At 44.0% G+C, this 72,089-nt stretch overlaps 1 protein-coding gene and 1 long non-coding RNA gene across 6 annotated transcripts in view; one reads left to right on the forward strand and one right to left on the reverse strand.

Annotated features, from left to right (window-relative positions):
- The window catches only part of LOC106573774 (uncharacterized), a 5,768-nt gene extending 5,739 nt beyond the window's left edge, over positions 1–29 (forward strand). For both annotated transcript variants that reach the window (XR_006759726.1, XR_006759727.1), the window contains exon 3: positions 1–29. This exon is cut by the window's left edge and continues 687 nt beyond it. This is a non-coding gene — a long non-coding RNA (uncharacterized lncRNA).
- A 28,111-nt stretch (positions 30–28,140) lies between these two features.
- On the reverse strand, positions 28,141–42,502 carry lysmd4 (LysM, putative peptidoglycan-binding, domain containing 4). 4 transcript variants are annotated; one of them, XM_014149123.2, is made up of 4 exons: positions 42,366–42,502; positions 35,475–35,556; positions 34,796–35,071; positions 28,141–30,250 (listed from the first exon to the last, which is right to left on the reverse strand). In XM_014149123.2, the coding sequence occupies exons 3-4, from the start codon at positions 35,060–35,062 to the stop codon at positions 29,651–29,653; spliced, it is 867 nt and encodes a 288-aa protein (XP_014004598.1). In that variant the 5' UTR covers positions 35,063–35,071; positions 35,475–35,556; positions 42,366–42,502; the 3' UTR covers positions 28,141–29,650. The 4 variants fall into 4 exon arrangements, with proteins under 4 accessions (XP_014004598.1, XP_014004597.1, XP_014004599.1 ...); XM_014149122.2 differs by having other exon boundaries at positions 34,796–35,074; XM_014149124.2 differs by lacking the exon at positions 35,475–35,556 and having other exon boundaries at positions 34,796–35,074.
- Between the last annotated feature and the right edge of the window lie 29,587 nt (positions 42,503–72,089).

Consider the following 72,089-nt stretch of genomic DNA (forward strand, 5'->3'; position numbering starts at 1 on the left):
AAATCTAAAATACAGGGAAGTATACATTATTTAATGCTAACTCAAAGACTACTGGTTATTCAACAAGAATGTTATGGTAAAAGTAACATACACAAAATGTGCAGAGAATTGTAGCTACAGATTGTTACACCAGACATCTTGTCTATTTCAAGTCTTCTCTCATTGATCGAGACAGGTGGGTGTCCACCCCAAAGTGCTGCATGTCATAATGACAGAGACCTGTCTCCATCAAGGAGAGAGGACTTAAAATAGACAAGATGGCAGCGCACACATTGTTGGGTTACTTCATGGAGCAAAACAATTATTTATTTTAATAATGGAGCATTTTCTAAATTCAAACTGACTCCCTGCAACTGGACACAGACATTTTATGAGACTACTGTTTCCTCCAATCGAGGACGAAGACAGCATCACTAAGGTTGATCGAACATTCTCTGTGCCGCACCAAACAGTACCTATATCCTGTAACTCCCAAATCTTTTGTTAAACCACATTAGCTGTAGCTAAGAGAACTGGTGATCAACTACGCCAAACATAATCTGTTGCTAAGAGAACTGCTGGTCATGATGAAATTCCCATTCACAAAGAAACATACAGTAAAAAAATACAGTATGATCTGTGTAGTAATGTTCAGGGAATACTTGCAAAGCTGTGGGAGGAGTTGTCATGATCAAACTGCCATTCAGCACCTCAATAATCATCTGCTTGAAACCCAGCATAATTTCTAATCCCTCGAGAAGGATAAAGTTCACAGAATACAGTTCTGCTACAATGACACACGCAGGCAAATTAATTATGTTTCTGTATGTATAATCCACTCCAGGAAGGCAACACACAGTATTGTCTGTAACACAAAATATATAATAAATTATACTCTATTTTGTAGTTTGAATGACAGTTGAACTATGCCAGCATAACATCAACATTAGGGTAGACTAGTTGAACATGCATACATGTGCAAATGCAAAGATATTACATTTAGAACAATATCTACCCTAATAATGGAAAGAAATATGGCATAACCCTCAACCTTTGCACAGTGACCAAACTGTACAAATATACCTAAGTAGCTAGGTAGGTAGGCAGACAGTATCTACCTATAGCCATGTCTATCAGGCATGATTAGGGAAATATTTTGTATAGTAAAACCAGTTTCAGTTATATATATATATATATATATATACACTGCTCAAAAAAATAAAGGGAACACTTAAACAACACAATGTAACTCCAAGTCAATCACACTTCTGTGAAATCAAACTGTCCACTTAGGAAGCAACACTGATTGACAATAAATTTCACATGCTGTTGTGCAAATGGAATAGACAACAGGTGGAAATTATAGGCAATTAGCAAGACACCCCCAATAAAGGAGTGGTTCTGCAGGCAGGGACCACAGACCACTTCTCAGTTCCTATGCTTCCTGGCTGATGTTTTGGTCACTTTTGAATGCTGGCGGTGCTTTCACTCTAGTGGTAGCATGAGACAGAGTCTACAACCCACACAAGTGGCTCAGGTAGTGCAGCTCATCCAGGATGGCACATCAATGCGAGCTATGGCAAGAAGCTTTGCTGTGTCTGTCAGCGTAGTGTCCAGAGCATGGAGGCGCTACCAGGAGACAGGCCAGTACATCAGGAGACGTGGAGGAGGCCGTAGGAGGGCAACAACCCAGCAGCAGGACCGCTACCTCCGCCTTTGTGCAAGGAAGAGCAGGAGAAGCACTGCCAGAGCCCTGCAAAATGACCTCCAGCAGGCCACAAATGTGCATGTGTCTGCTCAAACGGTCAGAAACAGACTCCATGAGGGTGGTATGAGGGCCCGACGTCCACAGGTGGGGGTTGTGCTTACAGCCCAACACCGTGCAGGACGTTTGGCATTTGCCAGAGAACACCAAGATTGGCAAATTCGCCACTGGCGCCCTGTGCTCTTCACAGATGAAAGCAGGTTCACACTGAGCATGTGACAGACGTGACAGAGTCTGGAGACGCTGTGGAGAACGTTCTGCTGCCTGCAACATCCTCCAGCATGACCGGTTTGGCGGTGGGTCAGTCATGGTGTGGGGTGGCATTTCTTTGGGGGCCCGCACAGCCCTCCATGTGCTCGCCAGAGGTAGCCTGACTGCCATTAGGTACCGAGATGAGATCCTCAGACCCCTTGTGAGACCATATGCTGGTGCGGTTGGCCCTGGGTTCCTCCTAATGCAAGACAATGCTAGACCTCATGTGGCTGGAGTGTGTCAGCAGTTCCTGCAAGAGCAAGGCATTGATGCTATGGACTGGCCTGCCCGTTCCCCAGACCTGAATCCAATTGAGCACATCTGGGACATCATGTCTCGCTCCATCCACCAACGTCACGTTGCACCACAGACTGTCCAGGAGTTGGCGGATGCTTTAGTCCAGGTCTGGGAGGAGATCCCTCAGGAGACCATCCGCCACCTCATCAGGAGCATGCCCAGGCGTTGTAGGGAGGTCATACAGGCACGTGGAGGCCACACACACTACTGAGCCTCATTTTGACTTGTTTTAAGGACATTACATCAAAGTTGGATCAGCCTGTAGTGTGGTTTTCCACTTTAATTTTGAGTGTGACTCCAAATCCAGACCTCCATGGGTTGATAAATTGGATTTCCATTGATTATTTTTGTGTGATTTTGTTGTCAGCACATTCAACTATGTAAAGAAAAAAGTATTTAATAAGATTATTTCTTTCATTCAGATCTAGGATGTGTTGTTTAAGTGTTCCCTTTATTTTTTTTAGCAGTATATATATAAAATCAAAATGTATTTGTCACATGCGCGTAGACCTTACCGTGAAATGTACAAGCCCTTAACCAACAGTGCAGTTCAAGAAAGAGTTAAGAAAATATTTAAGTGACTATGCCTACATAATAAACAGCGAGTAGCTGCAGTGTACTAAACAAATGGAGGGGGGGGGTCAATGTAATAGTCCAGTGGCCATTTGATTAAATGTTCAGCAGTGTGATGGATTGGGGTAGAAGCTGTTAAGGAGCCTTTTGGTCCTAGACTTGGCACTCCGGTACCGCTTGCCGGTAGCAGAGAAAACAGTCTATGACTTGGGTGACTGGAGTCTCTGACAATTTTATGGGCTTTCCTCTGACACCACCAATTATATAGGTACTGAATTGCAGGAAGCTTGGCCCCAGTGATGTACTGGGCCGTACGCACTACCCTCTGTAGCGCCTTACGGACAGATGCCGAGCAGTTGCCTTACAGGGCGTTGATGTAACCGGTCAGGATGCCCTCGATGGTGCAGCTGTAGGACTTCTTGTGGATCTGGGGACCCATACCAAATCTTTTGAGTCTCCTGAGGGGGAAAGGTTTTGCCGTGCCCTCTTCAGGACTGTCTTGGTGTGTTTGGACCATGATAGCTTGTTGAGGATGTGGACACCAAGGAACTTGAAACTCTCGACCCGCTCCACTACAGCCCCGCTGATATTAATGGGGGCCTGTTCGGCCCACCTTTTCCTGTAGTCAACGATCAACTCCTTTGTCTTGCTCACATTGAGAGAGAGGTTGTTGTCCTGGCACCACACTGCCAGTTCTCTGACCTCCTCCCTATAGGCTGTCTCATCGGTGTCGTGATCAGGCCTACCACTGTTGTGTCGTCTGCAAACTTAATGATGGTGTTTGAGTCATGTGTGACCATGCAGTCGTGGGTGAACAGGGAGTACAGGAGGTGACTAAGTACACACCCCTGAGGGGCCCCAGTGTTGAGGATCAGCGTGGCAGAAGTGTTGTTGCCCACCCTAACCACCTGGCAGCGACCCGTCAGGAAGTCTAGGATCCAGTTGCAGAGGGAGGTGTTTAGTCCAAGGGTCCTTAGCTTAGTGATGAGCTTCGTGGGCACTATAGTGTTGAACGCTGAGCTGTAGTCAATGAACAGCATTCTCACCTAAGTGTTCCTTTTGTCCAGGTGGGAAAGGGCATTGTGGAGTGTGATTGAGATTGCGTCATCTGTGGATCTGTTGGGGCGGTATGCGAATTGGAGTGGGTCTAGGTCTAGGGTATCCGGGAGGATGCTGTTGATGTGAGCCATGACCAGCGTTTCAAAGCACTTCATGGCTACCGACGTGAGTGCTACGGGGCGGTAATCATTTAGGCAGGTTACCTTCGCTTTCTTGGGCACAGGGACTATGGTGGTCTGCTTGAAACATGTAGGTATTACAGACTCGGTCAGGGAGATGTCAGTGAAGACACTTGCCAGTTGGTCCGCGCATGCTTTGAGTACACGTCCTGGTAATCCATCTGACCCGGCAACGTTGTGAATGTTGACCTGTATAAAGGTCTTGCTCACATCGGCTACCGAGAGCGTTATCACACAGTCATCCAGAACAGCTGGTGCTCTCATGCATGCTTCAGTATTGCTTGCCTCGAAGTGAGCATAAAATACATTTAGCTGGTCTTGTAGGCTCGCGTCACTGGGCAGCTTGCGTCTGGGTTTCCCTTTGTAGTCCGTAAAAGTTTTCAAGCCCTTCCACATCCGACGAGTGTCAGAGCCATTGTAGTAGGATTCATTATTAATCCTGTATTGACGCTTTGCTTGTTTGATGGATCGTCTGAGGGCATAGTGGGATTTCTTATAGTTGTCTGGATAAGTGTCCCGCTCCTTGAAAGTGGCAGCTCTAGCCTTTAGCTTGATGTGGATGTTGCCTATAATCCATGGCTTCTGGTTGGGATATGTACGTACAGTCACTGTGGGGACGACGTCGTTGATGCGCTTATTGATGAAGCCGATGACTGAGGTGGTATACTCCTCAATGCCATTGGATGAATCTCGGAACATATTCCAGTCTGTGCTAGCAAAACAGTCCTGTAGCATAGCATCTGCGTCATCTGATGTCAAGGCTGTGGGTAACTGGTGAAAGGAGTCAGGCGCAGGAGAACTGAGATGCGTGGACAAGGTATTTAACACAATACTATGGTGCTGGAAAAATACCGGTACCACGAAATAAAAGAGCGTAATAACAAAACCCGGTAAACAATATACCAGCCGTCAGATACAGCCTTACAATAAAACAAACATGCACACAAACATGGGGGAAACCAGAGGGTTAAATAATGAACATGTAATGGGGGAATTGAAACCAGGTGTGTAAAAAACAAAGACAAAACAAATGGAAAATGAAAAGTGGATCGGTGATGGCTAGAAGGCCGGTGACGTCGACCGCCGAACGCCACTCGAACAAGGAGAGGGACCGACTCCGGCGGAAGTCGTGACAGTACCACCCCCTTGACGCGCAGCTCCAGCAGTGCACCGACACCGGCCTCGGGGACCACCCGGAGGGCGAAGTGCTGGGCGATCCGGATGGAGATGGTGGAAATCCCATCGCATCGAAGGGTCCAATATGTCCTCCACCAGCACCCAGCATCTCTCCTCTGGACCATACCCCTCCCTCTCCACGAGGTACTGAAGGCCCCTCGCCCGACGCCTCGAGTCCATTATGGATCAGACTGCATACGCCGGGGCCCCCTCGATGTCCAGAGGGAGCGGAGGAACCTCCTGCACCTCAGATTCCTGGAGTGGACCAGCAACCACCGACCTGAGGAGAGACACATGGAACGAGGGGTTAATACGGTATTCTAGGGGAAGCTGTAAACTGTAACAAACCTCATTCACTCTCCTCAGGACTTTGAATGGCTCCACAAACCGCAGACCCAGCTTCCGGTAGGGTAGGTGGAGGGGCAGGTTTCGAGTCGAGAGCCAGACCCGGTCCCCCGGTGCGAACACCGGGGCCTCACTGCGGTGGTGGTCTGTGCTGGCTTTCTGACGCCTCACGGCCCGCTGAAGGTGCACATGAGCGGCGTCCCAGGTCTCCTCCGAGCGCCTAAACCAGTCGTCCACCGCAGGAGCCTCGATCTGGCTCTGATGCCACGGTGCCAGAACCGCCTGATATCCCAGTACGCACTGGAAAGGGGAGAGGTTGGTAGAGGAGTGGCGGATCGAGTTCTGGGCCATCTCTGCCGAAGGTATGAACGCCGCCCACTCCCCCGGCCGGTCCTAGCAATAAGACCGCAGAAACCTACCACATCCTAGTTTACTCTCCCCACCTGCCCGTTACTCTCGGGGTGAAAACCTGAGGTAAGGCTGACCGAGACCCCCAGACCGTCCATGAACGCCCTCCAGACCCTTGACGTGAACTGGGGACCTTGATCAGATACTATGTCCTCCGGCACCCCATAGTGCCGGAATACGTGTGTGAACAGGGCCTCCACAGTCTATAGGGCCGTAGGGAGACCGGGCAAAGGGAGGAGACGGCAGGACTTAGAAAACTGATCCACAATGACCAGGATCGTGGTGTTACACTGTGAGGGAGGCAGATCCGTCAGGAAGTCCACCGACAGGTGCGACCACGGCCGTTGTGGAACGGGTAAGGGTTGTAACTTCCCTCTGGGCAGGTGCTTAGGGGCCTTGTACTGGGTGCACACCGAGCAGGAGGAAACATAAACTCTCACGTCCTTAGCCTAGGTGGACCACAAGTACTTCCCACTAAGACAGCGCACTGTCCGACCGATGCCCGGATGACCAGAGGAGGGTGACGTGTGGGCCCAATAGATCAAACGGTCGCGGACAGCAAACGGAACATACAGATGCCCAGCAGGACACTGGGAGGGAGTGGACTCTGTACGTAACGCCCGCTCTAGCCCCCTCAAGCCAATGTCTCCACGCTTTCAAAGCCTTGATGACAGCCAACAACTCCCGGTCCCCCACGTCATAGTTTCGCTCTGTCGGGCTGAGCTTCTTCGAAAAGAAGGCACAGGGGCGGAGCTTTGGTGCACGAGCGCTGAGAGAGCACGGCTCCTATCCCAGCCTCGGAAGCGTCCACCTCCACTAGGAACGCCAAAGAGGGGTCCGGATGAGCCAGCACGGGAGCCGAGGTAAACAGAGCCCTCAGCTGACCAAAAGCCCTGTCCGCCTCAGCTGACCACCGCAAACACACCGGTCCCCCACTCAGCAGTGAGGTCATGGGTGCCGCTACCTGACCAAAGCCCCGGATAAACCTCCGGTAGTAGTTTGCAAACCCTAGAAACCGCTGCACTTCCTTTACCGTGGTGTGAGTCGGCCAATTACGCACGGCTGTAATGCGGTCAATTTCCATCTCCACCCCTGAAGTGGAAATGCGGTACCCTAGGAAGGAGACGAATTGTTGGAAAAACAGGCATTTCTCAGCCTTGACGTACAGGTCATGCTCCAACAGTCGACCAAGCACCCTGCGCACCAGGGACACATGCTCGGCGCGTGTAGCGGAGTATATCAGAATGTCGTCGATATACACCACTACACCCTGCCCGTGCAGGTCCCGGAAAATCTTGTCTACAAAGGACTGGAAGACTGATGGAGCACTCATCAACCTGTACGGCATGGCGAGGTACTCATAGTGCCCTGAGGTGGTACTAAATGCCGTCTTCCACTCGTCCCCCTCCCGGATACGCACCAGATTGTAAGCGCTCCTGAGATCCAATTTTGTGAAGAAGCGCGCCCCGTGCATTGACTCGATCGCACTGGCTATGAGAGGCAGCGGGTAACTGTACCTCACAGTGATTTGGTTGATGCCCCAATAGTCAATACACATGCGCAGACCTCCATCCTTCTTCTTCACAAAAAATAAACTCGAGGAGGCAGGTGAAGTGGAGGGCCGAATGTACCCCTGCCCCAGAGATTCCGAGACATGTGTTTCCATAGCCGCCATCTCCTCTTGCGACAGGGGATACACGTGACTCCTGGGAAGTGCTGCGTCTACCAGGAGATTTATCGCACAATCCCCCCGTCGATGGGGTGGTAATTGAGTCCCCTTCTTTTTACAGAAGGCGAGAGCCAAATCGGCATATTCAGAGGGGATTCGCACGGTGGAGACTTGGTCTGGACTTTCCACCGTAGTAGCACCAACGGAAACCCCTAAACACCTCCCCGAGTACTTTCGTGACCACCCCGTGAGAACCCTCTGTTGCCAAGAAATAGTGGGGTCATGACAGGCCAACCAGGCTAGGCCCAGCACCACGGGAAACGCAGGAGAATCAGTAAGGAATAGACTGATTCTCTCCTTGTGACCCTCCTGCGTAACCATGCCCAGTGGAGCGGTGGCCTCCCTAATTAGCCCTGACCCTAATGGTCGACTATCTAGGGCGTGCACAGGGAAGGGCATATCCACAGGAACAATGGGGATCCCTATACTATTGGCAAATGATCTGTCAATAAAATTCCCAGCTGCGCCTGAATCTACGAGTGCGGTCTCAGTGCCATCATCAGTCTGTGGTGGTAAATAGACGGCTATGAATAATATAGATGAGAACTCTCTATCACTAAACACTCTGAAGTTTCTAAAACTGTTTGAATGGTGTCTGTGAGTATAACAGAACTCATATGGCAGGCAAAAACCTGAGAAAAAGTCAACCAGGAAGTGGAGGATCTGAGAATTGTAGTTCTTCTTTCTTGTCCCTTTCGAAACTACAGTATCTGTGGGGTTACGTTGCACTTCCTAAGGCTTCCATTGCCTGACAAAAGCCTTCAGAAAGTGGTTTGAGCATTCTCCTGTCACTGGGCAGAGTATAGGAGCTCAGTTACTGAGTGGTCTGCCTGGCAACAAAGGGATTGGATATGCGCGGTCACACGAGCGCACCGTTCTTTCTTTTTCTTCTTGAATGAATATGCTATTGTCCGGTTGGAATATTATCACAATTTTACGTAAAAAATACCATAAAGATTGATTTTAACCTCTCTGGGCTAGGCGGGACGAATTCGTCCCACCTACGCAACAGCCAGTGTAATCCAGTGGCGCGATTTTCAAATACCTTAACCTCTTACATCTAGACGTTCCGCTAGTGGAACACCTGCTCCAATATCCAATGATAGGCGTGGCGCGAATTACAAATTCCTCAAAAATACAAAAACTTCAATTTTTCAAACATATGACTATTTCACAGCATTTTAAAGACAAGACTCTCCTTTATCTAACCACACTCTCCGATTTCAAAAAGGCTTTACAGCGAAAGCAAAACATTAGATTATGTCAGCAGAGTACCAAGCCAGAAATAATCAGACACCCATTTTTCAAGCTAGCATATAATGTCACAAAAACCCAGAAGACAGCTAAATGCAGCACTAACCTTTGATGATCTTCATCAGATGACACACCTAGGACATTATGTTATACAATACATGCATGTTTTGTTCAATCAAGTTCATATTTATATCAAAAAACAGCTTTTTACATTAGCATGTGACGTTCAGAACTAGCATACCCCCCGCAAACTTCCGGGGAATTTGCTAACAATTTACTAAATTACTCACGATAAACGTTCACAAAAAGCATAACAATTATTTTAAGAATTATAGATACAGAACTCCTCTATGCACTCGATATGTCCAATTTTAAAATAGCTTTTTGGTGAAAGCACATTCTGCAATATTCTAAGTACATAGCCCAGCCATCATGGGCTAGCTATTTAGACACCCGGCAAGTTTAGCACTCACCAATATCAGATTTACTATTATAAAAGTTTGATTACCTTTTGTTGTCTTTGTCAGAATGCACTCCCAGGACTGCTACTTCAATAACAAATGTTGGTTTAGTCCAAAATAATCCATCGTTATATCCGAATAGCGGCGTTTTGTTCGTGCGTCCCAGACACTATCCGAAATGGTAAATCAGGGTCGTGCGCATGGCGCAATTCGTGACAAAAAAAATCTAAATATTCCATTACCGTAGTTCGAAGCATGTCAACCGCTGTTTAAAATCCATTTTTATGCCATTTTTCTCGTAAAAAAGCGATAATATTCCAACCGGGAATGTCCATTTAACTAAACAGAGGAAAGAAAACAAAGCTTTCGGTCGACGCGGGCACGAGCCTGAGTCTCACAGTACTGTAACCAGCCACTACCCAAACGCACTACTTTGTTTCAGCCAGAGCCTGCAAAGCCACGATTCAGCGTTTTGCCGCCTTCTGAGAGCCTATGGCAGCCGTAGGAAGTGTCACGGGACAGCTAAGATCCTCACTCTTCAATAAACAGAGACAAGAAGAACGACACCTTGTCAGACAGGCCACTTCCTGCATGAAATCTTCTCAGGTTTTTGCCTGCCATATGAGTTCTGTTATACTCACAGACACCATTCAAACAGTTTTAGAAACTTTAGAGTGTTTTCTATCCAAAGCCAATAATTATATGCATATTCTAGTTACTGGGCAGGAGTAGTAACCAGATTAAATCAGGTACGTTTTTTATCCAGCCGTGAAAATACTGCCCGCTAGCCATAACAGGTTAAAAATCCTATTACTACAATTTCTCAAACATATGACTATTTTACAGCTATTTAAAGACAAGACTCTCGTTAATCTAACCACACTGTCCGATTTCAAAAAGGCTTTACAACAAAAGCAAAACATTAGATTATGTCAGCAGAGTACCAAGCCAGAAATAATCAGACACCCATTTTTCAAGCTAGCATATAATGTCACAAAAACCCAGAAGACAGCTAAATGCAGCACTAACCTTTGATGATCTTCATCAGATGACAACCCTAGGACATTATGTTATACAATACATGCATGTTTTGTTCAATCAAGTTCATATTTATATCAAAAAACTGCTTTTTTACATTAGCATGTGACGTTCAGAACTAGCATACCCCCCGCAAACTTCCGGGGAATTTACTAACAATTTACTAAATTACTCACGATAAACGTTCACAAAAAGCATAACAATTATTTTAAGAATTATAGATACAGAACTCCTCTATGCACTCGATATGTATGATTTGAAAATAGCTTTTTGGTGAAAGCACATTTTGCAATATTCTAAGTACATAGCCCAGCCATCACGGGCTAGCTATTTAGACACCCGGCAAGTTTAGCCTTCACCAAAATCAGATTTACTATAACAAAAATGTTATTACCTTTGTTGTCTTCGTCAGAATGCACTCCCAGGACTTCTACTTCAATAACAAATGTTGGTTTGGTCCCAAATAATCCATCGTTATATCCAAACAGCGGCGTTTTGTTCGTGTGTTCCAGTAACTATCCGAAATGGTAAATCAGGGTCGTGCGCATGGCGCAATTCGTGACAAAAAAATTCTAAATATTCCATTACCGTACTTCGAAGCATGTCAACCACTGTTTAAAATCAATTTTTATGCAATTTATCTCGTAAAAAAGCGATAATATTCCGACCGGGAATCTCCTTTTCGGCAAACAGAGGAAAAAACACAAAGACGGGGGCGGCCAGTGCACGCGCCTAAGCCCACTGTCCCTTGATCGGCCACTTGAGAAAGGCGATAATGTGTTTCAGCCTGGGGCTGGAATGACGACATTCAGGTTTTTCCCGGGCTCTGAGAGCCTATTGGAGCCGTGGGAAGTGTCACATTACCGCAGAGATCCTAAGTTTTTGAAAGAGATGTCAAAGAAAGACAATAAATGGTCAGACAGGCCACTTCCTGTAAAGGAATCTCTCAGGTTTTGACCTGCCATTTGAGTTCTGTTATACTCACAGACACCATTCAAACAGTTTTAGAAACTTTGGAGTGTTTTCTATCCAAAGCCAATAATTATATGCATATTCTAGTTACTGGGCAGGAGTAGTAACCAGATTAAATCGGGTACGTTTTTTATCCAGCCGTGTCAATACTGCCCCCTACCCTCAACAGGTTAAACAGCGTTTGACATGCTTCTAAGTACGGTAACGGAACATTTTGACTTTTCGCCTCTGGTTCCGCGCTCACGCATTATGCCTTTGGATAAGTGAACAAAACGGAGGTATTTGTACATAAATATGGATAATTTATTATATTTCTTGTGGAAGTAGCAGTCTTGGGAGTGCATTCTGACGAAGATCAGCAAAGGTAAGAGAATATTTCTAATACTAATTCTGAGTTTAGGTTGCCCCGAACTTGGCGGGTGTCTGTATAGCTCTCTGTGATGGCTGAGCTATGTACTCAGAATATTGAAAAATGTGCTTTCTCCGTAAAGCTATTTTAAAATCTGACAAAGCGGTTGCATCCAGGAGTAGTCTATCTATAATTCTTTAAATAATTGTTATATATTTTGTCAACGTTTATGATGAGTATTTTTGTAAATTGATGTGCACATTCACCGGACGTTTTGGTGGGAATACATTTTCTGAACATCACGCGCCAATGTAAAATGCTGTTTTTGGATATAAATATGAACTTTATCGAACAAAACATACATTTATTGTGTAACATAATGTCTTGCAGTGTCATCTGATGAAGATCGTCAAAGGTTAGTGCTTCATTTAGCTGTGTTTTGGGTTTTATTGACACATGTCCTTGCTTGGAAAATGGCTGTGTGATTATTTTTGTCTATGTACTCTCCTAACATAATCTAATGTTTTCCTTTCGCTGTAAAGCCTTTTTGAAATCGGACAATGTGGTTACATCAAGGAGAAGTGTATCTTTAAAATGGTGTAAAATAGTTGTATGTTTGAGAAAGTTGAATTATGACATTTTGTTGTTTTTGAATTTGCCGCCCTGATATTTCACTGGCTGTGTCCCGCAGATGCCTCCTGTGTCTGCATCTCGGGATGCCTCCGAGATGCCTCCTGTGTCTGCATCTCGGTCTCACCTTCTGCCCTTATATACTGCTCAAAAAAATAAAGGGAACACTTAAACAACACAATGTAACTCCAAGTCAATCACACTTCTGTGAAAACAAACTGTCCACTTTGGAAGCAACACTGATTGACAATAAATGTCACATGCTGTTGTGCAAATGGAATAGACAACAGGTGGAAATTATAGGCAATTAGCAAGACACCCCCAATAAAGGAGTGGTTCTGCAGGTGGTAACCACAGACCACTTCTCAGTTCCTATGCTTCCTGGCTGATGTTTTGGTCACTTTTGAATGCTGGCGGTGCTTTCACTCTAGTGGTAGCATGAGACGGAGTCTAAAACCCACACAGGTGGCTCAGGTAGTGCAGCTCATCCAGGATGGCACATCAATGCGAGCTGTGGCAAGAAGGTTTGCTGTGTCTGTCAGCGTAGTGTCCAGAGCATGGAGGCGCTACCAGGAGACAGGCCAGTACATCAGGAGACGTGGAGGAGGCCGTAGGAGGGCAACATCCCAGCAGCAGGACCGCTACCTCCGCCTTTGTGCAAGGAGGAGCAGGAGGAGCACTGCCAGAGCCCTGCAAATTGACCTCCAGCAGGCCACAAATGTGCATGTGTCTGCTCAAACGGTCAGAAACAGACTCCATGAGGGTGGTATGAGGGCCCGACGTCCACAGGTGGGGGTTGTGCTTACAGCCCAACACCGTGCAGGACGTTTGGCATTTGCCAGAGAACACCAAGATTGGCAAATTTGCCACTAGCGCCCTGTGCTCTTCACAGATGAAAGCAGGTTCACACTGAGCACATGTGACAGACGTGACAGTCTGGAGATGCCGTGGAGAACGTTCTGCTGCCTGCAACATCCTCCAGCATGACCGGTTTGGCGGTGGGTCAGTCATGGTGTGGGATGGCATTTCTTTGGGGGGCCGCACAGCCCTCCATGTGCTCGCCAGAGGTAGCCTGACTGCCATTAGGTACCGAGATGAGATCCTCAGACCCCTTGTGAGACCATATGCTGGTGCGGTTGGCCCTGGGTTCCTCCTAATGCAAGACAATGCTAGACCTCATGTGGCTGGAGTGTGTCAGCAGTTCCTGCAAGAGGAAGGCATTGATGCTATGGACTGGCCCGCCCGTTCCCCAGACCTGAATCCAATTGAGCACATCTGGGACATCATGTCTTGCTCCATCCACCAACGCCACGTTGCACCACAGACTGTCCAGGAGTTGGCGGATGCTTTAGTCCAGGTCTGGGAGGAGATCCCTCAGGAGACCATCCGTCACCTCATCAGGAGCATGCCCAGGCGTTGTAGGGAGGTCATACAGGCACGTGGAGGCCACACACACTACTGAGTCTCATTTTGAGTTGTTTTAAGGACATTACATCAAAGTTGGATCAGCCTGTAGTGTGGTTTTCCACTTTCATTTTGAGTGTGACTCCAAATCCAGACCTCCATGGGTTGATAAATTGGATTTCCATTGATTATTTTTGTGTGATTTTGTTGTCAGCACATTCAACTATGTAAAGAAAAAAGTATTTAATAAGATTATTTAATTCATTCAGATCTAGGATGTGTTATTTTAGTGTTCCCTTTATTTGTTTGAGAAGTGTATAAATCAAATGTGTCTGCTTGTATATTTAGCAATTTATCTGCAGATAGGAACTATATCTACACGCATGTCTCCACGCACAAAAACGTATAGTGCGATCAGTATTACATAGAGCCTTTGCAAAATGCCACAAAGCAGGATTACATTTATTTTTAGATCTCGCCCCCCTCATCAGTACTCCAAAAGCCGTCATAGGGTGTATCATTCAGCGCGCGAAGCACGGACATGCCTTCCTCAATTAAGTGTGAAACACATCTCACTGTCCTAGAAATGCTTTGGACATGATGTAAACAAGCCCAGATTCCCCCAGGTTGAAATTCCCCTTTAACCACTGCCCCAGTCGACTGACAAACATGCTGCTCTCAGCATGCTTTAAACAGGAGAAAATGTCGTTCCTTTGTACAGCAAGGGGACATGTACTAGTCGATGGCCTTGTATTTATAATATGTTGCGATTTAAAGTGTCCATATCAATGAGACGCAATAGATGGGTTCTTACCAGTACGTAAATGTATGCAGTCACTACTGTAAGTTGCTCTGGATAACAGCGTTTGCTAAATGACTAAAATGTAAAAAGTACATGTAAATGCCAGAAATGCATGAGACAATCTGAAATCATAATGTTGACAGTTATTTTTGCCAGAAACTGACAACAGGTCTCCCTAATGAAACTACCCAGCCATAAAAAAGTATTTTCCTATTGACTTTGCTAACTTTATTGAGGGAAAATTGACTTGCTACGACTGTGATATGTGGTTGTCGCACACAGCTATCTTAAGATGAATGCACTTATTGTAAGTAGCTCTGGATAAGAGTGTGTGCTAAATGACTAAAATGTAAATTTAATCATTGAATGCAGGTTGGCATTTATTGGGATGACTGGAGGCAGCTCTGCTGAGCGGTCACTAGCTGGACCAGCCTAGGTCATAAGATCTGATTCTAAATCTATCCCTAACCTTAACCACACTGCTAACCTTAATGCCTAACCCTAACCTTAAATTAAGACCAAAAAGCAATAGCCAATTTTTACTTTGCAGCTGGCCCGTCTAGCGGAAATCGCTCAGATCTGCCTCCATGGCAAGATTGATAACAATAAACGTCAACCTGCATAAAATATGAAATAATGAGGTGCAATGTTGTTTCTATATAAGAGTGCTTCTCCAGTCAGTATGCTCTGTAGCATCTATAAATCACAGTGACGACACTGTGTCAAGCATTACTATATATCCATATCCCTGTTATATGGATTTTCAGAATGGTAAAATGTGTGTGTGAGTATTCAATGAGCAGCATATTTTATGCCTGGGTAGCTTTGGCTGGAAGCATTCCTTGTTTCTGGAACCCTTGGCCCCCCGGTGGAATGCAAAACAGGTGCCGCACCATTGGTTCCCTCCCAGCGGGCTTGGAAGAAAAACAACCACCCCCGCTGGAACATGACTGGCAGCACATCACATTCTCCAGCCAGCGGTGTCTCTCGCTGATCCTTCAGACAAACACATGGACACAGACAGGGTGAGAGCTCTCTCGAAAACAGGGGTTCCCAACACTAGCTTAATTTTGTTTAATTTGAGGGAGCTAGGAAAAAGTTACTTTCCTGCAATTCAACGTAGTTTAATTAGACTCATGACATGTTTTAGGTAGGCTATTTAATAATAATTGATAAGGAAAATAAAGTCTTGACCCGATTTTCCCAAATGTTATTCTGCTACCAAATATGTGTCATTATGATTATGTATATGAACCAGTGGAGGCTGGTGGGAGGAGCTGTAGGAGCACAGGCTCAAGGTAATGGCTGGAATGGAATCAATGGAACGGAGTCAAACATGGTTTCCATATGTTTGATACCATTCCATTTATACCATTCCAGCCATTACAATGAGCCCATCCTCCTATAGCTCCTTGCACCAGCCTCCACTGATATGAACCCTCAATTTAATTATTATATTATACAGAAAGTGATTCGATCAATTGATAGCGACAGTCACACATGATTTAAGATTACTTCCCAAGCAAAGTCCAATTTTTTGGACTGAGGTCGAAGCTCAGCTTCTGAATGGCATACTGACAAACCAATGATATTCCTATGTGCATCAGTCACGTCTTTTTTTTAACCCCTAAAATCAAGAAAGGACCCCGTAGGTTGAGAAATACTGCTCTAAGAGCAGAGAAATGGTCAGAAAACATTCTACATGTGTTTGAAACTTAATCGAACCAAACAGACACGTTTTTTTCAAAGCCTCTTCTCTGATTTTATGCTGCCCTAACTAATCATCAATGTTGCAGTCTTTTCACTGGAGGAATCCCAATCTCACAGATGCCGTCCTCTGATATGAATTAAAATATGTTGATAAAAGGGAATTAAAGAATCATATTTTTCCCTTGACACTCCATGTGTGTTTTTTGCGGTGCTCTCACGTCTGGCATAACATTATACTTGATAATTTTGGCAGAGGATCCAAAGAGTGGAGTTTCCATTTGAATCCACACCAAAGCCTAAGAGATTAAAATAAGTCTCCTGCCATGAACCGCCAAATGCACACTCATGTTGCTTCATCATCTGGGACAAACTCTCCCAGATTCTTTCTTTTCTTGTTATAAGAAAAAAACAAGAAGACATTTTCTTCTCATCTGAAATCAAACCAATGATACACTATATCAGATCATGTGTTCGTTGTTCATATTTGATATTGATCTTTAGGTTGTGCTGACTCAAGGCGCAACAGATTTAACAATCAATACGATTCTGCTATGTGACACAGATATTGCTCGGAAATGATGCACATGGCAGGGCAAAGAATGAGCAGAGAACATGTACATCATGAACCCATGCACTGCTATGTTGAGCAGCTTTGAGCTGCAACATTATTTAAAGGACATTTGCTAATCAAGAGGTGACATTAGCATCGAAATGTAGGAAAGTCCATAAACAAGCTCTGCTCCCTCTCTGGGGGTTCTGAATGGGGATATCTTGAACTTTGGTTGTTGATGTATGGGGATAAATTACTCATGACATCCTGTATGCCTTCACTGCTATGGAATTACTTTTGTGCCTTTATCAAGCAAACATTTTAATTCGATAACAAACGTCTTATTATTGCAAACAACAATAATGACATTGAAGGCAAAAAATGTACCCAAAAGTGTTGAGAGCAAAATTAGCAATATTGCAAGGAAATACTTTTGAAAGGCAAGAACAAATTAATTGTAAATTTATGCAAAGAATATTTTTTAATTGAAACAATTTAAATGATAATGCGATTGCCATGAAACGCTTCCCTCTTTGCTTGCATTTTTTCTATTTTTGGTCACATTAACCTACCCCTTGCTTTCGCTGCGTTTTTTTGCATTTCCAAAGTTTTGGCACGTTTATTCCATGTAAGTGGGGTTTAGAGGGAGGCATAGATGATGCATCTATTGGTCAACTGGTTTTGGAGGCACAGTTCATAAAAACAATATATATCCGAGCTAGCAGGTACAGCTATGTTATATAGCAATACTGAGAGCCTACAGTGTTTTCTGCTAATTTGCCACCTAGTGCATAAAAAAAACGTTTTAATTTATTTAACTCTTCCAGCCCACTGGGACTGACTAGCCTAGCTAGTTAACGTTAGCTACCTTTACAACAAGGAGCACATCAGGAAACACCCTTAGGTAAATGTATTTTCTGTCTTGTAATTTCACATTTTAGAAGATGCATTGGAACAATCAGCTAGCTAGCTAAATAGCATGGTTGTTGACACATCAATGATGACCCATGATGATTGTTGTCAAATCATCCAGGATTAAGGGGCAGGGCAATTTGTGACCGTTTTTTTGGTAATCAGGGGCTGTATTGGAGGGGGAGTGGTTGCAACCTCTTTTCTGAGTATATAACCAGCTTCTCAGGCTCCATCTCAGTGTACTTCCTTTTATAGCTAGAGGACGCCTGATGTCTATATACACATATAATTGTTGTCTAGTACTGTCTTTTTGCTAGCTAGGGCCATCTACTTTAAGCGCTGCCTGTCTTCCCAGTAGCCAACTTGGTGTGTGAACTTCTGACTGCTCAGAATTTGCAGATGATTGTTGATACATCAACCAGGGTTAAGGGGCAGGTCAATTTGTGACTTGTTGTTTTCATAATCAGTGGCTTTATTGGAGGGGGAGTGGTTTCTCCTCTCTTAGGCAATCAGCAATTAGTACCGGGAGGTGTGCTCTCCACCTCTGTAAGGCAAGTAGCAATTAGTGTTAGTACTTCTGTCTCGGCTGTTTTCTCAGTGGTTGTTGTTCTGACAAGTTATTTGAGGAAGGCTCTACACCACTCTCTCACTTGAGTATTTTACCTAGTCATTGTCTGATTTCCTTTTTCCTATTTTGTAGCTTTGGCTACTGTGTTTTCTAAACCTGTTTGCTCCTCTCCCTGTAGGCTTTATAGATGCTCCCAACTTCTTAGTTGCAACTTTTCTAATTTAGTATACCCTGCATGCACAACCCATGTGGAATTCCTGGTCTCTGGCAGTGCTTGGAACTACTGAGCTACAGTCAAGAAGTTCATCTCAGCCTATGCTGCACTTCAGTCCCTTTACTTTTTGGGCCATATGGAGACATGGCTCACCCCAAAGAACAATGCTACTCCAGTTGCTCTCTTTTCAACTGACTGTTTTCTCATAGTCCGTGAGCATCTGGTTCTCGTGGTGGTAGCACAGGGCTACTAATTTCTCCTAAGTGGAGATTTTCTCTTTTCTCCTCAATCACCTGTCCAACTCATTTGAATTCCCTGCTGTCACTAGTCCACTCAAGCTTAACATTGTTATCTATCACCTAACAGGTGCCCTTAGAGTTCCTCAATGAGCTTGACACCTTGATAACCTCATTTCCTGACGATGGCTCACCGCTCTTTGTACCCAACGTCTGATTAATTTCTTTCCAACTAGTTCCTTCCCCTCCTTGCCTCTTGACCTTTCCCTGTCCTCTCCCACTCACAAGGCAGGCAATACACTTGACCTCATCTTTACTAGAGGCTGTTCACCTACTAATCTCACTGCAACCCCCTCCAGATCTGACAACTACTTTTTTCCCTTTTCGGTCTCCCTCTCCACCAACCCTAGCCACTGAGCCCCTAACCATATAATCATGCGCCATTGCAGTCTTTGCTCTCTCCTCTTCTATCCTACCAACTCTCCCTTCTAAATCCTTCTCACTCCTGCCTTCTGATTCTGCCTCTTCGACACTACTCCCCTCCCTTTCCGCATCCTATGACTCACGTTCCCCTGTTTCGGCCCTCCCCTCCTGCTCCGTGGCTGAGTGACTTATTGTGATCGAAAATCGTCCTTTCACTCTTCTCGCTTCCTCTCTATCTGCTGCTGAAGCCACTTTCTATCGTTCTAAATTTCAAGCTTCTGCCTCTAACCCTAGGAAGCTCTTCCACCTTCCTCCAACCCCTGCCCCTCCCTCTCTATGGACAACTTTGTTAACCACTTTGAAAAGAAGGTTGACATCCGCTCGTGATTCACTCAGCCTATTGAGTCCACTGGTCCCACTCACATAGAACTACCCTACGCCTTGACCTCTTTCTCCCCTTTCTCTCCAGATGAAATCCTGCAACTAGTGAGGTCTGGCTGCCTGCTCGACCCCACCACTTCCTCCAGACCATCTCTGGAGACCTCACTTCCCTCAACTCATCCCTGACCACTGGCTGCGTCCCCTCCAACTTCAAAATGGCCCGATTCGCTCCCCTCAAGAAAGCAACAAACTACAGACCAGTATTATTTTCTTTCCAAAACACTTGAGTGTGCTGTCTCTGACAATCTCTTTCTCTCTCAGAATGATCTTCTTGACCCAAACCAGTCAGGCTTCAAGACAGGTCAATCAACTGAGACTGCTCTTCCATGTGTCAGAGGATCTCCACACTGCCAAAGTTGACTCTCTCCTCTGACACTGTGAACCATCAGATCCTCCTCTCCACCCTCTCAGAGCTGGGTGTCTCAGGCTCTGCACACTCTTGGACTGCATCCTACCTGGCAGGCTGCTCCTACCAGATGTGGAGCGGATCTGTGTCTGCACCATGTACCTTCACTACTGGTGTCCCCCAGGGTTTGAATCTTGGCCGTCTCCTCTCTACATCTAGTCACTGGGCTCTGTCATATCCTCATATGGTCTCTCCTATCATTGCAATGCGGATAACACTCAACTACCTTTGTCTTTCCTCCCTTGTGAGACACAGGTGGAAAAATGCATCTCCGGTTGACTGGCAGATATCTCAGCTTGGATGTCGGCCCACCACCTCAAGCTCAGCAAAACGGAACTGCTCTTCTTCCAGGGAAGGCCTTCCCGCTCCAAGACATCTCCATAATGGTTGACAACTCCACGGTGTCCCCCGCCCAGAGTGCAAAGAACCTTGGTGTGACCCAGGACCACACCCTGTTCTCTGATAACATCACAGGAAGCTGCGCAGGTCCTAATCCGGGCACTTGTCTCCCGTCTGAACTAGTGCAACTCGCTGTTGGCTGGGCTCCTCACTTGTGTCATCAAACCCCTGCAACTTATCCAGAACGCTGCAGCCCACCTGGTGTTAAACATTCCCAAGTGCTCCCATGTCACCCTGCTTGTCTGCACAATCCACTGACTTCCAGTTGAAGAACAAGGGCACTAGCTACTAGCCCTTATGACTCCAGTGCTGTATGGCCTTGGGTTCTTGGGAGCTAGAGCACTACTATCTGAAAGCTTTTTATTTAAGTACACTATGCAGTGTATGTACTATAGACAATTTTTGTTTTGTATTTGTTTCTTTTTTTGTGGCCAGGCTCTCACACTGGCTGTGTGTCTGTCTTGGCTGCCTGCCTGTCTCTGTTTAGGAGTTCCAGATGTGGCTGGAAGAGTGGTGACGGACAACAGTCGAGGGCATCTTCACTCAGTAGTGAGCACGTAGGAGCTCATCTTCATGGAGCAGCTGGAGTTCATCTATACAAGTAGGTATCCTATATTAGGTAGGCCTACTTCTACATGAGCGCGACAGGTAGCCTAGTGGTTAAGAGTGTTGGGACAGTAAACGAAAGGTGGCTGGTTTGAATCCCCGATCAGACTAGGTGAAACATCTGTCGATGTGCCCTTGAACACGGCACTTAACCCTAATTGCTCATGTAAGTCACTTTGGATAAGAGCGTCTGCTAAATGACAAATGTACAAGATAGGTGGAGGTTGCAAGTGTATGTGTGTATACATTTGACACAATCTAACTCTGTGATTGCAAGTCATTACTTGGTACTGATTCTCCTCATAGGCAGTACATTTACATTTTAGTCATTTAGCAGACGGTTTTATCCAGAGCGACTTACAGTAGTGAATGCATACATTTCATGCTTTTTTTTTTTTGTACTGGTCCCCCGTGGGAATCGAACCCACAACCCTGGTGTTTCACACACCATGCTGGCGTTGCAAAAACCATGCTCTACCAACTGAGCCACAGGGAAGGCCACAGTACCAAAATGAGTTTGACCTAGAGGTCATGTTACTGCGTGAGTTGCATCCCGATTCGCCACCCTTCTCCTTAAGTGCACTTGCGCACTTTCTTGCATGGCTTTAGCTATGCTGGAAACTCCCTCCTGCCAATGCTTACACACCTCTCCTATGCTTTTAAATCCATGATGAGGAGTGTGCAAGAGCACACTTCAGGAGAAGGGTGGAGAAGTGAGATGTAGCCCTTGTGTGCTCTCAACAACCTCCACGGCTAGCCCTGTAGCTGAAGCCTACAGCAATATTCCAATTTAAGTGCTACTCTATGGTAGTGTTCACGGTAGAGTTAAAATTGTATTATATTCTTATTGTAGTCCCATCCTCCACTGAGTTCTTGTGACATTTCTGTTTGTTGCAAGTCAAGTTTCTGTTTGCATACAGTAGTAAATATTGTCAACGCTATGGTAATTATTATATCCCTCAGGGGACAGTACCAGAGACTCTAATGGGGCTGATTATCTGTCCGGATTCTTCACCCTTCCTCCCAAAGTGTGCACTAGTTCAGTGTTCATCATTCTTGGCCCTAAAGGGCAGCAGTGTGTAAATTGTCATCCCTACCTGTGCTATAACACCCAATTGAACTATAATAAGACCATACTTGGGTAAATCTAAGTGACTTAATGGTTGGTTGTGGCAACATGCACTAAACTATAGCATACAGTTATCATGAACAATAAAAACAGTCATTTAATTATGACTAGTGCACTTATTGTTGGTTGTAAAGCTCGCCGCTATTGGACTCTGGAGCAGTGGAAACATGTTCTCACACGTCACCATCTGGCAGTCCGACGGATGAATCTGGGTTTTACGGATGCCAGGAGGACGCTAACAGCCCCAATGCATATTGTCAACTGTAAGGATTGTAAAATTGCATTCTCCATTAACAGAGGACACTGGCAGTTCGAGGTCCTATGCTTCGGCCTGTGCAATGCTCCAGCTACTTTTGAGTGTTTGATGGACAGGGTGCTGGATGGCATTCCCTGACAGTGTCTGGTATACCTCAACGACATCATGGCCCATGGCAGCTCCTTCCAGTCAGCCCTGCGGGCACTACACAGCGTGAGCTGGAGAGGGTGGCTGCCGCAGGCCTGAAGCTCCACCCAGAGAAGTGCCCCTTCATGATGGGAGAGGTGTCCTTCTTGGGCCACTGAGGGTATCAGCACCATGGAGGACAAAGTGGGGGCTGTCTGAGACTGGCCCTCCCCCACCAATCAGCAACAGCTGAAGAGCGTCCTGGGCCTGGCCTCTTACTACAGGAGGTTTGTACGGGGCTTCTCAAGCATCGCTGCTCCCCTGAACCGCCTGCTGCCGAAGGACAAGGCCTTCACTTAGACAGTGGCGTGCAAGGAGGCCTTCAACACCCTCAAACATGCACTGATCAAGGCCCCTGTGCTCGCCCCCCCCAACCTCACCTTGCCCTTTATCCTGGACACAGATGTGAGCAGTGGGGCCAGAGGGGGAGAGTGGTGGCGTACTTCAGCAAAACATTCAACAAACATAAGTGCCACTACTGTGTCACCCGGCGGGAGCACCTCGCTCTTGTGGCTTCCATCAAACACTTCAAGTACTACCTGGGTGGCCTGCCCTTTACAGTAAGGACTGACCACTCTCCTCTCCAGTGGCTCATGTGTTTCAAAGAGCCAGAGGAGAAGATTGCACGCTGGTTGGAAGAGCTTCAGCCGTACGACTTCATAGCGGTGCACAAGGCAGGGGAACGCCATTCCGACACCATGTCCTGTCGGCCCTGTACTGCAGACGGGTGCAGCCACTGAGTGGAGACTGTGTCAGGCGAGCAGGCTTGTGAGCTGTAGACTGATGTGGCTGAATGGGATCAGCAGCAGGGACTGGACACAGACCTACAGCCAGTAATGAAGTGGGCAGAAGTGCAGCTGAGGCCACTGTGGGAAGATGTGGCTGATGGCGCTCTACAGCTGGCATGGAAGGAGCCAGCTATGGGTGAGGATAGGTGGCAGGTGGTGGTCCCAAAAGCACTGTGGGATACTGTGCTCCAGGGCACTCATGGGGGGTGGGGATTGGACACTTTGGGGTCCCAAAAACACTCCGCTGTCTCCGTTGGATTTTACTGGGGGCAGCACATGTGGAGGACTTTGCCGCCGCTGTGACAACTGCACAGCGAGAAAGGGCCCTGCAGGCCGTTCATATCAGCTCAACAGTTCCCAGTTGGGGCTCCCATGGAGCGGGTGGATGTGGTTGGGCTGTCCCCACCACACAGTGGAAACCACTGGGTGTTCACGGCCATGGACGATTTCACAAAATGGCCCGAGGCCTATGCTTTGCCTTACCAGGAGGCAGAGACCATCGTTGATGAACTAACAGCAGTGATGTTCAGCAGGTTTGGAACTGCGGAGTCCATCCACAGCGACCAAGGTAGAAACTGAGTCCCGTGTGTTCGCTACCATGTGTGAGGCGCTTCAACAAAACGCTTGGACAGCAGCTGGCCATCGTCTCTGCCAAACACCAGTGTGACTGAGACAAGCACCTGTCCATGGTCCTCATGGCATGCCACTCCACCTCCTGCACGCCTGCCCTCCTGCTGGCGAGAGAGATCCGCACCTGTGCAGAGATGGCGTTTGGTCGGCCCCTGTGTAGCCCTCTTGTTCCCCCGGGGCTGGAGTACGCCCGGAGACTCCAGGACCGCCTGGAGACAGCCCAAACCTTAGCCACAGAGCAGCTGGTGACTGCAGGAGTGAGGCAGAAGAGGAACGATGACGTGCACACCCAGGGAAGGCACTTTGTGGCAGGGGAGCTGGTCTGCGTCTACAGCCTCCTAAGCAAGAAAGGCAGATTACCCAAGTTGGACAGCCACTGGTTGAGGCCCTGGAGAGGGTAGGGGACTGTACCAGGTGCAGCTTTCTTGCAGGGGGAGAAAGTCGGCACTGCACCGGGACAGGTTAGTCTTCTCCTTGAACCCCCACAACATTCCCCAAGCACCCACACCCAGGTGCCGCAGACAAGGCTCCAGAAGGCCCACTCACTGTCTTCCTCCCTGTGTCACTGAGTGGTCCCCGGGGCCATGGAGTGTATCCCATTCCCTCATTCTTGTCCCCCATGTCCCTGCCTTCATCCCCTGGGTCCTAGAGGAGCAGCCCCCTACCAGACTGAGCCCCCTGTTCCACATCTGGACCCTCTGCTCCCATCGCGGCCACACAGGTAAAGGAGACATCCGTGGCACTTCAGAGACTGTTTGTTCCCTCAGGGATGAGGGAATTTGTGGTGGGGGGGCTGTGTAACGACCCGCACAGACCGCTGTGTGTTATGAGTTATGCTGTTCGTTTGTCGTACTTACCAGTACCCAGTGTTTGCAAGGTTGACTGGCATGTCGGACCCATCTGCCAACCACGGGAATGCCTGGAATGTTCCGGTGCCGGGCATCCTTGTGGTTGGTGGAGCAGCAGGAGGGAGGGTTTGGCAGCGGGGTGGAGCACTGCAAGTTTAAGACCATGCTTAGCCATTGTTTTGTCTTAACAAGAGATGGTCACTTTTTATACTGTGATCCTTGATTTATATGGTGTGGGCTATGGCTGAACAGTAGCTGGTGTTGGGTTAATAAACTGGGAATTTGTAAACTCAACCCTCTGTCTGGACATTTGTTCATTTATGATCTAGCCAGGTCAATTTGTTTCGTTCCTGATTCATTTGTTATTGCATTTCAAAGTGTTTTCTTATTTATTTTGCTCTCTACTTGGGTATTGACTTTGGGTTAGTGATTTCCTTTTAAATATTTTTCAATACTCAAATGTTTTGCTTAATATTAAAGGCACAAAAGTAATTCCATACACTACCTCCCATTGGTCCTGCCCCAAACAGTGTATACCGTAGCCACCTACCTGCCACTGTGCAACAATGCTCATATTCACAGACAGCAAATTGCTTGTCTCATTCCCCAACATGCCCTGCATTCATTCACAGGCACCTGCAAAACAAACCCTGCCGGAAATCGCACTACAAATTACAATGTGTCTGCCAAAGCCCCTGGGGAGTTGAGGAAAATCACAACCCTGGTTTTCCCAACTGAAACAGGCCTTACCTAACACAGAGGGAAAGAGTTAATCATTTGTACCTTCTGTTACTTAAGTCTTTGGATTTGTTAGTCTTTCCCTAAATGATCAGATGGGATTCAAATGGAACCCACAATACAAAGGCTTGGGTTTAAATTTGTCAGTTTACAGCACCTTTGAATTTACTGAAATCTGTCATATGGAGTCCCTCAGAATCAGGCATACATTTCACCAGAGAAAGACTGGAAACTTAGTTTTTGCTTCTGGGGCAAATTAAAGGGAGAAACATGCATTGAGTGACAGATGATCACAAGAGACATTGCCTTTTTCATGTAAGGGCAACACTGTCTCCTGGTGGCAGCTCTGCGGAACTATAGACAGTGACAGGAATGTGAGTCGGTGGCCAATGTGCCAGAGAGATGAGCGCTGAAAGCTCCTTGGAAAAAGTATTAGGGCTGTTTACGTGGCCCACTGCCAACTACTCAAGTATGCAAACTTCTTAAAGCTGCAGCGCTTGGAGTTGTCCATGAATCTTTTCACTCCATTTACTCTCAACCCAGACCGTACAGATGGGGTCTGCGGTGTCATAAATAGAGCTCAACTGCAACCCCCATCTCTCCTGCATGATCTACAGCAGTGTTTCCCAACTCCAGTCAAGGATGATCAATGGAAACAGGATGCACCTAAGCTCAATTGAGTCTCATAGCAAAGGGTCTGAATACATTTGCAAAAATTTCAAAACCTGTTCTTGCTTTCTCATTATGGGGTAGTGTGTGTGTGTATATATATTGAAGAGAGACACAAATGTAATCAATTTTAGAATAAGGCTGTAACTTATTTTTTGTAGCCCCAGACAAGCACACCTGATTCAACGCAAGTTTGTCTGGGGCTACAACAAAAATGTGTGCTGTTGGGGGTACTCGAGGACTGGAGTTGGAAACACTGATCTACAGGTTGGAGAGTTCACTAAAGCAGAATGGAATTAAAATTACTATACATGTACAAATATCAACCTATACAGTATGTATCACTGGACATATTTCTTTTTCTGTAGGCTTACAATTTTTTTTTTCAATATAAGAGGGGATTAATCCTTCAAAGTCCAACAAACTTGCTTTAAAATGTCAAGATTAGTTTTTTTTTAAGGGCTTGAAGAAGGCCCAACCTGAATCAAATACAATACTCTGAAGTCCTATTGTGCTTTTGTCTGAATCTAAAACAGTATAGGGCATAAAGTACCGTAATTTCCGGACTATTAAGCGCACCTGAATATAAGCCGCACCCACTGAATAAAAAATAAATAAAAAAAATATTTTTTAACATAAATAAGCCGCACATGTCTATAAGCCGCAGGTGCCTACCGGTACATTGAAACAAATGAACTTTACACAGGCTTTAACAAAACACGGCTTGTAACAAAAATAAATAGGCTTTAACGAAACACGGCTTGTAAAAAAAAAAAAAAATTAGCAGTAAACTTTAGTTGTCTTTTTGCACTGAGTCAATTCCTCACGCTGCTGTTTCCAACGTCTTATCGTCGACTCATTAAGACCAAGCTCCCGTGCAGCAGCTCTATTTCCTTTTCCAACAGCCAGATCAATCGCCTTCAACTTGAAAGCTGCATCATATGCATTTCTCCGTGTCTTTGCCATGAGGGTGACAAAATGACTACCGTAATCAGAATGATGGGAAGTTTGAGAGCGCTCGATTTAATCTAAACAGTAAACAAAAAAGTTGTTTGACCGTAAACCGTTCAGCAATTTCATTGGTCTAATGAAAGCTTCATGCCGCCAAAAAACTGAGCACGTCACAGAATGTTTTTTGGGAGAAAAAAAAATTTGAAAGTGGGAAAAATCCATATATTAGCCGCGAGGTTCAAAGCCTGGGAAAAAAGTTGCGGCTTATAGTCCGGAATTTACGGTAAATGCATTTTTCATCCAGGAAAACTATTGAAGGTATGTACTATTTTTAAATCCACAAATAAATGCTTAAATAAATAAAACACCAAATTAAGTTTTTTTACTATTTAAAACGTATTAAACTGGTGGATTATAAAAACTCTTTAATAAAGTTATTAACCTGTGTAATTAATGCATTCACATTCACACCGTTGTTTTGGATTTAAATGGAACAAAGACAATAGCAATATCAGGCTACATTTTTCCAGGAGTAACATTAACCGATTGGCACAAAAAGCACCTGATTGAAATGGATTGTGACTACTAAATATAAGTGGCAGCTTTGCTTTCTGGTGGGTGCTTATACAGTACCTTTAGAAAGCATTCACACCCCTCAACTTTTTCCACATTTGTTGTGTTACAGCTTGAATTTAAAATTGATTAAATTGAGATTTTGTCACTGGCCTACACACAATACCCCATAATGTAAAATGGAATAATGTTTTTCAAAATGTATATAAATTAATAAAAATGAAAAGCTGAAATGTCAAGTCAATAAGTATGCAACCACTTTATGGCAAGCCTAAATATACAGAAAAATATAAACGCAACATGCAACAATTTCAAAGATATTACAGAGTTACAGTTCATATAATGCATATAAGTTCATATAAGTCACATACCTTAAAATAAGGTAGGGGCGTGGAACATAAAACCAGTCAGTATCTGATGTGACCACCATTTGCCTTATGCAGCGCAACATCTCCTTCGCATCGAGTTGATCAGGCAGATTGTGGCCTGTGGAATGTTATCCCACTCCTCTTCAATGGCTGTGGGAAGTTGCTGGATATTAGCGGGAACTGGAACACACTGTCGTACTAATTGATCCAGAGTATCCTAAACATGCTCAATGGGTGAGTATGCAAGCCATGGAAGAACTGGCCTTTCAACTTCTAGGAATTGTGTACAGATCCTTGCGACATGGGGCCGTGCATTGTGCTGAAACATAAGGTGATGACGGCTAATGAATGGCACGACAATGGGCCTCAGGATCTCGTCACGGTATCGCTGCATTCAAATTGCCACCAAAAAATGCAATTGTGTTTGTTGTCCGTAGCTTATGCCTGCACATACCATAACCCCACCATGGGGCGCTCTGCTTATTACATTGACATCAGCAAACCGCTCGCCCACATGACGCTATACACTTGGTCTGCGGATGTGAAGCCGGTTCGACATACTGGCAAATTCTCTAAACCAACGTTGGAGGTGGCTTTGGTAGAGAAATGAACATTACATTCTATGGCAACAGCTCTGGTGGACATTCCTGCAGTCAGCATACCAATTGCACACTCCCTTAAAAGTTCTGTGGCATTGTGTTGTGTAACAAAACTGCACATTTTAGAGTGGCCTTTTGTCCCCAGCACAAGGTGCACTTGTGTGATGATTATGCTGTTGAATCAGCTTCTTGATATGCCACACCTGTCACATGGATGGATTATCTTGGCATAGGAGAAATGCTCACTAACAGATGTAAACAAATTTGTGTAGAAACTTTCAGAGAAAAGCTTTTTGTGCGTATAGAGAATTTCTGGGATCTTTTATCTCAGCTCATGAAACATGTTGCGTTTATTTTTGTTCAGTATGTTCAGGAGTAGAAATTTGCTTAACAAGTCACAATAAGTTGCATAAACTCAATGTGTGCAATAGTGTTTAACACTATTTTTTTTAAATGACTACCTCATCTCTGTACCCTACACATACAAGTGTCTGTATGTCCGAAACTGAATATCCATATTCAATTGCAGTTGTAAGGTTGTCACACAGCAAACGTGTTAAAATGTCTTCAAAATAATTAGCACAAAGAAGAAAGAACCATTGACTGGATAAGTCAGACATCTAATAAGGCACAACATCTGAAACCATGAAGTCCAATGTCTGATAAAACACTTACAAAAATCCATACTACAACTTCAATCTTTTGTAAAGAAATGTTACACGGCAACACTTCCTTGATGACCTTTAAGCAGAACACTGATTTGGGATCTAAAGTGAAGTTAAGCATGAAGTCCATAGACATTCTTTCCCTGTATTATGTGTTTGGTTCGTTCAGACTGAGGGACACTTTCCTGGCTGCTAAAAGTGCTCCTAGGGCTTTCTGTGATGAGGCCTGTCCCTGAGTTGTTTGTGGTAGCTACAGCAGCAGGCACTCCAGTATCTTGTGTTTTGATATAAACAACATAAAAGACAGGCAGGATAATGCCTATCAGGAGCATGGCCACCACAGCGTTCCACCACTGGATGCCCCAGTCTGCTCCATAGCTGGTCAAGTGCTGGCCTCTGTAGCCCAGATTTTGTGGCCGCTCCACGGCCTCTAAAAAAAACTCATCCTGTGCATCTGTGGTTTGAATCAGTCTCTCGATGTCATGATCCACTTCCTTGAGGAAGTCAGTGTACTCCTGTAGATGTGGCCTACCAGGGGAGCTGGCTGTAGGTCTGTCCTGTGGCTGAGGAGGTGGTGTGGATGAATTTGAGGTTCTGTGTTCTGTGTTAGCCTCAGTCAATAAGCTGTGTTTCTTCACAGGGATTTTGATTGATTTCAATGCAAACATATCCTGTTCCTGAATCAGGTTGTTCACCCTCTTTATGTCAGCCACCTGTTGAGAGGAAGAAGAGAGTCAATATTGGCATAATGTGAGCACACATTATCAGTAGCCTATGCAGACACATACAGGTAACTGCCAAAATAAAATCACGAGTACATGAGGGAAATGTTATTATGAAAGAAGTTGCTTCCACACAGATGTGGTTCCTGAATTAAGCAATTAACATTCCATTATGCTTAGGGTCATGTATAAAATGCCCAGTTGCCCATTATTTTGGCTTCCAGGGCTAGAAGAAATCTCAATGACTTTGAAAGTGGGAGCATAGGGGGCTTAAAGGGTGTGTGTGTGTGTGTGTGTGTGGTCCCCGATTCAAATGTTAAAGATAGAAGTGCATCAGTCCACGAACCCCAAACCGAACCAAATGTAGCATGCATTGAATCACCGGTTCACATTTTTTTTTTGGGGGGGGGGGCTCAATATTACATTTTTACCTTCTAAAAACAAGCCTACCTCATCTTGTGTCAACTGATGCATCCTCTCCTTCAGTGTCAAACTGCATATAATGGTGTTGACATTGAGCTACAAGTAATTTTGCATGCTGAACAACCCCAGGCAATATCAGTAGCCTACTCAAAATGAGCACTGCCCAGCTTCGAGCGCTTACCAACGCAATGTAGGCTTGGGTGATGTTAGGCATTATTAGTCGAGTGCCAACTAAGGATATTAACGGTTAGCCGGTCATGCTTATCAGTCTATAGGTTAATTTGCATAACTTTGTGGAATTAAAATTGGTTTAAGAATTAAACAAATCTCTGTCATGAAACAAGAACAGTGTCTTGGTCGAAAGTAAATATTTTGACGTTTGTTAACCTCTCTTGGGTAGGGGGCAGTATTTTCACATCCGGATAAAAAACGTAACCGATTTAATCTGGTTATTACTCCTGCCCAGAAACTAGAATATGCATATAATTGTTTGATTTGGATAGAAAACACCCTAAAGTTTATAAAACTATTTGAATGGTGTCTGAGTATAACAGAACTCATATGGCAGGCCAAAACCTGAGAAGATTCTATACAGGAAGTGCCCTCTCTGACCATTTCTTGGCCTTCTATAGCCTCTTTATCGAAAACAGAGGATTTCTGCTGTAACGTGACATTTTCTAAGGCTCCCATAGGCTCTCAGAAGGCGCCAGAACGGGGAATGATGACTCTGCAGTCCCTGGCTGAAAAACAGTAGCGCATTTGGAAAGTGGTCGATCTGAGAACAATGACACGGGTGCGCGCGTGCACGTGAAGACACAATTTTCTTCTTTCAGTCTTTGAACGAAAACGTCTCCCGGTCGGAATATTATCGCTATTTTACGAGAAAAATCGCATAGAAATTGATTTTAAACAGCGTTTGACATGCTTCGAAGTACGGTAATGGAATATTTAATTTTTTTGTCACGTCATGCGTCCGCGCGTCACCGTTCGGATAGGGACCTGAACGCACGGACAAAACAGAGGATATTTGAACATAACTATGGATTATTTTGAACCAAAACAACATGTGGTTGAAGTAGAAGTCCTGGGAGTGCATTCTGACAAAGAACAGCAAAGGTAATCCAATTTTTCTTATAGTAATTCTGAGTTTAGTGAACGCCAAACTTGGTGGGTGTCAAATTAGCTTGCCCGTGATGGCGAGCTATCTACTCAGAATATTGCAAAATGTGCTTTTGCCGAAAAGCTATTTTAAAATCTGACACCGCGATTGCATAAAGGAGTTCTGTATCTATAATTCTTAAAATAATTGTTATGTTTTTTGTGAACGTTTATCGTGAGTAATTTAGTAAATTCACCGGAAGTTTTCGGTATGTTTGCTATTTCTGAACGTCACATGCTAATGTAAAAAGCTGTTTTTTTATATAAATATGAACTTGATTGAACAAAACATGCATGTATTGTATAACATAATGTCCTAGGAGTGTCATCAGATGAAGATCATCAAAGGTTAGTGCTGCATTTAGCTGTCTTCTGGGTTTTTGTGACATTATATGCTAGCTTGAAAAATGGGTGTGTGATTATTTCTGGCTGGGTACTCTCCTGACATAATCTAAATGTTTTGCTTTCGTTGTAAAGCCTTTTTGAAATCGGACAATGTGGTTAGATTAACGAGAGTCTTGTCTTTAAAATGGTGTAAAATAGTCATATGTTTGAGAAATTGAAGTTATAGCATTTTTAAGGTTTTTGAATATCGCGCCACTCGATTCCACTGGCTGTTGACTAGGTGGGACGATTTCGTCCCACATACCCGAGAGAGGTTAACAGGTTAAAGGGGGTTGGTTAGTCTGCAACAATTGACAAATTTGCATCCCTACTGACAACCTATGTAATTTATTGTTAACTACGCTGTTGAAAATTGTGTTTTACAGAAATAAAAGTAAGCTACCGGAGACAACTCATCTGGCTATACCTGCTGAACAGGGCTTACAATAGAGTTTATTTTGATTGTTCCGGTTCACCATCAGAAATAGTTTTGCTTTAAACAATCAGTGTATATGGCCATTTTTAGATATGAAATGATCAACACTACCCTGTATAACGAGTACAGCAATCCCTTTTGTGAGGTGCAGTGCATGGTCGAAAACGAGAGGAAATCACTAAAAACTTCAGAACCGTAAAAAGCATTCTGAGATGGTTTGAAATCTAAAGTTGTGCTATAATATGCTGTTCATCGACTACAGCTCAGCATTTAACACCATAGTACCCTCCAAACTCATCATTAAGCTCACAAGGGTGCGTTCTCAGCCCTCTCCTGTACTCCCTGTTCACCCATGACTGCGTGGCCATGCACGCCTCCAACTCAAATCATCAAGTTTGCAGACGACATTACTGTGGTTGGCTTGATTACCAACAACGACGAGACGGCCAACGGGGAGGAGGTGAGGGCCCTCGGCGTGTGGTGTCAGGAAAATAACCTCACACTCAATGTCAACAAAACAAAGGAGATGATCGTGGACTTCACATCGACGAAACATCGACGAAACAGTAGTGGAGAAGGTGGAAAGTTCCTCGGCATACACATCACTGAAAAACAGAAATGGTCCACCCACACAGACAGCGTGGTGAAGGCGGCACAGCAGCGCCTCTTCAACCTCAGGAGGCTGAAGAAATTTGGCTTGTCACCAAAAACAAACTTTTACAGATGCACAATCGAGAGTATCCTGTCGGGCTGTATCACCGCCTGGTACGGCAACTGCTCCGCCCACAACAGTAAGGTTCTCCTGAGGGTAGTGAGGTCTGTACAACGCATCACCGATGGCAAACTACCTGCCCTCCAGGACACCTACACCACCCGATGTCACAGGAAGGCCAAAAAGATCATCAAGGACAACAACCACCCGAGCCACTGCCTGTTCACCCTGCTATCATCCAGAAGGTCAGGTCAGTACTGGTGCATCAAAGCGGGGACCGAGAGACTGAAAAACAGTTTCTATCTCAAGGCCATCAGACTGTTAAACAGCCATCACTAACATTAAGTGGCTGCTGCCAACATACTGACTCATCTCTAGCCACTCTAATGAAAAAAATGTATGTAATAAATGTATCACTAGCCACTTTATATAAATGTTTACATACCCTACATTACTCATCTCATATGTATATACTGTACTCTATACCATCTACTGAATCTTGCCTATGCCGTTTGGCCAGCGCTCATTCATATATTTTTATGTACATATTCTTATTCATTCCTTTACACTTGTGTGTATAAGGTTTTAGTTGTGAAATTGTTAGGTTAGATTACTTGTTAGATATTACTGCATGGTCGGAACTAGAAGCACAAGCATTTCGCTACACTCGCATTAACATCTGCTAACCATGTGTATGTGACAAATAAAATTAGATTTTGATTTAATATAGCACTATAGGCTATGTCATAGCTCATTTGTAAAATATTGATACATTACTAGCTCAAACACTTAATCTGCCTACATAGTACATACATAATTTACATTCACACAGACCGATCCAGCTCAGAGACGTCTAGCTCATGAACCCCATCAGCAGAAGACTTGAATTTACAATGGAAAATGTATGTATTTATGCAAACGTTAATGCATCGAATCGATTCGTTCTCCAATCTAACCGAATCGCATCGAATTGAATTGTTTCAAGCTGAAACGTTTTGTTCCTTTATCGTAGCCAATGTATCTACATAGATACGTATTGAATCGTCTTGAAAGGGAAAGATGCACATCCCTAGTGTGTGTGTTTGTCATAAAATCTGAACCCAATTGAAAAGTTATGGGAGATTCAGGAGCAGCACCTGAGACCGCATTTTCCACCACCATCAACAAAACACCAGATTATGGAATTCTTTGTGGAAGAATGGTGTTGCATCCCTCCAATAGAGTTCTAGACACTAGTAGAATCTTTGCCAAGGCACATTGAAGCTGTTCTGGCAACACGTGGTGGCCCAATTCCCTATTAAGACACTTTATGCTGGTGTTTCCTTTATTTTGGCAGTCACCTATATGTACATTGCCTGACGTTAAGTGTACAGTACACCATGTACAGTTTGCTGACAGCAAATAAATGGGGTCCAGGACTTACCTTGCAGCCATATTGCAGAGCAAGTTTGTTGAGGTTGTCCCCAACCAATACATCCCTCTCTAGCAGCATGAGGCTGCCCAGTCTGTCCTGGTCCGGCTCCTGCCGACCCCGGGGCCTAAGCGCCATCACATTGAACTCTTCTTCCTCTGAAGAGCCTGGAGAGTCATTTGGCTGGCCGTTCCTGAACATGTACACCTGGCCATCTACACTGGCATGGACATCCACTGGGGCCTGGAAGGCCCGGGGAACAAGGTCTCCTCTCCACATCACAACTAGCTACTTTAGGTGGAAAAAAGACACAAAAGTATCAAGTGTGATAAGGGTTTTATAATAAGTAGCTTGCTATGTAAAACTGCATACAAAAATACCTCAGACTGTCTGCACTAGCTATAGAAACAAATCACAAGTACATTGTTTGAACAGTAAATTAGCCTAACTCGAATTCCCTTATTTTTTATATTCTTCATTAGCTCAACTGACATCAACTTTACAGCAATAAGTGTACCTTTACCAAAGCCACTTACAACCTCTCTAAATGGAGAGCTACCTATGCCTTTACTCAGCTATAGCTAGTCTACTCTCAGACAGTGTGTTACGCGAGATATGTGATAACGATATTTCCATACTTGACGTTACAGGGCAGTTTATACAAAATGCTTCCATAGATTGTTCAACTAACCTGCTCTTGGCGATACCTTTTTCGTTCTTGATTCGGGAAAAAGGTTATCCTTTAAAATGTCAGTGTCCAGTTGCAGATGGTTCTACAAAAAACAGAAAGATATTAAATCCATGTTTTGTACCACGTGAGGAGGTTCCTCGCCATCTTAGCTGCAGCACATCTAGCATTTCCCAGCATCTTTTCGGGGACTAGTCGTTTCCATGAGACACAGCAACGTGAAGATGACAGCACGTCACATTGCAACCAAAACAAAGATGTACACACACTCGATACAAAACTTGGATTTAATATTAAATGAAATCCCAAGTTCCAGAAACTTTGGGAAACGGCAGCACTCCAAAAACGTTTTTGTTTTCATTTAGTACAAAAAGTTGTCGGCACCTAATTTCATGTCTTTTTGTCCTTTTAAAAAACTTTTTGGAGTGCTGCCATTTCCCAATGTTTCTTGAACCTAATTTGAAGTTAGTCATATGGCAGAGCAATCCAGCTATTAAAATGAGACAGCGCCCATGTTACCCACTCAACTCAAAGATATTAAATCCATGTGTTCTCTGGTTTTTGTAGAACCACCTGCAACTGGACACCGACATTTTAGATAAAACTTTTCCCCGAATCAAGAACAAAATAAAGTATCTCCAAGAGCAGGTTAGTTGAAAAATATATGGTGGTGTTTTGTATATGCTAGCTACCCTGTAAAGTTAAGTGTGGAAACATTGCTAGCTAGTTATCGGATAACCCATTCATAGACCTTAACTGCTTTAGTGCCCATTGATGACAGTATCTTCTGGTCGTTCTGAACGTTAAAATGCACTGCTTGCGGTACGGTTTTGGAAACATAAGTAACATATCTTTCATATTAGCAGTAAATATTTTGTTATTTTTAAGGCAAAATTACTATACAACTTTATAGGGTTAGGGTTCCCACTAGTGATGGGAAGTTTGCCTCTTTTTACTGACTGAGTCGGTCAGTCAAAAGAACGAATCGTTCGATTAATTTTGTTAATTTGAGTCAGTAATGCCCAGACCAAGCAGAACCCCCTCCCGGTGAACTGAAAACTCAAGAGTCAGAATTCAGATAGTCTAGAGTTAAAAGCGTTGGGCCAGAAACCGAAAGGTTGCTGGTTTGAATCCCCAAGCCGGATAGATGACAAAATAATGACAAATCTGTCGTTGTGCCCTTGAGCAAGGCACTTAATCCTAATTGCTCTGGATAAGAGTGTCTGCTAAATGACTAAAATATAAAAAAATGTAAAATGTTCACGTCCTTCACCATAGGGGGCTTATTGGAGCTGTCATCTATGACAGATTTGTAAAAGTGTGCTTTAAACAATGTATATTTGTTGATTGCTAGGCATACAAATAAGATTATTTGTTGATACAGTTCAAACAAGGTTTATTTGTGGTGGCCGCAACGGGACTAGATTGTGAACGACACTTGGTGGAATGCATTGCGAACTGCAGTCCCCCAAACGATTAGCTGCTTCATTACAGGAGTTCCCAAACTGAAGATTTTAACGATGGAGAATCCTCCTGGTTTAGACCTCACCGCTCGCCATCATACATAACGAGTCCAGGCTGCACCTCACAAAAGAACAGTTTGTAATGTGCCAATTTTGATTACAACGTCCGTGGCTCCAGTTGTTTTAACGGATTAGCCTAAAATGTTTTTCAGCTCAGATTTACTTGAGGCATATACATAATTCAGCATAGGCATAGTTTATAGGCCTAGTGTTTACATTTTTTAATGTATTCATTTGGGTTCACAGTGTGGACCGAACAGAGGTCCCTGTACCGTACGAATAGGTGTACCTGTAACGTCGTTACCTCCCTACTATCTAGCATGCTCCGAACACCTGTGTGTAAGCATAACTGGTAGTGATGGGCATTCCGGCTCTTTTCAATGATCCGGCTCGTTCGGCTCAGCTCACCAAAAAGAGACGGCTCTTTTGGCTCCCAAACGGCTCTTTAAAAAATATGTTTTGTATTTTTTCAAGTCAAACAGTTTGATAGTCAAACTATGATTGGTGTTTAAAAAAAAAAAAATGCATTGGTTTGTTATGAAAAAGAATGCTATGAAACATTTGCATTTAAAGTATACATTTTTATGAATACTGCTCAAAAAAAATAAAGGGAACACTTAAACAACACAATGTAACTCCAAGTCAATCACACTTCTGTGAAATCAAACTGTCCACTTAGGAAGCAACACTGATTGACAATACATTTCACATGCCCCCAATAAAGGAGTGGTTCTGCAGGTGGTAACCACAGACCACTTCTCAGTTCCTATGCTTCCTGGCTGATGTTTTGGTCACTTTTGAATGCTGGCGGTGCTTTCACTCTAGTGGTAGCATGAGACGGAGTCTTCAACCCACACAAGTGGCTCAGGTAGTGCAGCTCATCCAAGATGGCACATCAATGCGAGCTGTGGCAAGAAAGTTTGCTGTGTCTGTCAGCGTAGTGTCCAGAGCATGGAGGCGCTACCAAGGAGACAGGCCAGTACATCAGGAGACGTGGAGGAGGCCGTAGGAGGGCAACAACCCAACAGCAGGACCGCTACCTCCGCCTTTGTGCAAGGAGGAGCACTGCCAGAGCCCTGCAAAATGACCTCCAGCAGGCCACAAATGCGCATGTGTCTGCTCAAACTGTCAGAAACAGACTCCATGAGGGTGGTATGAGGGCCCGACGTCCACAGGTGGGGGTTGTGCTTACAGCCCAACACCGTGCAGGACGTTTGGCATTTGCCAGAGAACACCAAGATTGGCAAATTCGTCACTGGCGCCCTGTGCTCTTCACAGATGAAAGCAGGTTCACATTGAGCACGTGACAGAGTCTGGAGACGCCGTGGAGAACGTTCTGCTGCCTGCAACATCCTCCAGCATGACCGGTTTGGCAGTGGGTCAGTCATGGTGTGGGGTGGCATTTCTTTGGGGGGCCGCACAGCCCTCCATGTGCTCGCCAGAGGTAGGCTGACTGCCATTAGGTACCGAGATGAGATCCTCAGACCCCTTGTGAGACCATATGCTGGTGCGGTTGGCCCTGGGTTCCTCCTAATGCAAGACCTTATGTGGCTGGAGTGTGTCAGCAGTTCCTGCAAGAGGAAGGCATTGATGCTATGGACTGGCCCGCCCGTTCCCCAGACCTGAATCCAATTGTGCACATCTGGGACATCATGTCTCGCTCCATCCACCAACGCCACGTTGCACCAGACTGTCCAGGAGTTGGCGGATGCTTTAGTCCAGGTCTGGGAGGAGATCCCTCAGGAGACCATCCGCCACCTCATCAGGAGCATGCCCAGGCATTGTAGGGAGGTCATACAGGCACGTGGAGGCCACACACACACACTACTGAGCCTCATTTTGAGTTGTTTTAAGGACATTACATCAAAGTTGGATCAGCCTGTAGTGTGGTTTTCCACTTTAATTTTGAGTGCGACTCCAAATCCAGACCTCCATGGGTTGATAAATTGGATTTCCATTGATTATTTGTGTGATTTTGTTGTCAGCACATTCAACTATGTAAACAAAGAAGTATTTAATAAGATTATTTCATTCATTCAGATCTAGGATGTGTTATTTTAGTGTTCCCTTTATTTTTTTGAGCAGTGTATATAAACAAAGTGCATATACATCTAACCATTCAAAACTAGTGCATATACATCTAACCATTCAAAACTAATACTATCTACAAACAGCATAATAGTATATTGCACCATATCAAAGAAAAATTAAAAACAATGTGCAAAACTCTTTTCTCTCTCTTTTTTATTGCCATGTTACAACCAGCAGCACACAGCAATGCTGACCATATTTTGCTTTTGAGAGATTTTGTCCCGTTTGTCCTGTTTTCGAGTAGACCCTCTCAGAGGGAACAGATGTCCCTGGTATGCAGTCTCCCTGTCATGACTTTAGTAAGCCATGGGTAGGCAGAGGCCTTGTTCTTCCACCAGCTCAGAGGATCTGCAGATCTTTGGAGGGGCTCCTCCAAATAGGATTGGACCTCCATTATGGCATCTGCTGAGGGATTCCTTTGTGCTGCATCCCCAGTTGCTCTCTCGTCAAACAGCATCCAAACAGCAGACGTTTGTGGCACTACTGCTGATGCTTCTGCTCCATCTGATTCCTCTTCTCCCTGTTGCCCTGGTGCCTGAGCCAGCTGACTGCTGGGGCTGTCCCTCCCTGCTGCTGAGGTTATTCTTTGAAGAGCCTCATCAATCGCTCTGGCATCACTGAAGGCTAACTTCTTAAACCTGGGGTCAAGTACAGCGGTTTCTGATAGCATGTGATTATATTCCATTCTGTGGAACTTTCTGTCAATTGATGAACATAGGGTGTCCATCAACTCTGTCACATGTCCTGTGGTTACATTTTCTTCTCTCTGGCGGCTGGCTGTGATTCACTGCAGACCCTTAAACAGGAGTATCATTTTTGAGGTTGTCACATAGCTGAAAAGAGAACAGTAATTTATTAGTTCAGGTTCATGTTTTGTCTACTGATACTACATTCTCATCTACATATGTAATACTGGATTAAATAATGATGTAGTAATAACTGCTTACTGTACTGATTTCCACTTATCTCCACAGTGACCTGCTCAAAGGGTTCCAGGACTCTGCACACCTCCTCCACCACCTCCCATTCCTCTTGGGTCAGAGCATCAACAGGTGCATTGACAATGGCCAGGGTAGAGATGATGGCATCCTTTGACTCAAGAAGCCGCTTCAACATATACAATGTTGAATTCCACCTTGTAGTGCAGTCTTGTTTAGGCCTCAGCTCAGGCATCCCCATCTGGCGTTGTGTAGGCTTTAGTTTTTCAGCACCTACTGTGCTCCTGTGGAAGCATTCCACAGCTGCTTTCACTTTGTCCACAGTGGGCTTCATCAACTTCAGAGCATCTCTTACAATCAGGTTGATTGTGTGGGCAAGATATGGATGATGGGTCCATTTTAAAATGTATGGCTTTGGTTATGTTAGCTGCATTGTCGTTAACACAACAGACCACTTTTCCATCTACTTGTCATTCTCTGGCCACTCAACAGTTCCTCTGCCAAGTTATCTGAGGTGTCTGTCGCTGAACTCAAAGCAGTCCAGAAGACAGCTAGACATCGAAAAATCTTCAATGAAGTGATATGTAACAAGTGGTTACCCTTGATGTCCAGCAGTCAGTGGTAAGGCTAACTGCAGTAGCTTTTTGGACTCTTTCCCTCACGGAATCCTGTGTGCTCTTGTACAGTTGTGGAATAAGTGACTTTGAAAGGGTTTTCCTGCTTGGAATTGCATACATTGGATTTAGAGTATTGCTACAATTTCTAAAACCTCTGTCCTCCACGATCGAAAATGGCTGGAAATCGGTGGCAATCATTTTAGCCAATGCAATATCAATTTGGCCTTGTTTTGCTACAGACATAGACTTTGGCATAGAGTGGTCCATAGAAGACTGCATTGCTGTGGGTCACTGAGTAGGCCTACTTGACTGAATGGATGCATCTCCACGTGTGGAGGTGCTGGCTCCACCACTATCACTAGCAGGCCCGCTAGTTTCTCGAAGCTCCGCTACAGCTACCTTCACAGTTGGGTGCACAGTTCGCATATGCCGGTGTAGGTTGTGCGTAGAACCGGCTTTATATGAGATTTTGTTTTGGCAAATTATACACTGTGCTCTAACATTGTCTACATTATTAAAACGCAACCAAATGCTACTGTGCTTCTGACTCATTTTCCAGCTGTCCTTCCTCCCTCTACTCGGCTGCTAAACGTGTGACTGAGTGAGTTGGCTCGGCCCTCCCTCAGGCATCTTTGGTTCATTGGTTGACACTGTGTCTGATTGACAGGAACAACATGTGAGAAGTCTTAGAAGACAGAACGAATGTGTGTGCTCTTGAGCATTGGGCTATATATATATATTTTTTAAAGTCGTTCTTTGAATTAGTTAATTCTATTAATTTAAATATTTTGATTATTCATATCTTAATTGTTTTATAAATATATTCGGCTCTTCTGATATGCGAGCCGGCTCCCAAAGTTCACCTACAAGAGCCGGCTCTTAGACCCATCACTAATACCTGGAGAGGAAGTGTAGTTCGTCAACTGGAGGCACACACAGCTTGTGGATTTCTGCAAAACTACTACAGTAAGTATCTTTATTTGAAAAACATTCTCGCCGACATGACACAAGCGGCACATCAGCATATGTTTCGAAAACAATGATTAGACGTTTCTAAACCTTTAAACACAACTTCGAAATTGTAGTTCACATGGAGCCAAACGTGGGCGAATGTAACCGCTAAAAACTCTATACTATGTAAAGTTAAGGGTTTTCGAGCGCTAGCTAGTTATCGCATATGTCGCGTTACGTAACATTCAATGTACCTAGTCAGACCATGCAAAGTTGCATATATGCAACAGACAGTCCTGAAACTAGTCTCGATGTGTTATGAATTAGCTGAGAAATCTCAACTCCAGGTAGATACATAACTACCTGGAGTTGAGATTTGTCGTCTAGCTGCTGTACCTACTAGTTATACATGTGACTAGCTAACGTTAACTTCATGTCTGACCTGTTGCTTCATTAAAAACTATGACAATCACTAGCTAGCTACTATACATACTATCAAAACGAAAACAGATTAACAAAATAACCAGCAAGTTGCGTGGCGACTGGTACGTAGCTAGTAACAGCTAGCTGTTCAAGTTAGCTAACAGGCCGAATATATTTTGACCTTGCACACTTAACTTTACTTTCTTCACTCACGGACTGTGGACGTGACATAGCCAAACTTACCTAACACATTACAGTAGCTAGCTTGAACCAAATGTTAATCAATCTGAAAAATAAAATGTACAATTATTCATATCAGATTGGCTAATAAGGTTTGAGCTTGCAACTCACCTTAAAAGTAACTCGTCCAGTTTTCCCATATTGTCAAATCCCCCGCAATTCTCACTTGTTACAGAGCTGCAAAGACGGGGCTCTCTCCTTTCAGCGTTGGGAAATACAGTCTAAGGCATAGTTTCTTCTTCGTGTAGTTTTCCGGCAGACAATGCTTTGTTCGTTTTTCTTCTTCGATGAGGTTTAACGGCGGTTGGCATCCAATGTTGAATTACCGCCACCTACTAGAATGGAGTATAACTCCCTTATACTTTGCTTGATTTTTTTTTGTTATTAAATAAACTACAATCTAAAACTACAGTCACCCAAAAAAATATTTATCTAAAAAATAAGCACTGTACTTCACTATTTAGTCCTACTTCAGGCCAACAGCCTTGAAAGGATGGGACACCACCACTCAAAACACCCTGTAACTCTGTCAGGTCAAGCACACCCAAATACGTCTCTGCACCTGCCACCACAACATCAATTTTCTGCAACTTATGTTCCATCCCTATAGTACAGTTGATCACCATTGCTATAAATGCTAAAAATTCAATCTTACTGAAACATATATCACTTGTTGGTTTATCACTCTGTACTGGTACAGATCTATTACTCACACCACTCCTCTTAGGATCCCTCCCCCTTGACCCATCTTCCTCTACTTTCTTCACTGCCTCAGCATATGACAACTTCTGCACAACTCGAACCCTGGAAACCTCAACCTGCCTCTCTCGGACACAATATTTCTGATCCCCAGCCCCATGGGCACCCCTACAATTAACACATACCACTACTTTCCTCAATGCTACACATTCCTTTGTCTCATGCCCTTTTGCACACTTCTCACACCTCGGAATCTCCCTCCTACATACTGCTGCAACATGACCATAAACTTGGCCCCTGAAATAACTTAGTGGGATCGGAAAACAAAAGCTTTCACAGAATAACTTCTATACCCTAGCATGACTTTATCCGGCAAAGCCTCTGCTTCAAAACTCAGAAGGACAGACAGGGTCTTCACAGTCTCGCGCTCCTCGCCTCCATGTCTGCGTCACACCAAACTTCAGTAGATCCACCTCCACACTCAACGCCACCCCAGTTAACACTCCTTTCAGCGGCGCTCTGCTCTGGAGAGAAAGGAGCACACAGCTCTAGTCCCGAGTCGCGAAACACACAATGCCCTCTCCCTCTGAGCAGCAGACACACAAACACACACAAAAAAACATAAGTCAATTTCTGGATACTTTAACCTAATTGACCGATCCCAGCTCCTTCTTCACTCAGCTTCATACCACAAATAGATCGGCCGAAAGGCATGGATCCACTTTCTTCACAAATCATGCTCCCACTGGGCCAGAATCATTTTGGACATTTGCTTGATACTTGGAGCAAGGCTCGGAAGCCTTGACCTCACCTGTCAGCGCAGGTTCTTCCTATTCACTTTTGTCAGGTTCAATTTCCATTGACTGCTCAGGGTTTTCAGGAGAGGAGCATGTACTGTACTTCAGAAAGTATTCATACCCCTTGACTTATTCCACATTTTGTTGTGTTACTGCCTGAATTCAAAATTGATTAAATAACAAGAGAGTGAGAACATGCTTTTAGAAATGTTTGCATATTTATTGAAAATGAAATACAGAAATATAACATTTATATAAGTATTCACACACCTGAGTGAATACTTTGTAGAAGCACCTTTGGCAGCAATTACAGCTGTGAGTCTTTATTGATAAATCTCAAAGAGCTTCCCACACCTGGATAGGGCAACATTTGCCCATTTATTATTTTCAAAATTCTCTGTCAAATTGGTTGCTTATCATTGCTAGACAACCATTTTCAGGGCTAGCCATAGATTTTCAACAAAATTTTACTCAAAACTGTAACTCGGCCACTCAGGAATATTCATTGTCTTCTTTGTAAGCAACTCCAGTGAACATTTGGCCTTGTGTTTTAGATTATTGTCCTGCTGAAAGGTGAATTAATCTCAGAGTGTCTGGTGGAAAGCTGACTGAACCAGGTTTTCCTCTAGGATTTTGCCTGTGCTGAGCTCCATTCCATTAATTTTTTAACCTGAACAACTCCCCAGTCCTTAATGATTACAAGCATACCCATAATATGATGCAGCCACCACTATGCTTGGAAATATGGAGAGTGGTACTCAGTAATGTAATCAGTAATGTGTTGTATTGGATTTGCCCCAAACATAACAATTTGTATTTAGGACAATTCGTTTTGCATTATTACTTCAGTGCCTTGTTGCAAACAGGATGCATGTTTTGTAAATGTTTTTTTTCTGTATAGGCTTCCTTGTATTCACTCTGTCAATTAGCTTAGTAGTGTGGAGTAACTACAATGTTGTTGATCCACCCTCAGTTTTCTTATATCACAGCCATTCAACTCTGTAACTGTTGTAAAGTCACCATTGGCCTCATGGTGAAATTCCTGAGTGGTTTCCTTCCTTTCCGGCAACTGAGTTTGGAAGGAGGCCTGTATCTTTGTAGTGACTAGGTGTATTGATACACCATCCAAAGTGTAATTAATAACTTCACCATGCTCAAAGGGATATTCAATGTCTGTTTTTTTTTTATACCAATCTACCAATCTTGGCTATGCATTGGAAAACCACTCTGGCCTTTTTGGTTGAATCTGTGTTTGAAATTCACTGCTCAACTGAGGGACCTTACAATTATCTGTATGTGTAGGGTACAGAGATGAGGTAGTGATTCAAAAATCATGTTCAACACTATTATTGCGCACAGAGTCCATGCAACTTATTATGTAACTTGTTAAGCAATTTGTTTTAGGCTTGGGTGTTGAATACTTATTTACTCATGACATTTCAGGTTATTAATGTTAATTAATTTGTAATATAATTTGAAAAACACAATTCCACTTTGACATTATGGGGTATTGTGTGTAGGCCAGTGACAAAAAATATAAATTTAATTCATTTTAAATTCAAGCTGTAACACAACAAAATGTGGAAAGTCAAGGAGTGTGAATACTTTCTGAAGGTACTGTTATTATCTTTCCTGTACCTGAGTCAAAGGAGAAAGTACACAGCTTGTATTTCGCAGACGTCGGTTTGTAAGATTTGTACCTCACGTCCTTCTTTCGGGTAAAGTGACAAAATATGCACCGATCACAATATAGATTTCATCAACGTTGGCAAGTAGGGTGAAGGTACTGCCCCATCTTTATGAGAACTTCTCTGAGGAAAGAAATCTCGGCAGAAACGCTACACGTGATGCCTCCAAGTCCAGAAGTATAGGGCATTTTATCAATTCGATTTCCTCACCACCTGCATCCTCTCTCCTCCATCCTCTCTCACCTCCTTTTGGAAAATGTCAAAGGTAATTGAGGACAGTTGGTGAGGAGAGTGAACTTGGATGGAAATGTACTTGCTTGAAGCAAAGAGGAAGAGGCAAAGCAAGGATAACTGGGCCCAAAATATTTTTTCTCCAGCAGGTGGCAATTTGAGGTTTTTTTTGCTCACAAAGGAGTTTTTGGTCAACAAAAATTTTTGGTCAACAAATTTGGTCAACAAAAATGTAATGGCTTATTTGCTATATGTGGCTTATTTGGCCTAATATAAGTTTTAGTAATGCTTAGGTTGTTACGAGTGTACTGATATAAGTAGGACACGTGACATCCCGGCGACTTTGAGAAAAAACACTTTATATCGGAGTTGTGTATGTTGTTTACATGCGTATCTGCCCTCTCATTGGCTAGAATGGTCCCACCTGATCTTGCTTCCTCCCGACTGCCTTCCATTTTTTAAAGAAATGTAGAGCGGCTACTTGAGTATCTGATAATCTGTGCTTCAAATGAGACAGTCCTTCTCCACTCCCGCATCATTAGGCAAATTAAATTCACAGGGGTGGTCCCAAAATAAATGTGTCAATTGATCAAAACAAATTAAGTTAGTTGTGCAATACACTTTATAGATAAAACAATAAGTAGCATATTGTTTTTAAACATGTGCATGTTTTTCTGTGACAAAACAAAAGCTGATTCAAACAGGGTGTGGCAGATTTCAAAACTCTTCCTCGGTAGGATACACATGAGTATCCTCGATAAACGGTGGCTATCGAGGAAGGGAGGACACTCCTCTGTTTGCCTACTAACGAACTGACACCCTCCTCGACTACTGAACCACTTATTGGTGACCCGGAGTCACAGCAGAGAGAGGATGGAGGGTGGTCTTTTGACCAAATGAGAAAACCCCTGTAACAGTTTAAGCCAATCATACTGTAAAAGGCATTAATTGAATCATGTTATTCTCAGTCAAACCAGTTACTTACTGTTCAGTCAGGAAATACACATTTTGAGGTAAAAGAGTGAAATTACTTTGACAGGGTGAGATTCTCGATTACTGAATGAAATATTTCATGTTGTCTTGCCTTCCCTGTGGATAGTTTTCAATGCAATGAAATACTTGTTTCTTCACGTCAGTAAGAAAATATCATCAGTTTACCTGTGTCACATCCCCCAGGACTGTAACCAGAGAGGAAGAAGTGAAGCAAGAGTGTTTAGTCCGCCAAAAAAACACGAGATTAGGATCATTTTTTTTATGGAGGTCAATGAGTGTCGAGTTTGGTCAACAAAAAATGTAATTTCTAATTTGCTAATTGAGGCTTATTTGATCGAAGAGAAGTTTGGTAATGCTTAGGTTGTTACGAATGCACTGATATAACTGAACACACATGGCATTTCGGCAACTTAAAAAAAATATATACTTAATATCGGAGTTGTGCCGGTTGTTCACGCGTATCTGCCCTTTCATTGGCTAGAATGGTCCCACCTCCCATCCCGCCTGTCTTCCATCTTTGAGGACATGTATTTCCATCACTAGAGCGGTCACTCGACTATCTTGTCAATATAATAGATCATCTTTGCTGTAACATAACATCCCGATTAGAGGGAGGGCAGGAGCCGCTCACAGGTAGGCTTGAAAGTTGATCAGGACCCGGGGAAAGAAAGTAAGCCTAAAACATTTTAAAAAATGATATTACATGGTAAATTATTAACACTAGTGCGTAACTGGACTATGTAACTAGGACTCTTTTAAAAGTAGGGCGATAAGAAAATAAAAGCTGAGGGTGTAAAATCAGCTTAAAATCCAAGTTGCGAACAAGCCAACAACAGGGGGCTGCTGATCTGACTTCTCTGGACCCTTCTTCCCGACAGCTAAAGGTGAGAAGTTCTGCGCATGTGCGGAATTCTCTACTTTATGCAGTCTCTGCTCTACTTGTTTGGCTGCCCAGAGAACAGGCTACTCTGGCGTATGGTGAATTAGCTGAATGAATGTATGCAAGATCACATAATGAGTGTATTCTACATAACAGAACCAAATATAATAGCATAGTTGTACAAAAAAAACCATTTCTTATGAGATTTCAGGATGATTGTGCGGACAGTCATTTTTTTAATCATGTGGCCAAAACTCAACAGTGCGTACCAATAGGCAAAATATGTGCTTCGATTTAAACAAAACGCACGCATGCCACAGTTTAACACCATCTAATTTAACATTTGCTCACTGTACATAGCTAATTCAAAACACTACTGTATGTCTAAATGCTAGGCCTACTTTGAAACAACATTGTAGTCTATATAACTCAAGAAGATATTAAATGCATATGCCCATGATGCTGAGTGTGGTCAAATAATTGTCATGAAGATGCTGCATGGACGTTTCACCAGTGAAACTTGAAGAATTGTCATTCACGACTTGACAGTGAGAAATGTGAAGGGTGGGTGACAACAAAGATTTGTGTGTAAAGTAGGCCTAGAGCCTCTAGAGGTAAAGAAACACATGCGCAGAATGTGATTTGGATCTTCAGCTCTGGGGAAAAGGGATCCAGGGGGCCGGGACTGGGGCGGTTTGGCAGCCTCCAGATATGCAGCCTCCCCAGCCAACAAACAAACCACTGAGCTATACGAACTAGACAGAGCACCTTCCGTTGTTTTCATTGTATTCTACTTACGATTGCATACAGTGCTTTTGGAAAGTATTCAGACCCCTTGACCTTTCCCACATCTTGTTACGTTACAGCCTTATTCTAAAATGGATTCAATTGTTTTTTTCCCCTTGTCAATCTACACACAATAGCCCATTGTCGGGTTCACCTTGGGGTCATGTTAGGGGCTGTACCAAATGTTTGATGTATTATAATAATTGATTGATAATTGATTATGCTTATGTTGTATTAATATGCTTATGTTGTATTAATAGAAGGGGAGGGGTTATAAGACCCCTCCCTCCTTACATGTTTAGGGTCCTATACTACAGATTAACAATATATATTCATTATGATGTTTAAAATTGTTCCACAGGCTTTTCTAGTCTCTGCCTCTTATAAAGAAACAGTCTGAGAGATTTGTGACTGTGACACAGAACTCTGCAGGGGAGTGTAAGAGATAAGAGACTAGTCAGACATTCCACTATAAATCAACTTGGGGAGTGGACATTTACTGCTGAGCCTTTAGATAACACTGAAACTCTTGTTTGTATAGTTGTGTAGGCATGGGTTTGGTCTCATGAGTAGAAGGTAATGACGTAGGCAGTGACACCCCTTAAATATATGACTGCAGGCATAATAAAACAATTCAGACCCTTGTCTATTTTGCAGAACTTACTTGGAAACATGCGTGCTATGTTCCTGTTGTCAACTTCTGTCTGCAATTGCATTAATAAATTAATGATTGATTTACTTAAAGATATTGTCTGAATGCTAATTTCACCAATGAGCCAATGATTGACAAGGAATGAACCCCAAAACCATGACAAAGAAAAAACAGGTTTTTAGAAATGTTTGCAAATGTAAAACAAATGAAAAACTGAAATATCACATTTACATAAGTATGCAGACCGTTTACTAAGTACTTTGAAGCACCTTTGCCAGCGATTACAGCCTGGAGTTTTCAAGCTTGTATTTGGGGAGTTTCTCCCATTCTTGTCTGCAGATTCTCTGAAGCTATGTCAGGCTGGATGGGGAGTGTCGCTGCACAGCTATTTTCAGGTCTCTCCAGAAATGTTCGATCAGGTTCAAGTCCAGGTTCTGGCTGGGCTGGGCCACTCAAGGACATTCAGAGACTTGTCCCAAATCCACTCTAACGTTGTTTTGGCTATGTTCTCAGGGTCGTTGTCCTGTTGGAAGGTGAACCTCCTCCCCAGTCTGAGGTCTTGAGCGCTCTGGAGCAGGTTCTCATCAAGGATCTCTCTGTGCCTTGCTCCGTTCATCTTTTCTTCGATCCTGACTAGTCTCCCAGTCCCTGCTGCTGAAAAACATCCCCACAGCATGATGCTGCCTCCATGCTTCACCATAGGGATGGTGCCATGTTTCTTCCAGATGTGCTCTTGGCATTCAGGCCAAAGAGTTCAATCTTGGTTTCATCATACCAGATAATCTTGTTTCTCATGAGTCCTTTAGGTGCCTTTTGGCAAACTCCAAACAGGCTGTCATGTGCCTTTTACTGAGGAGTGGCTTCCGTCTGGGCACTCTACCATAAAGGCATGGTGGAGTGTTGCAGAGATGGTTGTTCTTCTGGAAGATTTTCCCATCTCCAAGGAGAAACTCTGGAGCTCTGTCAGTGTCTATCGGGTTCTTGGTCACCTCCCTTACCAAGTCCGTTCTCCCACGATTGCTCAGTTTGTCCGGCTGGCCAGCTCTAGGAAGAGTCTTGGTGGTTCCAAACTTCTACCATTTAAGAATGATGGAGGCCACTGTCTTCTTGGGGACCTTCAATGCTGCAGAAATGTTATGGTACTCTTCCCCAGATCTGTGCCTCGAGACGATCCTGTCTCGGAGGACTACGGACAATTCCATCTACCTCATGGCTTGGTTTTTGCTCTGACATGTACTGTCAACTGTGGGACCTTATATAGACAGGTGTGTGCCTTTCCAAATCATGTCCAATCAATTAAATGTACCACAGGTGGACTCCAATGAAGTTGTAGAAACGGCTCAAGGCTGATGAAATGAACCAGCATCCACCTGAGCTCAATTTCGAGTCTCATAGCAATGGGTCTGAATACTTATGTAAATAAGTTATTTCTGTTTTTTATTTTTAATACATTTGTAAGCCTTTCAAAAAACCTGTTTTCCCTTTGTCATTATGCGGTATTGTGTGTAGATTGATGAAGATTTTTAAAAATGTTATCCATTTTAGAATAAGGCTGTTACGTAACAAAATATGGAAAAAGGGAAGGCATCTGAATACTTTCCGAATGCACTGTATGCCATTTTGTGGTTGTCTAGATCTGGTTTTAGAGAGCACATAACGCCTGCACACTAGCACTAGAGCAAGCGTGAGCAGATGCTACTTCATCACCTCATCCAGAAACATGACAGACATTGGATGAATATGAAATTGATAATCAACGAGGGGCTATGCGTTCTGTGGAAAATAATGCACTATGTGGAATGTGTGTGCCACACTGCACTAGCGGAGTGGCACACACCTTCCAGAGAGTTGCATTATTTTCCGGAGAACGCATAGAGTCCTGAGTTGATTGTCCCGCTTATACCACAGTTAAATTTAACACATTTGCTGCTAGAAATGTGTTCAACATCCACAGAAGTAGCTAGCAAGTTTACTAGATGGCTACAGTAGTTGCATTGGTAATCAAATCAAATGTATTTATATAGCCCTTCTTACATCAGCTGATATATCAAAGTGCTGTACAGAAACCCAGCCTAAAACCCCAAACAGCAAGCAAACAAACAGACTTGCTAGCTTAGCTAACCAAACCATCAGTCCTGCTAGCTTGATATTATGAAAATGCAATTAAACAATACCATATTTCATATTTTCAATTTGACTTTTGCTTTCAAAAGCATCTCAAACATAGAACATGTAAGATTTTAGAGTGAACTGTCTATCCATTGAATATTGCCGTGCATTATAGGGAATTAGAAAATGTGTGTGTCTAATCTTGAAGGTTTATTGATTAAACCGCATTCCAGCAGGTGTCTATTCCACATTCCAGCAGGTGTCTATTCCACAAGTTACCACAGGCTAAAGCTATGACATTAAAATGCCTATTTACTATGTTCCATCGACCGCACAATCCACTGTCTCACTGCCCAGCCAGGCAATTTATAAACTTGATCTCCACTATAAAAAGCATCTAGACATTATATCACTATCTATTTTAGACTAACATTTCGTTTTCAACAGAGGAGATTTGTATAAACTTGTCTCTCTGACGTTTGAAAAAAAAATGTAGATTCAAATTCGTTCTCCAGCTGTTGCATAGTAATGAACGTGTCGGGATGAGACATGCAGGCAGGCAGTTTTTTTCAGTCAGTCGAAATCATGAATCAGCAGCATTTTTATGGCTATATACAAAGAAATATCAATACAGAACAGGTAAAATGAAATGAAGTGCAGCTAGTTTGCAGTCTTTCCAGCTTATTTTTGAAGTGATTGTGTTAGCTGTGTTGTTGACTATGTCCTCTGAACAACAGTGTCCTGATGAGAGAGCACATTTTCTATGCCAGGTGAAATTGTGCATCATTAGCTCATTGCTATGGATGTATCCAAATAAATGTCACTAGGAAACAGTTTAAACAAATGCAAATGCAGCTACTTTGTTGTTATTCTGGCTGCACTGTTTGAGGTGACTGTAAGTTAGCCATAGTTGGCTAGATAGCAAGCAAGGGATAAGAACGTTGCCAGCCAGTATGGCAATAGAACATTTAGAACAAACGACTGGGTCGCGTCCATAGATACAGAACAAAAAGACTTAATGACTGGGTAGCGTCTCTGGCAACCGAACCGATAGAACGAATGACCAGCCGGCTTTGGTAGCAACCCTAGATTTATGTCAGGACTATATCTTGTGGAAACATTAAATAGTATGAATAAATTAATCAAAATAACTTTTTTAAATGAAAATATGTAAATCATTATTTTAATATGTTGGTAACCCGTTGTATAAAAGTGATAATGCCCTCAAAGCCGGTGTTTGGAGGATATATTGGCACAGTTTGCTGGCCCCCGACTTCGTCTCGGGCTTAACAACACCCGTGCCAATATATCCTCCAAAAACCGGCTTCTCAGGCATTATCACTTAAATAATGCACACTCCACAATGCACGCTCTAAAATGCCTTTCAAGCCAATCAGAAACTAGTATTCAACAATGGCATGGTATAAAAATGTTTTATATCTGGTTGTGAGTGAATGACAATGTTTTGTGTGCAAAGGTGATGACTAAAGTGTCTTGTATGCAATTTAAACATTTCTCTATGGGGCCTTCTATGGGAATTGTATTTTTGGGCTTAACTTCAGCTAAACTGCAGTACCCAAAGTTGTCCTCTGGGTACAGTGGAAACCATGCTTCTAGACCAAAACCCTGGGGCCTTGAAACAAACAGTCCCTCGAACAGGGAAATAAATAATGATACGTCACCGGATGGAATACATTTTATTTTATTTGTTAGTCCTGGGCTGCATTCAGTTTGCTTCAACGTTTGCTATGTTGCGCGACGGTTTGTACTGAACCACACGTTTCCCCAAAATGGTGAGCACCGTTCTTCAACAGCCTTTGAGGTACATTTGCTCCCGTTTGGTGGATATGGTGAGGTGTGGCCTGATCAATATGGGTGTGACCATCTGAAATTACAAAACTTGTGCTGCACACCATATGGTAACTGCCATCTGGGCCACCATAATCACAATGTTTTTTAACAGATCATTCAGTAAAGTACTGTTTCTGTTGAATTCAACATTGCATAATGTTCTGTCATACTGAACGCAACCCTGGTCACCTCTTGGTTATAACTGGGGCCAAAACGTAGTCTATTTTCAATGGAGACTAATTGGCCCAACTAGCAGACAATTGAGCCTCTAGATGGTGCTGTTTGACTTTAGAAAGAATATCTGTGGGGATTATAGGCTGTGTTTACACAGGCAGCCCAATTCTGATAATTTCCCAGTTATTATTGGTCTTGTGACCAACCAGATAAGATCTATTGCCAATAATTGTGGTAAAGATCAGTATTGGGCTGCCTGTGTAAATGCAGCCTAAGAATGGCATTTTCCAATTTCTTGCAAAATGGTTATGCCTACAGAGGTCAGAATTCTTCATTCTTATTTTCAACAAGTATGTCTGAGTTTCACCATCAAAGTGTGTCTTCTAAGACTACTGCCTAGGACCAATGGATGCTGAGGCACAGGGTTGAATTACAGTGCATGTCTTAATGAGGAGGTGGATGTGCTAAGGATGTGCTTATGGAAGGCTATCCACAGGTTAGTGAGCAGCCTTGTAATACTCAGGGGGAGCCTGACTGTCTCCACTCATCCAGAGACAGACAATGATGTCTAGAACAGTGGGACAGTTGTCAGTCCTCTCTTTGCCTGGCTATGGGGTAGTTAGCAGTAGCGCGCACGGCTTCCCTCTAGAACTGATGAAGAATGTGCTGTGGAGGATCATAGGGTCATCATGACAATAATGTGTCAATACATGTGTAATGTATGTATGCCTTTTGCTGAGTTGAATAATGGTTTCTCGGCTAAGATTGATCAGAACTCTTTATTATGTTTAATTCAGTTAAGAGTATAATTTCTAGAGAAGTGAAAAACTAGTTTTTGGGCTCAATTTAAATACCACAAATAGATTGTAATTGTATGTTTTAAAAAGACATGCTGTAGAATAGAACTGCATCAAACCTGTTGACGTGTAAAGGACCTAATCTGCAGTGGCGCTATTACTGGAAAGGAAACAGGATTTTTATGAACACCTTTTCAATAACAGTAGGAATAGGTCTGTTAACGGATCAGTTGCTGCAGCAAGGGGACAATGCCTGAGTTAATTACACAATGTAAGATGTAATGTATTCTCCCGGGCCATTAGGCATACATTTTTCTAAACCATGACATCTTGTTTATTAGCTTCAGTACAGTACAATATAATGCTTTTTCTAAAGCTTTTGGAAATGACAGTGAAACAGGCGGAAATGTGGTGCATACCCCCACCCACTTGCTCGATTAACTAACCTATCTTTACAAACACCACCCACCGCCACCACGCAATCGGGCATGTGTGCATTTTCAACAGCAAATCACTTTCACTGCATGATCTAATGTGTGAACAAGCCAGTGTTTCCCCTGTATGCAGTTAGCAGCAGCACATTTTTTTTAAATAATTGTTTTAATCATTTTTATTTATAGATGTATGCCCCAGGAAGACCCCCCCCCAGGAAGCGCACCCCCCCTCCCGTGCAAACTCTGCCACCGATGCTGAAAAAAATCCTATGGGAAACACTGCAAGCTGTCAACTGGGTCAACGCTTGTCTCATATTTCACGCCTGGAAAGATCTAGCATGCCTGCATTATCTCAATTCCAAGCCACAGTGAATGGTTCCTTACAAATATGAGAACATAGATACAATTCTAAGATAATTTTCCCTTGACATCATCATACAACACTGAGTTATGAGCATGCATATGACTAAACGCTAAGTTAATAGTAGTCATGCATATTTCAGTGTTTTTCCCCCATATAAAACTCACATCCATCCAACCAGCTGGAGCCCACAAGACACCTCCAGACAGTTGACCCCTTTAACTTGACAGCAAGGCAACAGCATTTCAACCAGTCTTTTATTTGGCATCCTGTATGTCTATTTGATACAGGCTTGATCTTCATGTCAAGATTATTTTCCTCATGTCCCCTATGTACTGTTTAGCTCTGTGGTCTCAAAATGCCTTGGTCTCCCACTTCCGTTAGCTGGAAGTGAACCTTGCGCTTTACTTTATAGTCTGTCAACCTTTGCACTTTGAAAAAGCTGAAGTAAAAGTAATGTAAATGTTGCCTTAGAGGAATTCATCATATCATTTACATCAAATTCAGATGCAGGGAGCAACACTGAACGATGATCAACGGAGCGGCATAACGTGCTGTGTTTCAGGGCCACTGAGCAGCTTGTCCAAGTGTGTGTGTGTGTGTGTGTGTGTGAGAGAGAGACCAAAAAGGGCCTCACTTTGAGTGACTCATAACAAAGATCAAATATTTATTGACTTTAATGATTAATGTAGGACATTTCTATGAACTCAGCCGCAGCCCACGTTAAAATCGCTGTGGTGATGTGCTCGGTTGTTCATATTGTGTTGTTGTAGCTACAGTGCGAAAGCTAACACTGTAGGCACCATTTCAAAGGTGTAAGTTTGAAGATATCATCTCACCTTTTGCTGTAGAGCCAATGTTTTGTTTAAAAATAAAATGATTACAGCGCCTAGGCCCTTCTTTGACTATGTAAACTCATTATAATGACCCATAAAAAATATTTGGTTTTATGGGCTCCTTTTGTAGTGAATGTTATGTTAAAGTATTGATTATGTCTTTATGTGATATAGCTGGCACTTTATTTGGAGTATAGATCAGTAGATGGTAGTGGTTGGCCTTGTTAGCAGAGCAGAGCCCAGGAGGAACGGAGCAATCAGAGGTCTCAGGAAAAAGAGTCCTGACAAACACATGGGCTACCACTAAGGAAGGAGGGCTATAATGTAGATCTGTTCTTTGAGGATTATGCAGTAAGCGCTGTCTGTAGCAGCCGATCATCCACAGGTTGAAATGTTTCAAATAGTTAAACTCGGATGAACGACAGACCCCCATTTTGTCAACTGTATAGGGTAATGAGAGACTTGAATAGCAAAAATATAATGTTCTCTTGATTAAAGCGTGATGCTGAAGTGCAAAAGTGAAAATGTGCACAGTGAGAAAGGGGGGAAAAAATCTATATATATTTTTTTCTACATAACTTGGGTGCAAAATAATAAACTTGGCCAATAACTCGACTCCTATAAATAAGGCAGAGTGTGACATAGCCCAATGACAGAGCGTCAATATAAATGTCGTTTTCGAAAGTTCAATTAGGAAGGCTGGTCTAAATGCTCGTTTAACTTCATCCAGTAAGCATAACATAATTCACTTAATTTCCTAGTCTACAGGCATAGTGGGAATGAATACAAACTTTATTATACATCAATATGCCCTGATGAAGACAGCTTGTCTGTTGACACGTTGGTTATTAAATTATTGCATCTGAGCACCTAGAGTGTGTGGCTCTTCTTTTCTTTTCAAATGAATACAAATGTAGCATCAGCATAGCATCTTGTTTCTTTTCCTCTTTTCTATTAGCCATATGCAGAATGTCATTCACCTATTTACCTTAAAGAAGGGCTCTCCAACCCTGTTCCTGGAGAGCTACCGTACTGTAGGTTTTCAATCCAACCCCAGTTGCAACTAAAGCCTTGTTCACACTGCAGGCCTTAATGCTCAAATCATTTTTGGCGGGTACTTTTTCGCCACAATTTCGTGATATCCAATTGGTAGTTACAGTCTTGTCCCATCGCTGCAACTCCCATATGGACTCAGGAGAGGCGAAGGTTGAGAGCCATCCATCCCCCGAAACACGACACTGCCAAGCCGCACTGCTTCTTGACACACTGCTCACTTAACCCGGAAGCCAGCCGCCCCAATGTGTAGGAGGAAACACCGTACAACCGGCGACCCGAAGTCAGCTTGCTTGTGCCTGGCCTACCACAAGGAGTCACTAGTGCGCGATGGGACAAGGAAATCCCTGCCGGCCAAACCCTCCCCTAGCCTGGGATCGAAATGTAGTGACGCCTCTAGCACTGCGCTGCAGTTCCTTAGACCACTGTGCCACTCGGGAGACCCCTCAGTTTTGTTTTTCAAATCCATTTTGGACTACTGACTGTCCAAACAGCAAGTTACAAGTGACCAAATCAAATTTGTGTGTGTTCAGACAGCAGTTATTTGCTGGCAAGGCTATACTAATTCAAATCAAATAAAATTTTATTGGTCACATACATATATTTAGCTGATGTTATTGTGGGTGTAGCGAAATGCTTGTGTTCCTAGTTCCAACAGTATCTAACAATTCACAAAAATACACACATCTAAAAGTAAAAGAATGTAATTAAGAAATATATAAATATTAGATTGGCATTGACTAAAATACTGTACAATAGAATACAGTATATACATATGAGATGAGTAAAGCAGTATTTAAACATTATTAAAGTGACTAGTGTTCCATTATTAAAGTGGCCAGTGATTCCAAGTCTATGTATATAGGGCATCAGCCTCTAAGGTGAAGGGTTGTGTAACCAGGTGGAAGCTGGCTAGTGATGGTTATTTAATAACAGTCTGATGTCCTTGAGAAAGAAGCTGTTGTTCAGTCTCTCAGACCCAGCTTTGATGCACCTGTACTGACCTTGACTTCTGGATGATTGCGGGGTGAACAGGCCGTGGCTCGGGTGGTTGATGTCCTTGATGATCTTTTTGGCCTTCCTGTGACATTGGGTGCTGCGTTGGGTAGACCGCAGCACCCTCTGGAGAGCCCTGCGTTTGAGGGTGGTGCAGTTGCCATAACAGGCAGTGATACAGCCCGACAGGATGCTCTCAATTGTGCATCTGTAAAAGTTTGAGTTTTAGGGGCCAAACCAAATTTATTCTGCATCCTGAAGTTGAAGAGGCTCTGTTGCGCCTTCTTCACCACACTGTCTGTGTGGGTGAAACATTTTAGATCATCAGTGATGTGTACACCGAGGAACTTGAAGCTTTCCACCTTCTCCACTGCGGTCCTGTCGATGAGGATAGGGGCGTGCTCCCTCTGCTGTTTGAAATACTTGGTCATAAAATGTTGTCCTTTTTACCTACCGAAAGAGTTCACCGGGATTATCGTCATGGCTGTGTATGTAACAGATGTATAGCGTACTCTCCTTGCGTTGTGTTTTTTTCCTAATAAATCACATCAGCCAGTGGTCCCAGTTGAGCATCATTTATTCCTGTTGTTAAATGAGAAACAGCACGGTAGTTGTGCAGGGCTTAATGATACTGATGGCTGTCGATGGCAAAAGCCCTTGCATCATAAAAAAAATATTAACATGTGTAAATACCGTGATACTGTGTCGATCAAAAGCTGTAGCATGAAGACAACTGTGTTAGCAGTGGGCTTATGTGACCATTACAACGATGTATGCTAGCTAACACTTATCTACAGCAATCATATGCCAAAGCACATTCCAGAAAGCCCCTCAATCCCTAACAGGTACCATATACCCACACATGTATAAATCCGTAACGTACAGCAAACTTGTACACATTGTAAACTATAAAATATAAAACAGTATTCAGAACGTGACCTACCCCTTGCATCACATTTTCATACTGGGAAGACCTGACGTTCGCGATCTCCCCCTATCTGCAAGCGGGGCCAATCACAACACACCTTATTGTCATCAGTTGAACCAACCAATACGAATGCTTGAACATTAAGTACACATTTCTTTAGAGGCAAGTGGAAACATAACCAACCCTGTTACATGTACATCCCGCCCCAAGCAGACACCAAAAAGGCTCTCAAAGACCTTCATTGGACCCTGAACAAACTGAAGACTGCATTCCCGGAGGCAGCGTTGATTGTTGCGGAGGAGAACCGTGCTCCCAAATTATTATCAACACAACACTGTCTAACTCACGGAAATTCTACTCTTGACCACCGCTACATGCATTTTTTCGACAAGGGTATAAGGCCCTCTCCCGTCCACCTTTCAGGAAATCCGACCATGACTCCATCTTGCTTCTCCCCGCCTACAAACAAAGACTTGAGGGAAGTTCTGGTGACCAGGTCTGTACAGTATTGGTCCGACCAATCAGAATTCACACTCCAACACTGTTTTGATCACATGGACTGGAATATGTTCTGGGTTGTCTCTGGAGAAAATGTCAATGAATACGCCGACTTTGTCACCGGATTCATAAAAAATGCATACATGACATGATACCAATAGTATCTTTCAAAACATACCTGAATCAAAAACCGTGGATTGATAGCAGCCTGAGGAAAACTGAAAAAGATAGATGCTGCTTATAAACAGGGGACGGTGAACGGACAATAGTTTGGTTAAACAGTACAAATATGACTTATGCAGATCGATCAAGATAGCGAAACACAAGTATAGAGACAGAGTGGAGGAGCAATTCAGCAGGTCGGACACGAGGCGTATGTGTTAGGGGCTCCTAACAATCATGGATTACAAAAAAAAGCCAGCCACATCACGGTCACCAACGCCACCCTACCAGACGAGCTAAACATGTTTTTCTCAAGCTTCGAGCACAATGACCCTGAGCTGCCGAGGAGAGCCCCCGATGACAACGTGGGCTACACACTCAGTCTCCACTGAGGACATATGTAAGTCTTTCAAATGTGTTAGCACTCACAAGGCTGCCGGCCCAGATGTCATCTCTAGCCGTGCCCTCAGAGCATGTGCAGACCAGCTGGCTGTTGTGTTCTCTGACATTTTCAATCTCTCCCTAGCTAAGGCGCTATACCCACCTGCTTCAAGATGTCCGCTATTATCCCTGTGCCCAAGTAAGGAAAAATAACTGAACTGAATGCCTACCGACCAGTAGCACTCACTTCCGTCATCATAAAGTGCTTCGAGAGGCTATTCAAAGACCATATTGCCTCCTCCCTCCCCGACACACTCCACCCTCTCCAATTTGCCTACCGCCCTGACAGATCCTCGGATGACACATCGCCATTGCACTGCACACTGCCGTAACCCACCTGGACAAAAGGAATGCATATCTGAGGATGCTGTTCATCTACAACAGCTCGGCCTTCAATACCATAGTGCCCTATAAGCTCATTACAATGCTCACAGCCCTGGGTCTGAACTCCCTATGCAACTGGGTTCTGGACTTCCTGACGGGCCGCCTCAGGTGGTGAAGGTAGACAACATTACCTCCTCGACACTGATCCTCAACACGGGGGCCCCACAAGGGTGCGTCCTCAGACCCCTCCTGTATTCTCTGTATACCCATGACTGCGTGGCCTCACACAGTTCCAACTCCATCATCAAGTTCGCTGACGACATGACAGTTGGACTGATCACCAACAACGACAAGACAGCCTACAGGGAGGAGGTAGGCACTCTGACAGCATTGTGCCAGGTAAACAACTTCTCCCTCAACGTTGGCAAAGCAAAGGAGCTGATTGTGGACATCACTGCAGTTGTTACTATGTATATTATTACTTTTTTGTTTTTTACTTCACTCAATGATTATGCTGCTGCTCCTGCTATGGTCATTCCATCCCACCCCGTCAACAGTCTTTACGCTGCCTCCACCCCAATGGACATATATTTATTCATCATTGCCACAGTTATTATTATGTATATAGTGCTATTTCTATTGTTTTTATTACCATTTTCATTATTTTATTTCACTAGTCCTGCATGTTGGATGATTTTCACTGTACCCTGCAAACACACCTGCAACCATGTACATATGACTATTAAACAATCTGAATTTGATTGGTCAAGACACAGACCAGAATGCAAAGAACCTGCAGCACTCCGGTATATAAGGGACACATAGGCTTACATTGTGTGTGAGATGACAAATCTAGTCTCCGGAGTCATACAGCTCAAGTCCAAGTTAATTCATGAGTCATAGATGCTCAAAAACGACAATGGAAACAGCTTCTGGTAGAGACATTAACATTCAATTATCTGGCAACATCTCTGGTGGACATTCCTGCAGTCACCAATTGCAATCTCCCTCAAAACTTGAGACATCTGTGACATTGTGTTGTATGATAAAACTGCACATTTTAAAGTGGCCTTTTATTGTCCCCAGCACAGGTGCACCTGTGTAATGATCATGCCGTTTAATAAGCTTCCTGATATGCCACACCTGTCAGGCGGATGGATTATCTTGGCAAAGGAGAAATTCTCACTAACAGGGATGTAAACAAATTTGTGCAGAACATTTGAGAGAAATAAGCTTTTTGTGGAACATTTCTGGGATTTTTAATTTCAGCTCATGAAACATGGGACAAACACTTTACATGTTGTGTTTATATTTTTGTTCAGTGTATTCCTACAGTGAAGTGGGTCCAATTAAATGTGATGAATGGTAGCCTATCCTAACTTGTTCTAGGCCTACAGGCTATTTCATGTGTATGAAATGATCATAGTCAAAAAAAGTGAGGAATTTGTTCTGCAATGATCATGGACATAGAAATCTATTTCCAATTATTTGTTTTATCTATTTTAGAATGCAAGGATAAAATAAATAGATTTTCACTCTTCTCACTAACAGCAAATGATTGCATCTTGTTATTATATTTAGCTACCTGTTTTATTTTATATTCCTCAATTGCACAGGGCTACTAGGCTACTTTTGATTTCTTGCAATGCGAATACTTCAACCACTAGAAACTGTGAGTGCGCATGGTCTAAAGTTTGCAGGAAGATAAGCACATTCTCATGTCAAGTTATTTTCATAAATTACAACTTTTGCCTGAAAACTGGTGCACGCATGTTTTGGGGCATATTTTGTGCATAGGCAATGTTTATAAATGAGGGCCCATGCTCTCACCTGGGTGGCATAAACCAACTTTAAAAACACCCGTAAAATGGGAGAAACCAAATAACAATAGGCATGCACACAGTCATTTCTAACAGAATAAATATCTAATTATTTATATGATAACCACCAGTACATAGCACACAATTCAAGGGACTAGCAATAAAACTGTTAGATTGGAAACAAGTCAAGTTTGTAGCAACCAATTAGTCCGTTTGTGTGGAGAGAAGTAGGCATATCATCCAAACTAATGATTTATGTGATTTGGGGCAGCAGTGGTTAGAGCGTTGGGCCAGTAATTGAGAGGTAGCTGGATCAAATCCCTGAGCTGACAAGGTAAAAATCTGTTGTTCTGCCCCCCCCCCGAACAAGGCAGTTACCCACTGTTCCCCGTTAGGCCGTCATTGTAAATAAGAATTTGTTCTTAACTAGCCTGCCTAGTTAAATAAAGGTTAAATAATTTTTATATATATAAACCCTGGATTGCTGATGCTATGTATTGGCCAGTGAGAGGCTTTGAAACCATCGGTTGGCCATATTGGCACTCTGCAGGAGAGCAGTCCTCCATTTATTATTTTATTTTATTTCACCTTTATTTAACCAGGTAGGCCAGCCGAGAACAAGTTCTCATTTGCAACTGCGACCTGGCCAAGATGAAGCAAAGCAGTTCGACACATACAGCAACACAGAGTTACACATGGAATAAACAAACATACAGTATAAAAAGTCTATATACAGTATGTGCAAATTAGGTAGGATAAGGGAGGTAAGGCAATAAATAGGCCGTGGTGGCAAAGTAATTACAATATAGCAATTAAACACTGGAATGGTAGATGTGCAGAATATATATATATTCATTGAAGCTCGTCTGGGGGTTAGTTAACACAGTGTCCAAAGAATATATATATAGGTATTTGTAGTTGTCCACATATTCTAAGTCAGAACCGTCCAGAGTAGTGATGCTGGATGGGCGGGCAGGTGCGGGCAGCGATTGGTTGAAGAGCATGCATTTAGTTTTACTTGCATTTAAGAGCAGTTGGAGGCCACGGAAGGAGAGTTGTATGGCATTGAAGCTCGTCTGGGTGTTAGTTAACACGGTGTCCAAAGAAGGGCCAGAGGTATACAGAATGGTGTCGTCTGCGTAGAGGTGGATCAGAGAATCACCAGCAGCAAGAGCGACATCATTGATGTATACAGAGAAGAGAGTCGGCCCAAGAATTGAACCCTGTAGCACCCCCATAGAGACTGCCAGAGGTCTGGACAACAGGTCCTCCGATTTGACACACTGAACTCTATCAGGGAAGTAGTTGGTGAACCAGGCAAGGCAGTCATTTGAGAAACCAAGGCTGTTGATCTGAGAATGTGGTGATTGACAGAGTCGAAAGCCTTGGCCAGGTCGATGAATACAGCTGCACAGTAATGTCTCTTATCGATGGCGGTTATGATATCTGTAACGCTTGTCGTCTGTAGAAGAAGGGGACCAAAGCGCAGCGTGGTGAGTGTTCATATTAATGATTTCATAATAAGAAACACTTCAAACAAACAAGAAAATGAACCACAGCCAACAGTTCTGTCAGGTCACAAAATGTACAAAACTGAAAATAACTACCCACAAACCCCAAAGGAAAACAGGCTGCCTAAGTGTGACTCGCAATCAGCGACAACGATGTACAGCTGTCCCTGAATGAGAGCCATACCAGGCCAAAACAAAGATACAAAGCATAGAAAAAAGGACAGAGAATGCCCACCCAAATCACACCCTGACCAAACCTAAATAGAGACATAAAAAAGGCTCTCTCAGGTCAGGGCGTGACAGTACCCCCCCAAAGGTGCGGACTCCAGCCGCAAAACCTGAACCTATAGGGGAGGGTCTGGGTGGGCATCTCTCCGTGGTGGCGGCTCTGGAGTGGGACGCAGACCCCGCTCCAACACTGGCTCACCCCACTTTGGTGGCGCCTCTAGAGCGAGGTCCTTCACCGCGGGCCCCGGACAGGCGGGCGACTCCGGCAGCGCCGGACAGGCGGGCGACTCTGGCGGCGGATTCCCCATGCTGGGGAGACCCACTGGAGGCCTGGTCCGTGGAGGAGGCACAGGATTCACCAGGCTGGGGAGACCCACTGGAGGCCTGGTCCTTGGAGGAGGCACAGGATAGACCAGGCTGGGGAGACCCACTGGAGGCCTGGTCCGTGGAGGAGGCACAGGATTCACCAGGCTGGGGAGACCCACTGGAGGCCTGGTCCTTGGAGGAGGCACAGGATAGACCAGGCTGGGGAGACCCACTGGAGGCCTGGTCCGTGGAGGAGGCACAGGGTAGACCGGCCTGTGGGGGAGCACTGGAGATCTGATGCTTGCTACACGCACCTCTCCATTTGACTCAATGCCCACTTCGCCCGGCACGGGCGGAGCGCAGGCATAGGACGAACTGAGCCTTCCCAGCACCCCGGAGACACAGTGCGCAGAGCCGGCGCAAGATGCCCTGGACCGAAACGGCGCACTGGAGACCAGACGCGCTGAGCTGGCACAATCCGCCCTGGCTCGATGCCCAGTCTCGCATGGCACTTGCGGGGGGCTGGCATGTAGCGCTCCGGGCTATGAGCGCGTACTGGAGACACCGTGCGCTTCACCGCATAACACGGTGCCTGACCAGTACTATGCTGCTTCCGGTAAGCACGGGGAGTTGGCTCAGGTCTATCGCCTGACTCCGCCAATCTCCCCGTGTGCCCTCCCCAAAACTTTTTTGGGGCTGCCTCTCGTGCCTGCTGCGCTGCCTTGCTTCATATCGCCGCCTCTCAGCTTTCGCTGCCTCTAGTTCCTCCTTCGGGCGGCGATATTCCCCAGCCTGTCTCCAAGGTCCCTTTCAGTCCAGTATCTCCTCCCAAGTCCAGGAGTCCTGAACCCTCTGCTCCTACATACTACACTGCTTGGTCCAGTTGTGGTGGGTAGTTCTGTAGTAATGATTTAATAATAAGAAACACTTCAAACAAACAAGAAAATGAACGACAGCCAACAGTTCTGTCAGGTCACAAAATGTACAAAACAGAAAATAACTACCCACAAACCCCTTCTTCGACAGACGACAAGCGTTAAAATATCATTTAGGACCTTGCGCGTGGCTGAGGTGCACCCATGACCACCTCTAAAACCGGATTGCATAGCGGAGAAGGTACGGTGGGATTCGAAATGGTTGGCAATCTGTTTGTTACCTTGGCTTTCGAAGACCTTAGAAAGGCAGGGTAGGATAGATATAGGTCTGTAGCCGTTTTGGTCTAGAGTGTCTCCCCCTTTGAAGAGGGGGATGACCGCAGCAGCTTTCCAATCTTTGCGAATCTCAGACGATACAAAAGAGAGTAATAGGGGTTGCAACAATTTTGGCAGATAATTTTAGAAAGAGAGGGTCCAGATTGTCTTGCCCGGCTGATTTGTAGGGGTCCAGATTTTGCAGCTCTTTCAGAACATCAGCTATCTGGATTTGGATGAAGGAGAAATGGGGGAGGCTTTGGCGAGTTGCTGTGGGGAGTGGCGGGCTGTTGATCGGGTAGGGGTAGCCAGGTGGAAAGCATGGCCAGTCATAGAAAAATGCATAGTTAAATTCTCAATTATAGTGGATTTATCTGTGGTGACAGTGTTTCCTAGCTTCAGTGCAGTGTGCAGCTGGGAGGAGGTGCTCTTATTCTCCATGGACTTTACAGTGTCCCAGAACTTTTTGGAGTTTGTGCTACAGGATGCAAATTTCTGTTTGAAAAAGCTAGCCTTAGCTTTCCTAACTGCCTGTGTATATTGGTTCCTAACTTACCTGAAAAGTTGCATATCACAGGGGCTATTCGATGCTAATGCAGAACGCCACAGGATGTTTTTGTGCAGTAGGTCTGGAGAGAACCAAGAGCTAGATCTGTTCCTGGTTCTACATTTTTTGAATGGAGCATGCTTATTTAAGATGGTGAGGAAGGCACTTTTAAAGGATACCCAGGCATCCTCTACTGACGGGATGAGGTAAATATCCTTCCAGGATACCCGGGCCAGGTCGATTAGAAAGGCCTGCTCGCTGAAGTATTTTAGGGAGCGTTTGACAGTGATGAGGGGTGGTAGTTTGACCTGCAGACCCATTACAGATGCAGGCAATGAGGCAGTGATCACTGAGATCTTGGTTGAACAGCAGAGGTGTATTTGGAGGGAAAGTTGGTTAGGATGATATCTTTGAGGGTGCCCATGTTTATGGATTTGGGGTTGTACCTGGTGGGTTCATTGATCATTTGTGTGAGATTGAGGGCATCAAGCTTAGATTGTAGGATGGCCGGGGTTTTAAGCATGTCCCAGTTTAGGTAGCACCTAGCAGCACGAGCTCTGAAGATAGATGGGGGGCAATCAATTCACATATGGTTTCCAGGGCACAGCTGGGGGCAGAGGGTGGTCTATGGCAAGCGGCAACAGTGAGAGACTTATTCCTGGAAAGGTGGATTTTTAGAAGTAGAAGCTCAAATTGTTTGGGTACAGACCTGGATAGTAAGACAGAACTCTGCAGGCTATCTCTGCAGTAGATTGCAACGCTGCCCCCTTTGGCAGTTCTATCTTGTTGGAAAATGTTATAATTAGGGATGGAAGTTTCCGGGTTTTTGGTGGGCTTCTAATGTTAACATGCGTGAAACCAAGGCTTTTACGGTTACAGAAGTCAACAAATGAGAGCACCTGGGGAGTAGGAGTGGAGCTAGGCACTGCAGGGCCTGGATTAACCTCTACATCACCAGAGGAACAGAGGAGGAGTTGGTTAAGAGTATGGCTAAGGGCTATTAGAACTGGTCGTCTAGTACGTTTGGAAGAGAGAGTACAAGGAGCAGGTTTCTGGGCGCGATAGAATAGATTCAAGGCATAATGTACAGAGAAAGGTATGATAGGAAGTGAGTACATTGGAGGTAAACCTAGGCATTGAGTAATGATGAGATATATATTGTCTCTAGAGACGTTTAAAACAGGTGATGTCACCGCATATGTGGGAGGTGGAACTAAATGGTTGGTTAAAGCATATTGAGCAGGGCTAGAGGCTCTACAGTGAAATAAGACAATAATCACTAACCAAGACAGTAATGGACAAGGCATATTGATATTAGGGAGAGGCATACGTAGCCGAGTGATCATAGGGGTCCAGTGAGTGGTTGGGCTGGCTGGAGACACGGTGAATCAGACAGCTAGCAGGCCGGGGCTAGTAAGCTAGCAGAAGGGCCTTAGAGGGACGTCTCGTTGAAGGAAAGTCTGTTTTAGCCTCCGCGTGCGGTGGCGTCGATCGACCAGACGTGAGGGATTAGTTGGGTTCCGAATAGCAGAGGGGTCCAAGTCCAATTGGCAAAATAGGTATAGTGGCCCAAGAAATTGGCCGATGGATCTATTCAGCTAACAGTCCAATATGCTCTAGACAGCTAGCGGGCCGCAGCTAGCAGGCCGCGGCTAGCAGGCTAGCAGATGGGCATTCAGGGGACGTCGCGATGTAGGGGCCAGTTGAGTACCTCCTCGAGCAGATTACGTCCTAATCCAGTCATGAAGGATCGGCGGGGTTCCGTGCCCCGTACCGGCAGTAGAGGGGGTCCGGGTATTGTAGCCCAGGTGTGGTTGATGGGCCTCTTCAGCTAGCCGGGAGAGTAGGCCTAGCATGGGCTAACTCCAGGCTAATGGGTGCTTGCTTCGTGACAGACTTTAGCCAGGAGTAGTCACTCGGGTATCAGCTAGCTAGCTGTGATGATCCAGTTGACAAGGTCCAGAGCTTGTGGTAGGAATCCGGGGATATGGAGAGAAAATAGGTCCGGTATGCTCTGGTTTGAGTCGCGTTGTACAAACTGGCGAGAGCTTTCCGAGCTAAAGGTTAGCTGATGACTGCTAGCAGCTTCTGTTGGGGGATTCCGATTCCGAGGTAAATAAAAATACTTTAGAAAAACAGATCCACACCACATTGGTGTGAGGCGGTTTGCAGGAGAGTATTTTGAAGTTGAGGTTTAGAAAAAATAAAAGAAAGAAATGCTAAGAAAAATATATGAAAAGATATATACATGGGACACGACAAGACAAAGGACAAGGTCTGACTGCTACGCCATCTTGGATTCTGATTCTCCATAGTAATGAATGGAATTCTACAGTATTTATATTAAATGTTTCAATGACAACATTACATGTATTTAAGTATTTTTGTTGTTGTAGTGGGAACAGTAAAATTTGAACTTAATAAACATTTTACTTTCAGGTATTTTTAAAAATATATTATTGATTTTAAATGTTTATGTTTAGCTTACATAATATATTTTAAGTGTTCTTTAAGGTGTCTGTAATAGAATACATGTGGCAAAAACAAATGTAGACTAATAATGCATAATGCATTTCTATAGCTTCCTAAATATTTTTTACAATGGTGGGGGAGTGCCAAGTTGGCTTTAAAACAGCGCCTCCTGTCAGTCATCTAGTGTACTGTATATATAAATAATTGGTCCCAACAGGCCTGATTGTATTTCTACACGCCTCATATATACAGTCATTGCTTCACGCTGTGCGAAACCCAACTGGATTAGTTGATTATTATTTTTTCCCACACCGACTCCTGCGGACCCTATGGAGCTCAATGACCCACCCCAAGCATATCGTCAAATCACCTGTAGTATGTGTCCAACCACCCAGCAGATGAAACAACAATCTTCTGCTCTATTTTTTTGCAAAACAAATCTTCACAGCTATGGATCACGACAACAGGTCAGATGTGTATTGATTAAACATCATCTTCCCAGGTGAAGATGATTCATAACTCAGAGGAGGCCTCCGAAGACAATCAATCACACAATATCCACAGGAAGATTCAAACAAATAGAAAGCAATGCTGGAGTAAAGGCTTGAGCCATCAGTCTGACCTGCAGGGCCTTGGGAAAGCAATCTACAGAAGAAGGCAGAGACACTGCAACAGGAGTAGTTTGGATACTCAACACAACAAGCCGAATGGTAGTCCTTCAAATGACTCCAACGTCCATTTTGATTAGCTGAGGGCAGATGTACCGACGGTCCGACGCTGAACCAAAGCTCTTTCTAAATGTTGATATGCCTCGTTTGCGATACGGTTTTGGAAATATTTGGAATATAACTTTCATAAAAGCAAATGTTTTTCTTTAAAAAAAACAAAAGGTTAAAATGCAACACACCTTTATAGGGTTAGGGTTCCCACACAACCATTTTTCCATGTTACAGCTCTTTTTTACCTAAGAAAGACGAATGAGAGATGGAGTACAACAAAAACTATATATACACCTTTCTTACATTTATGAATATTGAAAAATATAGAATATATACCATTTTTGATTTGGCATGTTTATATTTTTCAATATTCATAAATGGATGTAAGAAATGTGTTATTTAAATCAAAATACCACTTACAGTTGAAGTCGGAAGTTTACATACACGTTAGCCAAATGCAGTTTTTCACAATTCCTGACATTTAATCCTAGTAAAAATTCCCTGTCTTAGGTCAGTTAGGATCACCACTTTATTTTAAGAATGTGAAATGTCAGAATAATAGTAGAGAGAATGATTTATTTCAGCTTTAATTTCTTTCATCACATTCCCAGTGAGTCAGAAGTTGACATACACTCAATTAGTATTTGGTAGCATTGCCTTTAAATTGTTTAACTTGGGTCAAACATTTTGGGTAGCCTTCCACAAGTTTCCCACAATAAGTTGAGTGAATTTTGGCCCATTCCTCCAAACAAAGCTGGTGAAACTGAGTCAGGTTTGTAGGCCTCCTTGCTCGCACACGCTTTTTCAGTTCTGCCCGCAAATTTTATATAGGATTGAGGTCAGGGCTTTGTGATGGCCACTCCAATACCATGACTTTGTTGTCCTTAAGCAATTTTGCCACAGCTTTGGAAGTATGCTTGGGGTCATTGTCCATTTGGAAGACCCATTTGTGACCAAGCTTGAACTTCCTGACTGATGTCTTGAGATGTTGCTTCAATATATCCACATAATTTTCCTCCCTCATGATGCCATCTATTTTGTGAAGTGCACCAGTCCCTCCTGCAGCAAAGCACCCCCACAACATGATGCTGCCACCCCTGTGCTTCAAAGTTGAGATTGTGTTCTTCGGCTTGCAAGCCCCCTTTTTCTTCCAAACGTAACGATGGTCATTATGACCAAACAGTTCTATTTCTGTTTAATCAGACCAGAGGATATTTCTCCAAAAAGTACAATCTTTGTCCCCGTGTGCAGTTGCAAACCGTAGTCTGGCTTTTTTTATGGCAATTTTGGAGCAGTGGCTTCTTCCTTGCTGAGTGGCCTTTCAGATTATGTCGCTATAGGAATGGTTTTACTGTGGATATATACTGCTCAAAAAAATAAAGTGAACACTTAAACAACACAATGTAACTCCAAGTCAATCACACTTCTGTGAAATCAAACTGTCCACTTAGGAAGCAACACTGATTGACAATAAATTTCACATGCTGTTGTGCAAATGGAATAGACAACAGGTGGAAATTATAGGCAATAAGCAAGACACCCCCAATAAAGGAGTGGTTCTGCAGGTGGAGACCACAGACCACTTCTCAGTTCCTATGCTTCCTGGCTGATGTTTTGGTCACTTTTGAATGTTGGCAGTGCTTTCACTCTAGTGGTAGCATGAGACAGAGTCTACAACCCACACAAGTGGCTCAGGTGGTGCAGCTCATCCAGGATGGCACATCAATGCGAGCTGTGGCAAGAAGGTTTGCTGTGTCTGTCAGCGTAGTGTCCAGAGCATGGAGGCGCTACCAGGAGACAGGCCAGTACATCAGGAGACGTGGAGGAGGCCGTAGGAGGGCAACAACCCAGCAGCAGGACCGCTACCTCCGCCTTTTTGCAAGGAGGAGCACTGCCAGAGCCCTGCAAAATGACCTCCAGCAGGCCACAAATGTGCATGTGTCTGCTCAAACGGGCAGAAACAGACTCCATAAGGGTGGTATGAGGGCCCGACGTCCACAGGTGGGGGTTGTGTTTACAGCCCAACACCGTGCAGGATGTTTGGCATTTGCCAGAGAACACCAAGATTGGCAAATTCGCCACTGGCGCCCTGTGCTCTTCACAGATGAAAGCAGGTTCACACTGAGCACATGTGACAGACGTGACAGAGTTTAGAGACGCCGTGGAGAACGTTCTGCTGCCTGCAACATCCTCCAGCATGACCGGTTTGGCGGTGGGTCAGTCATGGTGTGGCGTGGCATTTCTTTGGGGGGCCGCACAGCCCTCCATGTGCTCGCCAGAGGTAGCCTGACTGCCATTAGGTACCGAGATGAGATCCTCAGACCTCTTGTGAGACCATATGCTGGTGCGGTTGGCCCTGGGTTCCTCCTAATGCAAGACAATGCTAGACCTCATGTGGCTGGAGTGTGTCAGCAGTTCCTGCAAGAGGAAGGCATTGATGCTTTGGACTGGCCTGCCCGTTCCCCAGACCTGAATCCAATTGAGCACATCTGGGACATCATGTCTCGCTCCATCCACCAACGCCACGTTGCACCACAGACTGTCCAGGAGTTGGCGGATGCTTTAGTCCAGGTCTGGGAGGAGATCCCTCAGGAGACCATCCGCCACCTCATCAAGAGCATGCCCAAGCGTTGTAGGGAGGTCATACAGGCCACACACACTACTGAGCCTCATTTTGACTTGTTTTAAGGACATTACATCAAAGTTGGATCAGCCTGTAGTGTGGTTTTCCACTTTAATTTTGAGTGTGACTCCAAATCCAGACCTCCATGGGTTGATAAATTGGATTTCCATTGATTCTTTTTGTGTGATTTTGTTGCCAGCACATTCAACTATGTAAAGAAAAAAAGTATTTAATAAGATTATTTATTTCATTCAGATCTAGGATGTGTTGTTTAAGTGTTCCCTTTATTTTTTTGAGCAGTGTAGATACTTTTGTACCTGTTTCCTCCAGCATCTTCACAATGTCCTTTGCTGTTGTTCTGGGATTGATTTGCACTTTTCTCACCAAAGTACGTTCATCTCTAGGAGACAGAACGCGTCTCCTTCCTGAGCAGTATGACGGATGCGTGGTCCCATGGTGTTTGTACTTGCGTACTATTGTTTGTACATTTGAAAGTGGTACCGTCAGGCGTTTTGAAATTGCTCCCAAGGATGAACCAGACTTGTGGAGGTCTACAATATTTTTTTCTGAGGTTTTGGCTGATTTCTTTTGATTTTTCCCATGATGTCAAGCAAAGAGGCACTGAGTTTGAAGGTAGTCCTTGAAATACATCCACAGGTACACCTCCAATTGACTAAAATGATGTCATTTAGCCTATCAGAAGCTTCTAAAGCCATTACATAATTTTCT

This window comes from Salmo salar, chromosome ssa16, assembly GCF_905237065.1.
Source record: "Salmo salar chromosome ssa16, Ssal_v3.1, whole genome shotgun sequence".
Taxonomy (NCBI): Eukaryota; Metazoa; Chordata; class Actinopteri; order Salmoniformes; family Salmonidae; genus Salmo; species Salmo salar.

Bases quoted from the DNA above. Each gene is read 5' to 3' on its own strand.
- lysmd4 (XM_014149124.2), bottom strand. From the start codon at position 35,062: ATGTGGAGAGGAGACCTTGTTCCCCGGGCCTTCCAGGCCCCAGTGGAT. The intron at 30,251-34,795 runs GTAAGTCCTGGA...TCCTCTCAACAG, and splicing joins CTCTGCAATATGGCTGCAAG to GTGGCTGACATAAAGAGGGT.